Source organism: Melanotaenia boesemani, chromosome 21 (genome assembly GCF_017639745.1).
Source record: "Melanotaenia boesemani isolate fMelBoe1 chromosome 21, fMelBoe1.pri, whole genome shotgun sequence".
Taxonomy (NCBI): Eukaryota; Metazoa; Chordata; class Actinopteri; order Atheriniformes; family Melanotaeniidae; genus Melanotaenia; species Melanotaenia boesemani.
In genome coordinates, this window is record NC_055702.1 from 576934 (window position 1) to 647170 (window position 70237).

A 70237-nucleotide genomic window follows, 5' to 3' on the forward strand; every position below is an offset into this window, starting at 1 on the left:
AACATGTAGCATAGCAACATGACTAGCACGAAGCAGTAATGCTAACATGTAGCATAGCAACATGACTAGCAGGAAGCAGCAATGCTAACATGTAGCATAGCAACATGACTAGCACGAAGCAGTAATGCTAACATGTAGCATAGCAACATGAATAGCAGGAAGCAGCAATGCTAACATGTAGCATAGCAACATGAATAGCAGGAAGCAGCAATGCTAACATGTAGCATAGCAACATGATACGACTTTCAAGATGGCGCCGCGGATGGCTGCCTCGATTTGTTGGTGCGCTCTGTTTTGTCTTGTTTTGTTTGTAAACACCGTTTTTTGTTTCGGTTCGCGGCTCTCTTTCACTACAGAAGAACTCCTGAACATTCGGGAAAGAACTCCACGGGGTTTGTTTCCCGAGTTTCTGGCTCCTACAGCAGTTTTAGTGGACTTTTTAGTCAAAGGTGCCCTCACCTTAACTTTACGCCGACGCAGGGGGAAACGAGCCAGCGCGCTCGTGCGCCTTCGCCAGCGAGGAAGACGCACGCCGCTACCTGGAATATTTCTCTCTAATGTGCGCTCACTGGGCAATAAAATGGACGAGCTTCATCTTCTGCTGAGGAGAAACAAGGACTTTCGTTCATCCTCTGTTTTGTGCTTCACCGAGTCATGGCTGTGTGGGAACATCCCGTACTCCGCGCTACAGCTGGATGGATTCCAGCTTCACCGAGCGGACCGTGATACGCGGCTCTCTGGCAAAACAAAGGGTGGAGGTATTTGTTTCTACACCAATGCTGGCTGGTGCAACGACGTAACAGTGATACAACGGCACTGTTCTCCCCTCCTGGAAACTTTTATTATCAACTGCAAACCATTCTACTCCCCACGTGAGTTTGCCTCCTTCATTCTGGTCGGTGTTTACATCCCGCCGGAGTGCAACGTGCAGGACGCACAGCGCGCACTCGCCGACCAGATACTGGAAGTGGAGCGGACCAACCCGGACTCTTTGGTTATTGTCCTCGGGGACTTCAACAAAGGCAAACTCAGTCAGGAATTGCCTAAATACAAACAGTTTATTAAATGTGCTACCAGGGAGGGGAACATTCTCGATCACTGTTACACTACCGTCAGTAACGCATATCACGCCGTCAGCCGCGCTGCACTGGGACACTCCGACCACAACATGGTCCACCTGATTCCTGCCTACAGACAGAAACTAAAACTTTCTAAACCTGTGGTGAGGACATCAAAGAAGTGGTCTAGTGAAGCTGCAGAAGACTTAAAGGCGTGTCTGGACTGCACTGACTGGGATGTCTTCAGGGCTGCTTCCACCAGTCTGGATGAGTACACAGAAGCTGTAACCTCATACATCAGCTTCTGTGAGGACTGCTGTGTACCAACACGCACCTGGGTGACTTATAATAATGACAAGCCCTGGTTCACATCCAGACTGGGACAGTTGAGGTCTGAAAAGGAAAAGGCTTTCAAAAGTGGCAACAGAGCAGAGTACATAGAGGCCAAGTACAGGTTCAGCAGGGCGGTGAGGAATGCTAAACAGCTGTACTCAAAGAAACTCCAACATCAGTTCTCCTCTAACGACTCTGCTTCTGTCTGGAGGGGGCTCAGGCAGATCACCAACTACAAGCCAAGAGCTCCCCCCGCTGCTAACGATCGACGTCTTGCCAACAACCTCAACGACTTCTACTGCCGCTTTGAAGACCACCTGGACAGCTCTCACACCTCCCCCCACCACACCTCACACCGGCTCCAGCCTACCAGCCCCTCCCCCACCACCACAATAGAGGCTGTACACCTCTCACCATTACAGTGCCCCCTCCCCACATCCCCCCCAACATCACCTCTCTCTGTCCTTGAAAGAGATGTAAATAGGCTCTTCAAGAGACAGAACCCCCGCAAAGCTGCTGGGCCAGACTCCGTGTCTCCAGCCTGCCTGAAGCACTGTGCAGACCAGCTGTCTCCTCTGTTCACGGACATCTTCAACATCTCACTGGAGACATGCCATGTACCAGCATGTTTCAAGGCATCCACTATCATCCCAGTCCCCAAGAAACCAGGACCCACAGGACTGAATGACTACAGACCCGTCGCCCTGACCTCTGTGGTCATGAAATCCTTTGAGCGCCTGGTTCTGTCCCACCTCAAATCCATCACGGACTCACTCCTGGACCCCCTACAGTTTGCCTACAGAGCCAACAGGTCTGTAGACGATGCTGTAAATCTGGCCACTCACTTCATCCTCCAGCACCTGGACTCTGCAGGATCCTACGTCAGGATCCTGTTTGTGGATTTCAGCTCCGCATTTAACACGATCGTCCCGGCTCGTCTGCAGGACAAGCTTTCACAACTCAACGTGCCCGACACCACTTGCAGGTGGATCACAGACTTCCTGTCGGACAGGAAGCAGCGCGTGAGACTGGGAAGCCACACTTCGGACTCCAGGACGATCAGCACCGGCTCCCCGCAAGGCTGTGTTCTTTCTCCCCTGCTCTTCTCTCTGTACACGAACAGTTGCACCTCCAGTCACCAGTCTGTCAAGCTCCTGAAGTTTGCAGATGACACCACCCTCATTGGACTCATCTCTGGTGGGGATGAGTCTGCTTATAGATGGGAGATTGACCGTCTGATGGCTTGGTGCAGCGAGAACAGCCTGGAGCTCAATGCTTCCAAAACAGTAGAGATGATTACGGACTTCAGGAAGAGCACAGCCCCCCCCTCCCCTGTCATCCTGCGTGGCTCCCCAGTGGACACTGTGGAGTCCTTCCGCTTCCTGGGCACCATCATCTCCCAGGACCTCAGATGGGAGCTGAACATCAGCTCCCTCATCAAGAAGGCTCAGCAGAGGATGTACTTCCTGAGGCAGCTGAAGAAGTTCAATCTACCACGGACAATGCTGGTCCACTTCTACACTGCCATCGTGGAGTCCATCCTCACCTCCTCCATCACCGTCTGGTACGCTGCTTCCTCTGCCAAGGACAGGTGCAGACTGCAGCGTATCATACGTTCTGCAGAAAAGGTGATTGGCTGCAGCCTTCCTTCTCTCCCAGAACTCTACTCCTCCAGAACCCTGAGGAGAGCAGGGAGGATAGCAGCTGACCCCTCCCACCCTGGACACCATCTGTTTGATCCTCTCCCCTCTGGCCGGAGGCTGCGGTCTATCAGAACCAGAACCTCCCGCCACAAAAACAGTTTCTTCCCCTCTGCCATCAGGCTTTGGAACTCACCTAAAGACTTACCTGACTGACAACGCACTAACACACTCCCCCTTCATTGGTCACTTCAATTTGTACATTTTTATTTTTATACTACAGACTGCACATTTCATTTAATGTAAATACACTACTTTACTCTTATTTATTTTTATGTACATAATTTTTATTTCCACTCTTATATAGTTTTTCAGTCTTAATGTTATATGTTCAGTTGGCTTGTTCATATCTTTATGGTTCATATTTATCTATTTATATGTAGGCACCGTCAAATCACAACAAATTCCTTGTAATGAAAGTTACTTGGCAATAAATCTGATTCTGATTCTGATTCTGATTCTGATGAATAGCAGGAAGCAGCAATGCTAACATGTAGCATAGCAACATCACTAGCAGGAAGCAGCAATGCTACCATGTAGCATAGCAACATGAATAGCAGGAAGCAGTAATGCTAACATGTAGCATAGCAACATCACTAGCAGGAAGCAGTAATGCTAACATGTAGCATAGCAACATGAATAGCAGGAAGCAGCAATGCTAACATGTAGCATAGCAACATCACTAGCAGGAAGCAGTAATGCTAACATGTAGCATAGCAGCATGACTAGCAGGAAGCAGCAATGCTAACATGTAGCATAGCAACAAGACTAGCAGGAAGCAGCAATGCTAACATGTAGCATAGCAACATGACTAGCAGGAAGCAGCAATGCTAACATGTAGCATAGCAACATCACTAGCAGGAAGCAGCAATGCTAACATGTAGCATAGCAACATGAATAGCAGGAAGCAGCAATGCTAACATGTAGCATAGCAACATGAATAGCAGGAAGCAGCAATGCTAACATGTAGCATAGCAACATGAAAAGCAGGAAGCAGCAATGCTAACATGTAGCATAGCAACATGACTAGCAGGAAGCAGCAATGCTAACATGTAGCATAGCAACATGACTAGCAGGAAGCAGCAATGCTAACATGTAGCATAGCAACATGAATAGGAGGAAGCAGCAACGCTAACATGTAGCATAGCAACATGACGGAGAGCATCCAGACCAAACACAGTCCAGACCCCAGCAGTTCTATGGGAATGTAGAAACCAGGAGAACATCTCTGTCCACTTTAGAGCTTCTGATCATTTCTCCAGACAAACCAGGAGCCACATGACAGCAGAGACGCTGCTGGTTCCAGAGATTCTTCATCACGCTGGGAGCTAGCAGCCAGGACCAGAAACCAGGTCTTACTTTTGCTGTTTTGTGGTGAAAAGTTTGATTCCAGCTCTAAAACTACTGAGAAGGAACAAAATGCAAGAATTAACAAAGTTTAAGGGAGGACAGTGAGGATGGTGGGACGTGTTGGAGGCCAGAAATATTCTGGTGTTTGTTGGTGCAGTGATACGCAAGGACCCGTCGGAGACAGAAGGCAGACTAACAGACTTTATTTATACCATAAAAACGCAGGAATGGAGCCGGGAAGGGAGCGAGGGTCAGTCCATGCTGGTTCAACCGAGGTCCTGGTCGCCCGGTGAGTGGACTGGAAACAGGTGTGGCTGATCCACAGTCCGGACTGGCTGTGGTGCGTGGCTGGACCTGGTGCAGGTGTTTCTGCCTGCTGCTTTCCAGACATGAAACGTGAAGATGGAAATACTGTCAATGAAATAAACTTTGAAACCTTCAGTTTCCACTGAAAGGATGTTGTTTTCTTTAAGGACTCTTCGGAGTTCCAGGTGAGTTTACGTTGACACTCAGACATCGTGCACACACACACCTGCTGCATCTCCCCTTCATAGATCGCACATCACATGTGCACACCTGAACCGTACACCACAACCACGCCACGGTTAGAAATGAGTTCAAGCGAGATTTAAATAACTGCATCTGATTTTCTTCCATTAGAAGAGCATTCTTCATTTTTAAAAATGTTGTTCAGTTCTTGGCTGAGAAGAGGAAATCTGGGATGTAATCTGCTGGAGAGCTTTCATCACAGCACTGGAGTCCTGATGGACTCAGACTTTATCTCCTATTCCGTCTCTGTCATCCATCATGTGGATATGGAGACAGAACCGGCGACCTCAGAGAGTCCGCGGACCTCTGCTGCCCCCTGCTGGTCACACGGACTTCCTGCAGCAGCAAACTGACATTTTCTTCTTCGTCTGTTTTTTTGTTTTGTGTTTTTATTTTTTTCCTTTATTTTTTATTGATCCGCTGTCCTTTTCTCTGACAGGAAGTGGTGACGTTCTTCTAAGAATAAATACATTTTATTTAAAAAAAAAAGATTGAAGTTAAAAACGCACAGAGAGGTCTACGGCTCTGATTGGCTCGCTTCCTTTACCACGTCACGATGTTTGAAATGAAGGCCGGAGAGAAAACGAGCGTGACAGTCAGAACACCACTTCCGATGCAGAGGAGCATGCTTCAAAATAAAAGACTTTAATTGATCTATCTATCTATCTATCTATCTATCTATCTATCTATCTATCTATCTATCTATCTATCTATCTATCTATCTATCTATCTATCTATCTATCTATCTATCTATCTATCTAACAGACAAAAATATGCGGTATTTTTACATATTTACGAGCAGCCACATTCTGGGACTTTTATAGCAGAGGACACAGAGAGAGAGAGAGAGAGAGAGAGAGAGAGAAGACATGTAATATGTTAATATCAGTTACTTTCTTGTTAAAATGAGTTATTGAACTTCCATTAGCCAGTCTCCAGATTTAGTAAGATCAGAATATTCTGGAAATCTGGACGAAGCGGCTCCAGCTTTATCACGTCGTTTTATTGTGAAGGAGGAGCTTCGGCTCGTACCGGAAGTGCTGATCTTGTTGTCGTACACTTGAAGTTGCCGGTCAACAGAAGGTCGGCAAACAGCAGCAGCGGGGCGGTAGTTAGTAGTTAGTAGCTAGTTAGTAGCTGGTTAAACGGTGACCTGACCGGTTAAACGGATATTTTATTCTTTGCAGGTGGCGGCAGGGCAGCTTCCGGTCCCCGTGTGAAGCTAGCAAGCTAACAGACTGAAGAGTTGTTAGCTGCGTTAGCTGCTAGCATGCAGGGGGGCAACCTGCTGAAGAGGAGGGGCGTGGAGGCGCAGGTGGAGGTGTGGAGCTGTAGACCGGTGAGTTACCTGGGAGGAGGAGGAGGGGGTGTTTCTAACGGAGGATTTATGGTTGCTGACTGAGCAGTTAATCAGGAACCAGCCTCGAACTGGACTTTAAACCAACCTGAAGTTTTCTTCCTCCCATGAAACCCAGTCAGGTTTTTATAAATCCAGATCCAGATGAGTTCTGAGTCAAGTCGCTCGCCTGCGTAGGTAGGGTCTGCCAGAAGCCAGGTGGACAAGGAGCTGCAGGAGATCAGGTCTGGAGGGAAACTTTGTGGAGAAATTAAAACTCCTCAACGTTGCATCACTTCTAGACCTCCAGCCTCCAGTCTGGTCCTGCTCTGCTGGGTCTAGAACGAGCTGCTTTCCACCTGTTCTTTTACTGGCTGCTGCATGCTGGGACGACCTGTTCAGAGTCTGCAGACACCAGAACGTGGAGCGGGTCCGGTACTTCCATTCACCGCCCGAAGCCTCGTTCCCAACAACGGATCCTGTAGCCTCAGTTAGTGGACCCAGGCCGATGAGCCACATGTTGGACCACATGATGTGGACGTTTAGAGACTGGAACTACTTTGGTTGATGACAGCAGGTTTATTTTCCCGTCTGGGATTATTTCCTCTCTGGTTCTTCCTGCAGCGTCGCCAGCAGCGATTCCATCGAGGAAACGTTGCTGCATCGTTGTTTCCTGTTTCCTCGAGAGGAAAGTCCACGAACCGATGAGGCCGTCTAACACCGCTGAAGGTCGGTTGTGAGATCCCCGATCTGGCAGCTGGGTCCTCTGGTTTTCTGCCGGGCAGAGGGTCTGGCACGGCCTGGTTCTTCCTGGCACGGCCTGGTTCTTCCCGGCACGGCCTGGTTCTTCCTGGTGGTCTCTGGATCACCAGTCCCAACCATCACAGTCTTGCTGGTCTCTAAGAAGCTAGTCCCTCTGGAGTCTGGCTCCACATCGTCCAGCAGAACCAGATTTTACATGAAGACATGAACTAGCAGATGATAATGATGATGATGATGATGATGATGATTATTATGATGATGATGATGATGGTGATAATGATAATGATGATGATGATTATTATGATGATAATGATGATGATGATGATTATTATGATGATGATGATGATTATTATGATGATGATGATGATAATGATGATGATTATTATGATGATGATGATTATTATGATGATGATGATTATTATGATGATGATGGTGATAATGATAATGATGATGATGATTATTATGATGATGATGGTGATAATGATGATGATGATGGTGATAATGATGATGATGATAATGATGATGATGATGATTATTATTATGATGATGATGATGGTGATAATGATAATGATGATGATGATTATTATGATGATGATGGTGATAATGATGATGATGATTATTATGATGATGATGATGATGATGATGTTTGATTTCAGAAGCGGCTGTGTTTGGAGGCGGAGCTCCATGTGTCTGAGTGTCCAATGGAAACCTCTTATGATGTCACTGTGACCAATCAGCAGCAGAAGCAGCAGGTCAGTGCAGGTTGCTATAGCAACAGGCTGTAACTTTGGGGTCAGAGATCCAGAAGAATCTCAGAGTTCTGGCTGCTCAGGTTGGTGAAGCTCGGTCCATCTGAGAGACTCTTCCTCTCTGAAATGCTCCTTTCATTCCGGTCATGTGACCCGGTTCACCTGGTCAGCTATTAAATGCTCCTCCAGGTGTTTCTGGGTTGTTGTATCTGATGTGTTGTTTACGTTGCTATGGTAACAGCTGTTCTCTGTGCAGTGGGTCCGGTCCAGCCCAGACCGCCTCTGCTGTGCTGCCCCCGGTGTCTTGGAGGAGAACCGGTAATTCTGCTCTCTGATTGGCTGTTTTATTGGTGAAATGCACTCTGGGAGTTCTTGTTGGTTTTAATCATTTATTGTGTTTCATGATTTCAGGGTCACATCAGCCACATCATGGGACACTGAGACTCCGCCCCCAGACATGACTCCACCCCCCTCAGATTTTTGTCTTTCCAGCTGATCGTTCCACCTTCCTCTCAACCAACATCATGGTCTTCCTCAGTCTGTTGTCATGGTGATGACTTAAACATGACCTCTGATAGAACAGCTTGTTTACCTGTTTTGATGCGTTCAGGGACACTCAGTTCTGTCACTTGAAATGATCTCATACAGAATGGGTTAGTGTACCTGAACGCACCGTCAGCTGATGGTCAGAGAAAACTCTGATGATGCACTGTTAGCCCCGCCCCCATTCTCCTCATCACTGGTTCACCTGTTCTGAACAGATGTTTTACATCAGCTGGTCAGTAACTCGGCTGTGGTCTGACCTCTGACCTCCTCCAGAGGCGTTCACTGTCAGCAGACGTTAAAGGGCTAAAACAGAGTTGAACTTCTGGGCATTTTAAACCCTGACTCTGTTCTCTCAGGATCAGTCAGCCTTCCAGCAAAAAGTTCTTCTTCTGTGGTACTAAACAGATGCTCTGTCAACGGATTAATGAGGCATTAAAATAATTTAGATTTAATCCAGAATAGATGAAAATGTTTCTAAAATGTCTTCCTGTTTGTATATTTCTATTTTTTTAACAGAATTTATATTTTTACCTTGAATCTGACTGAATGTAAAACAGCTGTTTTTTGATCCTTTTCTGCTGACCAATCAGAGCTCAGTATTTGTACACCACTTTAAAAATAAACTGAAAACTGATCCGAGTTTTGATTTTGATTCTTCTGCACTGGAGTAACAATGTGCTGCATTCACTTGCACCAGGACATCTGAGTGTTTGACAGGAAGTGACTCTTTACACCGTTTATTAAACCAGAAATAATGACTTCAAAAATAAAAGACATAAAACTAAATCTGCTGTCAAGCACTTGGTCAGGTGGGTTTGGCTTTCTTGGCTGCAGGAGCTGCACCTGCAAGGTGAACACAGAGGGTGGAGCTTAGTCTCAGCTGCTCTCTGATTGGCCGGTTGATGTCTGAGTGGAAGTAGGAAGAAACTCACCGTCATCCTGGTTCTTCACGGTGCGCACGACGCCACAGGCCGTCTTCCTGGTTTCTGCAAACACACACAGCAGTAAACACACAGCCGGACCTGCAGCAGACCCGGGTCCGGACTCGCCCGCGTGCAGCAGAACGGGGTCGTGCAGCAGAACTGGGTCAGGACTCGCCCGCTTGCAACAGAACCGGGTCCGGACTCGCCCGCGTGCAGCAGACCCGGGTCGTGCAGCAGACCCGGGTCGTGCAGCAGAACCGGGTCCGGACTCGCCCGCTTGCAGCAGAACGGGGTCGTGCAGCAGAACCAGGTCAGGACTCGCCCGCGTGCAGCAGACCCGGGTCCGGACTCGCCCGCTTGCAGCAGAACCGGGTCCGGACTCGCCCGCGTGCAGCAGAACCGGGTCAGGACTCGCCCGCTTGCAACAGAACAGGGTCCGGACTCGCCCGCTTGCAACAGAACCGGGTCCGGACTCGCCCGCGTGCAGCAGAACGGGGTCGTGCAGCAGAACCGGGTCAGGACTCGCCCGCGTGCAGCAGACCCGGGTCCGGACTCGCCCGCTTGCAGCAGAACCGGGTCCGGACTCGCCCGCGTGCAGCAGAACGGGGTCGTGCAGCAGAACCGGGTCAGGACTCGCCCGCTTGCAACAGAACCGGGTCCGGACTCGCCCGCGTGCAGCAGAACGGGGTCGTGCAGCAGAACCGGGTCAGGACTCGCCCGCGTGCAGCAGACCCGGGTCCGGACTCGCCCGCTTGCAACAGAACCGGGTCCGGACTCGCCCGCGTGCAGCAGAACCGGGTCAGGACTCGCCCGCTTGCAACAGAACAGGGTCCGGACTCGCCCGCTTGCAACAGAACCGGGTCCGGACTCGCCCGCGTGCAGCAGAACGGGGTCATGCAGCAGAACCGGGTCAGGACTCGCCCGCGTGCAGCAGACCCGGGTCCGGACTCGCCCGCTTGCAGCAGAACCGGGTCCGGACTCGCCCGCGTGCAGCAGAACGGGGTCGTGCAGCAGAACCGGGTCAGAACTCGCCCGCTTGCAACAGAACCGGGGTCCGGACTCGCCCGCGTGCAGCAGAACGGGGTCGTGCAGCAGAACCGGGTCAGGACTCGCCCGCGTGCAGCAGACCCGGGTCCGGACTCGCCCGCTTGCAGCAGAACCGGGTCCGGACTCGCCCGCGTGCAGCAGAACGGGGTCGTGCAGCAGAACCGGGTCAGGACTCGCCCGCGTGCAGCAGACCCGGGTCGTGCAGCAGAACCGGGTCCGGACTCGCCCGCTTGCAGCAGAACGGGGTCGTGCAGCAGAACCAGGTCAGGACTCGCCCGCGTGCAGCAGAACCGGGTCCGGACTCGCCCGCGTGCAGCAGAAAGGGGTCGTGCAGCAGAACCGGGTCAGGACTCGCCCGCGTGCAGCAGACCCGGGTCCGGACTCGCCCGCTTGCAGCAGAACCGGGTCCGGACTCGCCCGCGTGCAGCAGAACCGGGTCGTGCAGCAGAACCGGGTCAGGACTCGCCCGCTTGCAACAGAACCGGGTCCGGACTCGCCCGCTTACAGCAGAACCGGGTCCGGACTCGCCCGCGTGCAGCAGAACCGGGTCCGGACTCGCCCGCGTGCAGCAGAACGGGGTCGTGCAGCAGAACCGGGTCAGGACTCGCCCGCGTGCAGCAGAACCGAGTCCGGACTCGCCCGCGTGCAGCAGAACGGGGTCCGGACTCGCCCGCGTGCAGCAGAACGGGGTCCGGACTCGCCCGCGTGCAGCAGAACCGGGTCCGGCCTCGCCTACGTGCACTGGACTCGCATGCGTGCAGCAGAACCGGGTCCGGGTCCGGACTCACCTACGTGCAGCAGAACGGGGTCGTGCAGCAGAACCGGGTCCGGACTCACCTGCGTGCAGCAGACCCCGGTCCGGACTCGGCTGCGTGCAGCAGAACCGGGTCCAGGTCCGGACTCACCTGCGTGCAGCAGAACCGCTCTGCAGGTGGAGGAAACGGCTTCTTTGGAGTCCGAGTCGGACAAACCGAACAGCAAGCCTCTGAGGACCGACGTCAGGAACACAACACACATTCTGAGTACTACAGGGTCTCCTTCGCCAGAGTCCAGGGGCCCCTGGACAGACGTATGGATCAGTTAAAGGATACAGGTTGGTGACATCATACGGTCCTCGGAGCTCCAGAGCCTGAAACATAAACATGATGTCAGAGATCTACGGTGGCCCCACAGGACCCAAACTAGACTAATGAATCTCCAGGTGGTCTCTGAAAGACCCGACACCACAGGTGTGTCCCGGTTCAGGGTCTGCACACTTCCAAGTACAGATTCGCCGGCCAGCGAGAAGTTCTGTCCCAGTTCACAGAATCTGAAGGAGTCTCTGTATCCTCCTTCAGCTCCGCCCTCGTTTAGCCTCAAACGAAGGCTGCTGGTGCTTCCTTCACCGCCGCTTTTCTCCCAGAATTCATTGCACACAAGATGGTGGCGAATCAGCAGCCGCGTTCAGAAGAGTCGTCTTAAGTTTAAATAAAGTTTTATTTAAAAAAAGTACGCGTTTTTTATCTACTTTAGTAGAAACGTTACAAAAGTACATTTAAAGCAAGTTCGTGTACCGGCCGGAAAACAACACGCGTGTTTCTTTTACTGTCGTGTTGCCGCTCCATGTTCAGCTCCACCCACGTGTCCGATGAGTCATTTCCGAGGTGGACGTGACTCAACGTCCTTTTTGTTGCTACGGGAAATTCTTGTTGCTAGGTAGGCCGTCCCACCTACGTAGGCTACACACTTCACGTCAGACACAACCTCGTTCCTGACCAGGAGGGTGGATGAGTGATGGTCACTGACCTTCTCCGCTGCGCTGCTCAGGATGACGTTCTGGAAGAGACAGACATGTTGTGACATCATCACTGTGGGCCAATCACGGGGGAGGATTGAAGTGACATCATCACTGTGGGCCAATCACGGGTGAGGGTGCACGCTACCTTCCCTTTTTTAGCTCTCCGTCAGACTCACGGCGTTGGCGATGGTGTAGCGTCTCATGGTGGCGTCTCTGATGGCGGCCGAGTACGAAACCTCGAAGACCACGCCCCTGTCCACGGCCTGGACACACACACACACACACACACACACACAGGTCTGCTTGGAATGCCTTCTCTCTATCGTCATGGCAACTATAGATCTATAACCTATAGATCAGGACTATGGATCAGGACTGGATCAGGACTATGGATCAGGACTGGATCAAGACTGGATCAGGACTATGGATCAGGACTGGATCAAGACTGGATCAGGACTATGGATTAGGACTGGATCAGGACTGGATCAGGACCGGATCAGGACTCTGGATCAGGACTATGGATCAGGACTGGATCAGGACTATGGATCAGGACTGTATCAGGACTCTGGATCAGGACTATGAGTCAGGACTGGATCAGGACTCTGGATCAGGACTATGAGTCAGGACTAGATCAGGACCCTAGATCAGGACTATGGATCAGGACTATGAGTCAGGATGGGTCAGGACCCTAGATCAGGACTATGGATCAGGACTGGATCAGGACCCTAGATCAGGACTATGGATCAGGACTATGAGTCAGGACTAGATCAGGACCCTAGATCAGGACTATGGATCAGGACTATGAGTCAGGACTGGATCAGGACCCTAGATCAGAACTATGGATCAGGACTATGAGTCAGGACTGGATCAGGACCCTAGATCAGGACTATGAGTCAGGACTAGATCAGGACCCTAGATCAGGACCATGGATCAGGACTATGAGTCAGGACTGGATCAGGACCCTAGATCAGAACTATGGATCAGGACTATGAGTCAGGACTGTATCAGGACCCTAGATCAGGACCCTAGATCAGGACCCTAGATCAGGACTATGAGTCAGGACTGGATCAGGACCCTAGATCAGAACTATGGATCAGGACTGGATCAGGATTATGGATCAGGACTGGATCAGGACTACGGATCAGGACTGGATCAGGACTCTGGATCAGGACTATGAGTCAGGACTAGATCAGGACTCTGGATCAGGACTGGATCAGGACTATGGTTGAGGACTGGAGCAGGACTGGATCAGGACTACGGATCAGGACTGTGGATCAGGACTACGGATCAGGACACTGGATCAGGACTATGAGTCAGGACTAGATCAGGACTGGATCAGGACTATGGTTGAGGACTGGAGCAGGACTGGATCAGGACTACGGATCAGGACTGGATCAGGACTATGGATCAGGACTGGATCAGGACTGGATCAGGAGTGGATCAGGACTATGGATCAGGTATGGATCAGGACTATGGATCAGGACTATGGATCAGGACTATGGATCAGGACTGGATCAGGACTCTGGATCAGGACTATGGATCAGGACTCTAAATCAGGACTATGGATCAGGACCCTAGATCAGGATTATGGATCAGGACTGGATCAGGACTATGGAGCAGGACTGGATCAGGACTACGGATCAGGACTGGATCAGGACTCTGGATCAGGACTATGAGTCAGGACTAGATCAGGACTCTGGATCAGGACTCTGGATCAGGACTGGATCAGGACTATGGTTGAGGACTGGAGCAGGACTGGATCAGGACTACGGATCAGGACTGTGGATCAGGACTACGGATCAGGACAGGATCAGGACTGGATCAGGACTGGATCAGGACTATGGATCAGGACTGGGTCAGGACTCTGGATCAGGACTGGATCAGGACTGGATCAGGACTATGGATCAGGACTGGATCAGGACTCTGGATCAGGACCCTAGATCAGGACTCTGGATCAGGACTGGATCAGGACTGGATCAGGAGTGGATCAGGACTATGGATCAGGACTGGATCAGGACTATGGATCAGGACTATGGATCAGGACTCTGGATCAGGACTATGGATCAGGACTATGGATCAGGACTGGATCAGGACTCTGGATCAGGACTCTGGATCAGGACTATGGATCAGGACTCTGGATCAGGAGTGGATCAGGACTATGGATCAGGACTGGATCAGGACTATGGATCAGGACTATGGATCAGGACTCTGGATCAGGACTATGGATCAGGACTATGGATCAGGACTGGATCAGGACTCTGGATCAGGACTATGGATCAGGACTCTGGATCAGGACTATGGATCAGGACTATGGATCAGGACTGGATCAGGACTATGGATCAGGACTATGGATCAGGACTATGGATCAGGACTGGATCAGGACTCTGGATCAGGACTATGGATCAGGACTATGGATCAGGACTGGATCAGGACTCTGGATCAGGACTATGGATCAGGACTCTGGATCAGGACTATGGATCAGGACTCTGGATCAGGACTATGGATCAGGACTATGGATCAGGACTGGATCAGGACTCTGGATCAGGACTCTGGATCAGGACTCTGGATCAGGACTATGGATCAGAACTGGATCAGGACTCTGGATCAGGACTATGGATCAGGACTCTGGATCAGGACTCTGGATCAGGACTATGGATCAGGACTATGGATCAGGACTCTGGATCAGGACTATGGATCAGGACTGGATCCGGACTCTGGATCAGGACTATGGATCAGGACTGGATCAGGACTCTGGATCAGGACTATGGATCAGGACTATGGATCAGGACTCTGGATCAGGACTATGGATCAGGACTATAGATCAGGACTGGATCAGGACTCTGGATCAGGACTCTGGATCAGGACACTAGATCAGGACTCTGGATCAGGACTATGGAACAGGACTGTGGATCAGGACTATGAGTCAGGACTAGATCAGGACCCTAGATCAGGACTATGGATCAGGACTATGACTCAGGACTGGATCAGGACCCTAGATCAGAACTATGGATCAGGACTATGAGTCAGGACTGGATCAGGACCCTAGATCAGGACTATGAGTCAGGACTAGATCAGGACCCTAGATCAGGACTATGGATCAGGACTATGAGTCAGGACTGGATCAGGACCCTAGATCAGAACTATGGATCAGGACTATGAGTCAGGACTGTATCAGGACCCTAGATCAGGACCCTAGATCAGGACTATGAGTCAGGACTAGATCAGGACCCTAGATCAGGACTATGGATTAGGACTATGAGTCAGGACTGGATCAGGACCCTAGATCAGAACTATGGATCAGGACTGGATCACGATTATGGATCAGGACTGGATCAGGACTACGGATCAGGACTGGATCAGGACTCTGGATCAGGACTATGAGTCAGGACTAGATCAGGACTCTGGATCAGGACTGGATCAGGACTACGGATCAGGACTGTGGATCAGGACTACGGATCAGGACTACGGATCAGGACACTGGATCAGGACTATGAGTCAGGACTAGATCAGGACTCTGGATCAGGACTGGATCAGGACTATGGTTGAGGACTGGAGCAGGACTGGATCAGGACTACGGATCAGGACTGGATCAGGACTATGGATCAGGACTGGATCAGGACTGGATCAGGAGTGGATCAGGACTATGGATCAGGTCTGGATCAGGACTATGGATCAGGACTATGGATCAGGACTGGATCAGGACTCTGGATCAGGACTATGGATCAGGACTCTAAATCAGGACTATGGATCAGGACCCTAGATCAGGATTATGGATCAGGACTGGATCAGGACTATGGAGCAGGACTGGATCAGGACTACGGATCAGGACTGGATCAGGACTCTGGATCAGGACTATGAGTCAGGACTAGATCAGGACTCTGGATCAGGACTCTGGATCAGGACTGGATCAGGACTATGGTTGAGGACTGGAGCAGGACTGGATCAGGACTACGGATCAGGACTGTGGATCAGGACTACGGATCAGGACAGGATCAGGACTGGATCAGGACTGGATCAGGACTATGGATCAGGACTGGGTCAGGACTCTGGATCAGGACTGGATCAGGACTGGATCAGGACTATGGATTAGGACTATGAGTCAGGACTGGATCAGGACCCTAGATCAGAACTATGGATCAGGACTGGATCACGATTATGGATCAGGACTGGATCAGGACTACGGATCAGGACTGGATCAGGACTCTGGATCAGGACTATGAGTCAGGACTAGATCAGGACTCTGGATCAGGACTGGATCAGGACTACGGATCAGGACTGTGGATCAGGACTACGGATCAGGACTACGGATCAGGACACTGGATCAGGACTATGAGTCAGGACTAGATCAGGACTCTGGATCAGGACTGGATCAGGACTATGGTTGAGGACTGGAGCAGGACTGGATCAGGACTACGGATCAGGACTGGATCAGGACTATGGATCAGGACTGGATCAGGACTGGATCAGGAGTGGATCAGGACTATGGATCAGGTCTGGATCAGGACTATGGATCAGGACTATGGATCAGGACTATGGATCAGGACTGGATCAGGACTCTGGATCAGGACTATGGATCAGGACTCTAAATCAGGACTATGGATCAGGACCCTAGATCAGGATTATGGATCAGGACTGGATCAGGACTATGGAGCAGGACTGGATCAGGACTACGGATCAGGACTGGATCAGGACTCTGGGTCAGGACTAGATCAGGACTCTGGATCAGGACTCTGGATCAGGACTGGATCAGGACTATGGTTGAGGACTGGAGCAGGACTGGATCAGGACTACGGATCAGGACTGTGGATCAGGACTACGGATCAGGACAGGATCAGGACTGGATCAGGACTGGATCAGGACTATGGATCAGGACTGGGTCAGGACTCTGGATCAGGACTGGATCAGGACTGGATCAGGACTATGGATCAGGGCTGGATCAGGACTCTGGATGAGGACTCTGGATCAGGACTGGATCAGGACTCTGGATCAGGACCCTAGATCAGGACTCTGGATCAGGACTGGATCAGGACTGGATCAGGAGTGGATCAGGACTATGGATCAGGACTGGATCAGGACTATGGATCAGGACTCTGGATCAGGACTATGGATCAGGACTATGGATCAGGACTGGATCAGGACTCTGGATCAGGACTCTGGATCAGGACTATGGATCAGGACTCTGGATCAGGACTCTGGATCAGGACTCTGGATCAGAACTGGATCAGGACTATGGATCAGGACTATGGATCAGGACTGTGGATCAGGACTGTGGATCAGGACTGGATCAGGACTCTGGATCAGGACTGGATCAGGACTGGATCAGGAGTGGATCAGGACTATGGATCAGGACTGGATCAGGACTATGGATCAGGACTATGGATCAGGACTATGGATCAGGACTATGGATCAGGACTGGATCAGGACTCTGGATCAGGACTATGGATCAGGACTATGGATCAGGACTGGATCAGGACTCTGGATCAGGACTATGGATCAGGACTATGGATCAGGACTCTGGATCAGGACTATGGATCAGGACTATGGATCAGGACTATGGATCAGGACTGGATCAGGACTCTGGATCAGGACTCTGGATCAGGACCCTAGATCAGGACTCTGGATCAGGACTATGGATCAGGACTGTGGATCAGGACTCTGGATCAGGACTGGATCAGGACTGGATCAGGAGTGGATCAGGACTATGGATCAGGACTGGATCAGGACTATGGATCAGGACTATGGATCAGGACTCTGGATCAGGACTCTGGATCAGAACTGGATCAGGACTATGGATCAGGACTATGGATCAGGACTGTGGATCAGGACTGTGGATCAGGACTGGATCAGGACTCTGGATCAGGACTGGATCAGGACTGGATCAGGAGTGGATCAGGACTATGGATCAGGACTGGATCAGGACTATGGATCAGGACTATGGATCAGGACTCTGGATCAGGACTCTGGATCAGGACTGGATCAGGACTATGGATCAGGACTATGGATCAGGACTGGATCAGGACTCTGGATCAGGACTATGGATCAGGACTATGGATCAGGACTCTGGATCAGGACTGGATCAGGACTCTGGATCAGGACTATGGATCAGGACTGGATCAGGACTCTGGATCAGGACTCTGGATCAGGACTATGGATCAGGACTATGGATCAGGACCCTAGATCAGGACTCTGGATCAGGACTATGGATCAGGACTGTGGATCAGGACTGTGGATCAGGACTGGATCAGGACTATGGATCAGGACTGTGGACCAGGACTGGATCAGGACTATGGATCAGGACTCTGGATCAGGACTGGATCAGGACTGGATCAGGACTATGGATCAGGACTATGGATCAGGACTCTGGATCAGGACTATGGATCAGGACTCTGGATCAGGACTCTGGATCAGGACTATGGATCAGGACTGGATCAGGACTCTGGATCAGGACTATGGATCAGGACTATGGATCAGGACTCTGGATCAGGACTATGGATCAGGACTGGATCCGGACTCTGGATCAGGACTATGGATCAGGACTGGATCAGGACTCTGGATCAGGACTATGGATCAGGACTCTGGATCAGGACTATGGATCAGGACTATAGATCAGGACTGGATCAGGACTCTGGATCAGGACTCTGGATCAGGACTCTGGATCAGGACCCTAGATCAGGACTCTGGATCAGGACTATGGATCAGGACTGTGGATCAGGACTGGATCAGGACTATGGATCAGGACTCTGGATCAGGACTCTGGATCAGGACTGGATCAGGAGTGGATCAGGACTATGGATCAGGACTGGATCAGGACTATGGATCAGGACTGGATCAGGACTATGGATCAGGACTCTGGATCAGGACTATGGATCAGGACTATGGATCAGGACTGGATCAGGACTCTGGATCAGGACTATGGATCAGGACTATGGATCAGGACTCTGGATCAGGACTATGGATCAGGACTCTGGATCAGGACTCTGGATCAGGACTATGGATCAGGACTCTGGATCAGGACTCTGGATCAGGACTATGGATCAGGACTCTGGATCAGGACTCTGGATCAGGACTTACCCCGTTGACCGGCGCTCTTTTGAAGAAGAAAGGAAGTTTCTCCGTCACCGAGATGCAGATGATGTCGATGTCGTACAGCAAGCAGGCCGCCTGAACACACCACACACACACACACACACCACACACACAGGTCTGTGATCAACGATGCATTCAGGTGCACAGGTACGGCAGCCCTGTGGGACAAAGAACTGAACCACAGTTCATGAATCCATCGTTTCTCTTCAGAAAGTCCAGCAGTCAGTGAAGGCATCACCCTGCTGTACAGCTGGAATGAACAGAGTGTCAGTGAAGCTCACATGGAAGAGTTTCTCTGTGGTTGGCTGCACGGCGAGGAGGTCGAAGCGACGATACTCCGGAGCATTCGGCCTCTGACAGCGCGCAGACACACACACACACACACACACACACACACACACACACAGGGTTTAGAGCCGATGACGTCTGATGATGCGACTTCCTGTCCTGCTGCTCATCAATACTCACAAAGTGACTGGAATCTGACATCACCACGGTCAGCCTGTTCAGCAGTCTGATTGGTCGAGAGCGACCCTGCACCGCCGACAGCTGATCGATCAGCTCACTGATCGGTGTCGGAGTGGGAACTTCCTGCAGAGAGATTATTGATCCCTGATAAGCCAACAGTCCGATCAATGATCAGAAATCATCAATAATCTGCTGTTTCCTGCTGCTCCTGAACGCATCGCAGCAGGTGACCTCACCTGTTTCTTCCTGGTCGTCGGTTCAAACACGTAGTTGATGGCGACGGCGGAGAAACCCACTGCAGGAAACACACACACGTTACACACAGAACAACCTGCTGTGAAGCCCCGCCTACTCTCTGACATCAGCTGGTCACGTGACCATTTGGTCTTCAGGGCCGCTGGTTCGCCATCGATCGGGTTCCGGTTATCGGATCGGATCTTGAAAATGGGTGGTTCAAAAGGATCAGTCCAGTCCTGGTTGGTACCCGGATAAAACTCTCAGTTTGGGTTCAGAACTTCTGAGTCGGATCCGGATGACGTTGATCCGGTTCAGCCAGAAGAATCCGTCTGTCTTCGCTGCATGGGTTCATCCCTCTACACGGCCCGGCCCTCCTTCTGACACTAAGCCAGGGGTTGGGCCTCGGTCGTCACCAACATGGCCGCCGTGCTATGCAGAACAATACGTGCACGTGTGCTGGTGCACGCTCCCGGCTCCTCCTCCGGCCGGAAGCCCACGTTGGTCTACGAGCTGGAAATCCAGATCTGGTGAATCTGAAAACCGGGAATCTGGATCAGGGTGATCCGGTCCGGATTACGTGATCCACCATCCCAAATCATGGGATTCCCAAATCCGGATAGCTATTATCTGGATGAAGGTTTTTCAGGAACTGGTCCAGGTTCCCAGAAGCAGGTCGCCATGGTAACGGAAGCTGAGCTCACACATCTGCTCCGGATAAGATGTCAGAGGTAAAACCCGACCAAAGACACGCAATCTGACATCCCGAATGTTCCCAAACATTCCCGGCGCTCCTAAATGTTCCCGCCCCCCAGCACAGAGCGCCCTGCCCACCCCTCTCCTTTACAGCCCAGAAGGAGGACCAAGGAGGACCAGACTCATCAGCTCCAGGCCTGTGTGTGGAGTTATGGAGCAGGTCTTCAACCTGAGCCTCAAGCTGAAGGTGGTACCAGAGCTCTGGAAGACCTCCTGCGTGGTACCAGAGCTCTGGAAGACCTCCTGTGTGGTACCAGAGCTCTGGAAGACCTCCTGCGTGGTACCAGAGCTCTGGAAGACCTCCGCGTGGTACCAGAGCTCTGGAAGACCTCCTGTGGTACCAGAGCTCTGGAAGACCTCCTGCGTGGTACCAGAGCTCTGGAAGACCTCCTGGGTGGTACCAGAGCTCTGGAAGACCTCCTGTGTGGTACCAGAGCTCTGGAAGACCTGCTACGTGGTACCAGAGCTCTGGAAGACCTCCTGTGTGGTACCAGAGCTCTAGAAGACCTCCTGTGTGGTACCAGAGCTCTGGAAGACCTCCTACGTGGTACCAGAGCTCTGGAAGACCTCCTACGTGGTACCAGAGCTCTGGAAGACCTCCTGTGTGGTACCAGAGCTCTGGAAGACCTCCTGTGTGGTACCAGAGCTCTGGAAGACCTCCTACGTGGTACCAGAGCTCTGGAAGACCTCCTGCGTGGTACCAGAGCTTTGGAAGACCTCCTACGTGGTACCAGAGCTCTGGAAGACCTCCTGCGTGGTACCAGAGCTCTGGAAGACCTCCTGCGTGGTACCAGAGCTCTGGAAGACCTCCTACGTGGTACCAGAACTCTGGAAGACCTCCTACGTGGTACCAGAGCTCTGGAAGACCTCCTGTGTGGTACCAGCTGCAGACTTCAGAAGTTCTCAGAGGACTCTGCGATTGTCGGACTGAACACTGAGGACCACCACGTGGACTGGACCATGAGCGCCCCCCCACAGGACCCCTGTCTGGTCTGGAGAGCAGCTTCAGGGACAGACTGGTCCATCCTCGCAGTAGGACTGCAGGTCTGTCCTCTGGTCTGGTTCCTCAGATCATCTTTCTGATTCTGGTGTCACGTGTTCTTGTTACTGGAAACAAACAACAACCTAAAAACCGGAACTGGTGTGTATTATCACACACACACATCCACACACACTGATGGTGGAAGCGCTTGCAAGGCGCTAACCACGGCCCATCAGGAGCAGCCTGGGGTCGGGGGTCCTGATCCGGGACTCCTCCCCCTGAGCCACGCCGCTCCAGTAATTTTGATTAACGCGTCACTGACTGACGTAACGTTTGATCAGAGTAAAAACTGATCGATGACCCAGCTGATCGATCAGCTGTGTGAATTCACATCCGGCCCCGCAGACCCACCGCTCCGTCCCGTCCCGGCTCTACCGGACCCGTGGACGTGCTGGTCTAATGCGCGCGGACTCACAGTGAGCGGCGGTCTCCACGAGCCCCTGCAGTCCGGTTCTGTCCGGTGAGAACATCACGTTCAGGTCCATGAACACCGACATGTTGCTGATATCCTCCACGAGGGGACAGCCGAAAGGCGTGATGGGAGATGGAGTGTTGGAGCCAGAGTGTTGCATTGACTGTACCTCGGAAAAAAGAGCTGCGGCTTGCAGTGCTGTCAGTTTAATCTCCAACTTCCGGTTCATTTTTCTCCTCACAGGGCGGAACTTGATTCTGCTGCTGGTTCTGTTGGACTCATACCGAACCGGCGAGAGTTTACCAATAAAAACAATCATTCCCGTTGGTTCCGACAGGGGGCGGAGTCACGCACACTGCGGAGGAAAGCAGAAGAAGAAGAAGAAGAAGAAGAAGAAGAAGAAGAAGAAGAAGAAGACGTCCCACGTGAAGCCGGGCAGTAGCTGATGGTATGTGACACGCGCGCACCCACACACCGGGTCTCTTCTGTATCAGAACTGGTTCTGGTCCAGCTGGGTCCTGCCGTTTGCCGGTGGGGGGTCGATGAGGCCTCGTGATTACCCAGACTCTGCTGGGGTCAGAGACCTGCTCCCCCTGCTGGATCCTGAACGACAAAACAACCGGACATGTAAAGTTCTAAAAGTCACTTTGTTTATGTTCTATTATTAGTTTCTTAATCGAAGTTTAACACACATCTGTTTTTAAAAATATTCTTATTAAATAGTATGAACATAAAAACAAAGTGAAAGTTCTGATGATGTATTTGAGGAAGGTTTTAATATGAAGATTTATTGAGGTGATGACGTTGTTCTCCACCCGTCACGTGGTGCTGGAGAGGCAGGTGATCAGAACCTGGAGGAGGTCTGGGCTGGTGGTCTGCCTGCTGCAGGTCACCAGAGAACAAACTGGGATTTTAGTTCCAGTCGTGGTGAAAAATGAGCGGATGCAGCTTTTTACCCTGAAGTTCTTTTACTGGCTGGTGTACAGAATGACGTCTTCAGATGAAACATTTGCTGAGTCGGGCCTCCGTCCGTCGAGTTTAGAAGAGAAGAAGAACCAGCAGCAGTTCCCGTCCTTCCCAAAACGTTCCTGCTTTTGGAACGTTTTCTATTTCTGGCCTCGTTTCGTTCCCCAGGGTTTCTTTGGAAAAGTGTAGAAGTCCCGTTTCTTGGAGCTGACGAGGAGGCGCCGTGAGGAGGTGCCGTGAGGAGGCGTCGTGAGGAGGCGCCGTGAGGAGGTGCCGTGAGGAGGCGTCGTGAGGAGGCGCCGTGAGGAGGTGCCGTGAGGAGGTGCCGTGAGGAGGCGCCGTGAGGAGGCGCCGTGAGGAGGCGTCGTGAGGAGGCGCCGTGAGGAGGCGTCGTGAGGAGGCGCCGTGAGGAGGTGCCGTGAGGAGGCGTCGTGAGGAGGCGCCGTGAGGAGGCGTCGTGAGGAGGCGCCGTGAGGAGGTGCCGTGAGGAGGCGTCGTGAGGAGGCGCCGTGAGGAGGCGTCGTGAGGAGGTGCCGTGAGGAGGTGCTGTGAGGAGGTGCTCGAACTGCTGTTTCCTGTCATTTAACCCAAACCTGGAACTCAGGAACCCACTCAAGTCTTTCCAGGGTCACCAAGGACCTGCATCCCTGACCGTACCCAGATCCAGCCGGCTCCTGGAAAACAAGGACTTCTTTAACACACGAGGAGTTCCGGGTTAGTTGTGCTTCAGTTTCAGGATAGAAAGACCTGGGAAGGGATCCGACCCAGAAGCTGTTTTCCTTCTTCAGGAAAGATCTGGACTCATTTTCATCCCAGCTCTGGACCGGTTGCTTCCACGCCGTCCTTTCCGGGCGTCTGGTTTTCCACATACAGTGAAAACGATCCTGGTTTGTAGCTTTAACGGCGAGTCTCGGGAAGAGCAGGGAATACGCTGGGAAGGTGATCGGAAGAGAAATTCCATTTTTGTGAGAAAAACAGAAAAATCTTGCTGTGACCTCATAGCTGAACTTCTTCGTCCTCCAGTAACTTCCTGTCGTTGGTGATGAAAAGCCGACATGTTTCACTGCGGATTTAACTGGAATGTTGGGAATAACGGAGATGAATCGTGTTGCTAATATTTCCCATTTTTAAGCTTCAGCTTCAGACCCGAGGCCTTGGAATAAAAGAATTCCTGGTCAGGAACACGTCGTCGGCTGTTTGCCTGAAATATTCCGTTTCCCAAAACCTACATTTATCCTCCGGACTGAACATCCGGCCTGGAAAGAGACGTGCTGGCGGAATTCCACCGCTCGTGTCTTTGTGAAGAGTTCAGATTAAATTTAGAAATTTGGGCCCAAACCAAATAATTTAAACATGAACTCAAGTTACCGTCCAGCAGGTCCAGGACGGAGATGCCCTGAGCCGGGATTCAGCACCAGGGATGCCGGCCTGAAGGCCTCAACCGCTCCGGAGTCCTTCCGGGTGTCGGGATGAGCCCGGCTTCGTGGTGGTCGGGAGAGTCCAGGAAGGAAGATGGAAGGAAGTCAGACCGTCTGAACCTGGAGATTTATCCGAGGATCAACGTCTCTGCTTCTTCCGCTTCCCAGAGGTCCCTGAACGCATCGTCCACTTTGGGAAGCAGGTGTTGAACGTGGTGGTCGGAGGAGGAACGTCGGAGATTCCGACCTGCTGATGGAAATCTGAGCAGCCGTCGAGTCGGGCTGGTTCTCCTCGGAGGTAGAACCGGCTGGTTGTTCTAGCAGCGCTGACCGCCTGTTCCTCGCTGTGAAGGATCCGATTCAAAGTCAGTCAAACATTAAAACAGTCAGTCAAACATGAAAACAGTCAAACATTAAAACAGTCAGTCAGACATTAAAACAGTCAAACATTAAAACAGTCAGTCAGACATTAAAACAGTCAGTCAGACATTAAAACAGTCAAACATTAAAACAGTCAGATGGACGTGAAACTGGTTTAAATTCTGAAGTAAATGAACTTTTTCTGTAGAAGAACATTTTAAAATGAAGTTAACAGCAGATTAATTTTATTTATTCCCACTGATCCAAAGCAACGCTGTTACCACAGACGCTCCGTCAACCGTTCCGACCGCTCCGTCAACCGCTCCGTCAACCGCTCCGACCTCTCCGTCAGCCGTTCCGACCGCTCCGTCAACCGCTCCGTCAACCGCTCCGACCTCTCCGTCAGCCGTTCCGACCGCTCCGTCAACCGCTCCGACCTCTCCATCATCCGCTCCGACCGCTCCGTCAGCCGTTCCGACCGCTCCGTCAACCGCTCCGACCGCTCCGTCAACCGCTCCGACCTCTCCGTCAACCGCTCCGACCCCTCCGTCAGCCGTTCCGACCGCTCCGTCAACCGCTCCGACCGCTCCGTCAACTGCTCCGACCTCTCCGTCAACCGCTCCGACCCCTCCGTCAGCCGTTCCGACCGCTCCGTCAACCGCTCCGACCGCTCCGTCAACCGCTCCGACCCCTCCGTCAGCCGCTCCGACCGCTCCGTCAACCGCTCCGACCTCTCCGTCAACCCCTCCGACCCCTCCGTCAGCCGCTCCGACCGCTCAGTCAGCCGCTCCGACCGCTCAGTCAGCCGCTCCGACCGCTCCGTCAGCCGTTCCGTCAGCCGCTCCGACCGCTCCGTCAACCGCTCCGCCAACCGCTCCGACCTCTCCGTCAACCGCTCCGACCCCTCCGTCAACCGCTCCGACCTCTCCGTCAACCGCTCCGACCCCTCCGTCAGCCGCTCCGACCTCTCCGTCAACCGCTCCGACCCCTCCGTCAGCCGCTCCGACCGCTCAGTCAGCCGCTCCGACCGCTCCGTCAGCCGCTCCAACCTCTCCGTCAACCGCTTCGACCGCTCCGTCAGCCGCTCCGACCGCTCCGTCAGCCGCTCCGTCAGCTGCTCCGACCGCTCCGTCAGCCGCTCCGTCAGCCGCTCCGTCGACCGCTCCCTCAGCCGCTCCGACCGCTCCGTCAGCCGCTCCGTCCGCTCCGTCAGTGGTGTTTATAAACACCGTTTGGCGCCTCATTGTCACACAAAGCAGCAGCTGCGTCGTCATATGACTTTTTCTTAAGTGATACGTGCACGGACTCATCGGTGTTGCCGGACTCATCGGTGTTGCCGGACTCATCGGTGTTGCCGGACTCATCGCTAGTCCTCGCTGCTGAACATCCGGGTCCTGGAGTCCTGAGCTGGACGAGCTTCCAGGAGAAAGAAGCCGGTCCGTCGCCGTCCTGCTGAGGAAAGCTCTGCTTGTCCAGTGAAAGGCAGTGGAGTCATTTCTTCCGTTTTCCTGCATTACAATCTGTGTCCAGGTCTTCCTAAACCTGGTCAGGACCACCACCAACAATGTCCAAGTTCCTGCTTCTCATGACCGAATTCAAAGTTCACTTCAGTTGTTTTAAACTGGAAAAGAAAATAAAACTCAACAAGAAAAAACTGTAACTGGCCACCTAACCTGCTGCTGGGAAGTCACACCGCTGAAGGTCTGCAGGCAGGGGGACCTGGTGGTTTGGGTCTGCAGGCAGGGGGACCTGGTGGTTTGGGTCTGCAGGCAGGGGGACGTGGTGGTTTGGGTCTGCAGGCAGGGGGACCTGGTGGTTTGGGTCTGCAGGCAGGGGGACCTGGTGGTTTGGGTCTGCAGGCAGGGGGACCTGGTGGTTTTCCCTACAGAGTGGACTCTTTTTATTTACTTCGAGGGTGCATAACTGATCCTGATCAATACACGATTTTGTTCTGTTTCCTGCAGCAGCTCCCGTCCCGGATTCTCCTGACCCAGTAGTCCGGTTCAGACCGGTTCAAGATGGCGGCCCTGTTGAGACGCCTGAGGATCTTTCTCTCCACCAATCACTGCGCAGCGACCTGCCACTGTTCAAGCTTTGTGTCCAGAACGAGGTTCACAAGATCACAGACGATTGATTCATTGATTCATTGATTAGTTGATTGGTTGATTGACTGAACCAGAACCAGAAGACCAGAACCTGAGGTAGAAGTTCAGGATCAGGCTGGGTTCTATGTTCTAACAGTCGTGTTGGGTTCTTATTCCAGATCTGCAGTCAGTCTTGCAGAGATTTGGTTCTGATGGGTCCCTGCTGAAGGCGTCGGTTCTGATTGGCTGTTCTGAACAGAACCAGACTCAGTTCTGCCTGGATGTCGGTAAGAACAAGTTAAACCGAGAGAAATGTTGTGTGATCAGCACCTGGATGCAAACAGACTGAACGGACTCTGTGTTCTGGAGGTTCTGGTCTCTGTTCAGGAGAACTGGATCAGGCAGGTGTAGCCGAGGCGTGTCGGGGAACCTTTATGGATCTGTCTCCTCTAGTAGCCAAGGTGGGTTTCTACAGTCCATGTATGTGGTTCTGGTTCTTCATGGTTGTCCGGGACCTTGAACACTGGGCGATCTGATCTGTGTTCTGGTTTTGGTACCTGTGCATCCTGCAGGGCCAGGCGCTGCTGCGCTGGCATCAGACAAATAGGTTCTGCAGCGCTACCGGCCAGCCAACCGTCCGGAACCAGGCTGGCAGCCAGAGGGTCTGCAGCGGCAACAGGTCCATCATCTACTACCCGAAGGTAAGAACCAGACATGAACCAGGTCAGCACCTGGCCTGACTTGGAGCTAAACTAGACCAACTAAAGGTGCATTCACACCAGGATAGTCCACTAGACTCAGTCCAGTTGGGGACTCGGTTGAGCGTCATGAAGAATTACTGAAGGAGAAGACGAGACAACCAACGAAGAAGAAAACTGGTTCATCTATTGGTTTCTTGCGTTTCTAGAACACAACAGCTGAACAGCTGAATCTGATTTCTGTCAAAACTTTTACCGAGTTCATCCTCGTCTAACCATCCAGAGCCACCCATTGTCCCACATGCGCTTACGTTTTGGTCGTGTTTACGCATGATGCCGTGCACTGAGACCGTAATGCACTTAGCTTTGTAGTCTGCAAATGAAGCGACTTTCCCCGATTCAAAGCCTAACTTACCCCCAAAAGAAGCAGTTTCCCCCCAAACAAAACCGACCTTTCCCCTAAACAAAGCTGAGTTTCCTGACTGTTTCCTGACTGTTTCCTGGTTGTTTCCTGACTGTTTCCTGACTGTTTCCTGGTTGTTTCCAACATGTTTCCTGGTTGTTTCCTGACTGTTTCCTGGTTGTTTCCTGACTGTTTCTTGTTTGTTTCTTAGTTTTTTCCTGACTGTTTCCTGGTTGTTTCCTGACTGTTTCTTGTTTGTTTCCTAGTTTTTTCCTGACTGTTTCCTGGTTGTTTCCTGACTGTTTCTTGTTTGTTTCCTAGTTTTTTCCTGACTGTTTCCTGGTTGTTTCCAACATGTTTCCTGACTGTTTCCTGACTGTTTCCTGACTGTTTCCTACATATTTCCTGGTTGTTTCCTACATGTTTCCTGACTGTTTCCTGGTTGTTTGACTGTTTCCTACATATTTCCTGGTTGTTTCCGACATGTTTCCTGACTGTTTCCTGGTTGTTTCCTGACTGTTTCCTGGTTGTTTGACTGTTTCCTACATATTTCCTGGTTGTTTCCGACATGTTTCCTGACTGTTTCCTGGTTGTTTCCAACATGTTTCCTGACTGTTTCCTGACTGTTTCCTACATATTTCCTGGTTGTTTCCTACATGTTTCCTGACTGTTTCCTGGTTGTTTGACTGTTTCCTACATATTTCCTGGTTGTTTCCGACATGTTTCCTGACTGTTTCCTGGTTGTTTCCAACATGTTTCCTGACTGTTTCCTGGTTGTTTCCTGACTGTTTCCTATTTGTTTCCTGGTTTTTTCCTACATGTTTCCTGGTTGTTTGGTGACTGTTTACTGATTGTTTCCTACATGTTTCCTGGTTGTTTGGTGACTGTTTCCTGTTTGTTTCCTGCCTGTTTCCTGGTTGTTTCCTAAATGTTTCCTGGTTGTTTGGTGACTGTTTCCTGTTTGTTTCCTGCCTGTTTCCTAAATGTTTCCTGGTTGTTTGGTGACTGTTTCCTGACTGTTTCCTGTTTGTTTCCTGACTGTTTCCTGGTTATTGCCTGACTGTTTCCTGGTTGTTTCCTACATGTTTCCTGGTTGTTTCCTACATGTTTCCTGACTGTTTCCTGGTTGTTTGACTGTTTCCTACATATTTCCTGGTTGTTTCCGACATGTTTCCTGACTGTTTCCTGGTTGTTTCCTGACTGTTTCCTGGTTGTTTCCAACATGTTTCCTGGTTGTTTCCTGACTGTTTCCTGGTTGTTTCCTGACTGTTTCCTATTTGTTTCCTGGTTTTTTCCTACATGTTTCCTGGTTGTTTGGTGACTGTTTGCTGACTGTTTACTGATTGTTTCCGACATGTTTCCTGGTTGTTTGGTGACTGTTTCCTGCCTGTTTCCTGGTTGTTTCCTAAATGTTTCCTGGTTGTTTGGTGACTGTTTCCTGACTGTTTCCTGGTTGTTTCCTGACTGTTTCCTGGTTTTTTCCTACATGTTTCCTGGTTGTTTTCTGACTGTTTCCTGGTTGTTTCCTGCCTGTTTCCTGGTTGTTTCCTGACTGTTTCCTATTTGTTTCCTGGTTTTTTCCTACATGTTTCCTGGTTGTTTGGTGACTGTTCGCTGACTGTTTACTGATTGTTTCCTACATGTTTCCTGGTTGTTTGGTGACTGTTTGCTGACTGTTTACTGATTGTTTCCTACATGTTTCCTGGTTGTTTGGTGACTGTTTCCTGCCTGTTTCCTAAATGTTTCCTGGTTGTTTGGTGACTGTTTCCTGACTGTTTCCTGGTTGTTTCCTGACTGTTTCCTGGTTTTTTCCTACATGTTTCCTGGTTGTTTTCTGACTGTTTCCTGACTGTTTCCTGGTTGTTTCCTGCCTGTTTCCTGGTTGTTTCCTGACTGTTTCCTATTTGTTTCCTGGTTTTTTCCTACATGTTTCCTGGTTGTTTGGTGACTGTTTGCTGACTGTTTACTGATTGTTTCCTACATGTTTCCTGGTTGTTTGGTGACTGTTTCCTGACTGTTTCCTGTTTGTTTCCTGCCTGTTTCCTGGTTGTTTCCTAAATGTTTCCTGGTTGTTTGGTGACTGTTTCCTGACTGTGTCCTGTTTGTTTCCTACATGTTTCCTGGTTGTTTCCTGACTGTTTCCTGGTTTTTTCCTACATGTTTCCTGACTGTTTCCTGGTTGTTTCCGACATGTTTTCTGACTGTTTCCAGGTTGTTTCCTGACTGTTTCCAGGTTGTTTCCTGACTGTTTCCTGGTTGTTTCCTACACATTTCCTACATGTTTCCTGACTGTTTCCTATTTGTTTCCTGGTTTTTTCCTACATGTTTCCTGGTTGTTTCCTACATGTTTCCTGGTTTTTTCCTACATGTTTCCTGGTTGTTTCCTACATGTTTCCTGGTTGTTTCCTACACATTTCCTACATGTTTCCTGACTGTTTCCTATTTGTTTCCTGGTTTTTTCCTACATGTTTCCTGGTTTTTTCCTACATGTTTCCTGGTTGTTTCCTACACGTTTCCTGGTTGTTTCCTACATGTTTCCTGGTTGTTTCCTACATGTTTCCTGGTTGTTTCCTGGTTGTTTCCTACATGTTTCCTGGTTGTTTGGTGACTGTTTCCTGACTGTTTCCTGGTTGTTTCCTGACTGTTTCCTGGTTTTTTCCTACATGTTTCCTGACTGTTTTATGTTTTTTTTTTTTACCGTTTTCTGACTGTTTCTATTATGGCGCTCTGTTCGGCTTGTCTTCTGTACCATCGTTTTGAGCGACTAGTATTTGAAACACGAGTGAGGCGAGTGTGTGTTTACCAGGTTTTAATGACTTAAAAACACTCTTTTACACAAACATGCTCCACATGTAAAAAACTAAATCTCTTCCAACTTCTCTGGTTTCAATCTGCTCATTAAGCCTTGACTACCATCATAATAACGTGACACTATTCAACTGGAAGCTCAAACTCTTTATAGTTAACAGTATGCATTTAACAAAGCATTCTTTTACGTTAGAACAAACTAGTACATTTTAAAGTTACCGCTTTGCTCTTAAGAAAGAAATGATCATTTCAGGTAAAACAATGACTGTGGCTCTAACAGTTTCCATTCTGCTGCAGATGTCTCCGGTGGTCCTCGTCCTGGTGTCTGATGGGACGCGCTGCCTGTTGGGCCGTCAGGCCTCTTTTCCACCAGGCCTCTATAGCGCTCTGGCTGGTTTCTGTGACATGGGTTGGTCTCACCTTCTGCCACACCTGAGTCTCCTTTCATATTGTGAGGTGTGTGTTACATCATTGCTGACTGTTTCTATTCTGACTGCTTCTGGTCCCAGGTGAGACTCTGGAGGAGGCTCTGTGCAGGGAGGTGGCAGAGGAGGTTAGTCTGGAGGTCCAGAGCATCTCGTACAGTTCCTCGCAGCACTGGCCGTTCCCTCACAGCTCTTTCATGTTGGGCTGCCATGCCACCGTTAGCCCCGCCCACATTCAGGTGACCCACTCCGCACTGAAAACCTGAGTCTTCTAAACGCAACCAGAACCAGAACGCTGTCTGTGTGAAAGCCCTACCAGTACTACTCATTTGTGTTTTCCAGCTGGACGTGGACCGCTCGGAGCTGGAGGACGCTCGCTGGTTCTCTCTAGAGGAAATCACCTGCGCTCTCCAGGTGAAGACTCCACCCAGAAGAGGTGACCCCCCCACCGTCTGGCTGCCCCCCCAACAGGCCCTGGCCAATCACCTGATCACGGAGTGGTGGGACCGCCAGCGACGCAGCGAGAACTCAGCCTGACGTCTGAACACATTGAAGAGCAGATGACAGCCCCGCCCCCTTCTGGCTCCGCCCCTCTAGCAGATATAAGATGGCCATTTCTGTTGGAGCCGTCCAGCCTAAGGGTCACATGACCTCCACACCTGATCCTCACTTATACCTTCATAGAAGAGGGGGTGGGGCTGAGGGCGGGGCCAGGTCCACTTGTACCTTACAGGTGTTTATCAGATCCGGCTCCACCTGGACTCCATGGCCTTCTCTGATCGGTCCCACAGCAAAATGAGCTGAGACTCGGACAAAGTTTGCGGTGGTTCTGATTTGTTCTGACAGAGGAGCCATTCACCTGAAGATTCTGGTCCCCGGTGGACCTCCAGAGTCCTCCGTAGATGGGGCGGACCTCACCTGAGCCACTGCTGCACTGGGATGGACCAGAGGCCTTGAGATGGACCGAGCAGTGAAGGACAGAATTTCAAAACAGGGCTTTAATTTTCACCGACAAGTATCTAAAACAGTTTAGTAATAAATGTTAATGATTAAATTCAAATAAATCAAATATTGGTCCATAAATTAAACCATAAATCTGATTCACTGTCGTCATGGAAACTAGCTTTGATTTATAAAAAAGTTTGTTCAAACATTTTCAGTCTAAAATCTGGAACTCCAGGAAGTTAAAATAAAAACTGAATTTAAAGCTTCTTTAATGTGTTCACATCAGACTAAAAAAAACTTTATTGATCAGCTGATGGTGGATTTGTTTTATTTAAACAGTCATTGTTGACAAAAACAACCTGAAATATGACTTTGAAAAGAAAACGAACTAAAAATCTGATGTTATATTAAACAGCCTGTTGTAACGAATAATTTTAACAATGTTAATAAATAGAATAAAAGATTATGATTAATAAAACATTTTAAAGCATCTCTGACGGAAGCGGAACCTTCCTCCACCGGAAGCTGTGAATCCGGCCGGAGCTGTACTTGCAGACGCTTCCTGTGCTCGTGTTCTGCGGTGCGTCCGTGTCACCGAGCTCCTCTCTGGGGAGGTTTTTGTCTTTAACGGAGCCTCCGGCCGCAGCTGCAGCTCCCGGAGATCCGCTGATGCTCCGCGGGGCAGCGGGAGCTTTAGCCGGTTACCGACAGCCGGGAGTCCGGAGGCCGCTCTGCCCGAAGGATGAGTTCCTCCGCGGCTCTGCACACGCAGCTGGCCGCGGTCATGGAGTCTCTGGTCCACGCTGCGGTGGCGGAGCTGCAGAAGCTGGTGGAGGACAGCTGGGCCTTCAGGACCGGAGACTCCGGAAATCAGACGCCTCAACCGGCCACGAGGCGGGCGGAGAGCCGGAAGAAGATGGTGAGCAGCGGGGATCCCGGAGGTGACCCGGTGTTTCCGGATGTAGATTCTGTTTGAGTTTCCGGTTCTGTCATAGTCAGGTGTTTACAACACATCAAACATGAAGGTGTGACACAGGTAACTGCTGGTCACGTGGTGCAGGTGTGACGTCAGCATGTTGACCCAGCTCTGCAGGATGAAACGGACTGGACACCTACACTGGCCTGTTTGTTATTTGGAACACCTGTGAGACCTCTACCTGTCCCCTCACAGGTGCAGTTTGCCGTCGTCATGGAGACACTGGGGAACGAGGCTCTGGGGAAGATGCTGAACATTGTGGATGAGACCCGGCTGCAGGTGGAGCGGAGCGGCAGGAAGTCACAGACCAGAGTCCTGAACATCCTCAACAACAGGCATGTAGGTACGTAGCAGGCCCCGCCCCCAACGGCCGCTCACACCAATCAGGAGGACTGAGATGATGATGTCACTAACTGATGTGTTCCTGGCAGAGCTGGAACATTCCTACGGAGTCCCACATCAGAGCTCCCACCCGGACCAAGCGTGTCAGGTGAGACCTCTGTGCATATATGTGCGTGTGTGTGTGTGTCCGTGGTGCGTTCACTGACTCCTGCTCTGTCGCTGCAGACCAAAGCGGAGGCGGAGGAGACGGCGGAGGTCCCGTTTGTCCAGGCAGTCACCATTAAAGATGAATATGGAAACGTGGACCTGGGCGCCATCGCGGAGCGTGAGATGTTCTGTTTCATGTCAGAAAGGGGCGGGGTCACGGCCAGAAAGGGGCGGGGTCACGGTCAGGGTGCGTTGGCCGGTGCTAGCATCGAGGTACCTGCCGATCCCGCCAAAAGCAAGGGGATCGGTATGGGCGAGTATTTGTTTCTAAACCGTTACTATGGAAACGGAATCATAATTCTGTGTTTACTGTCTGACACCAGCACACACACAGGACGGTGGCAGTTCTGCGTGACGCTGTGAGCTGGCGGGCGGAGAAGTCGCCGCGCGAGTCACTGCTCTGCTAACGTTTAGCATTAGCGGCGTGAACGCTGGCCAGGGTTCCTGCAGGTCTGAAAAGTCTTAAAAGTCTGCGCTTACAGCAGGTCTCCGGTCCTCGGGAGCTGCCGTCCTGCAGGTTTTGGACTGACGCACCTGACTCAGATCACTGGGTTATGAACCGGCTTGTGTAGAGGTGTGTTGTAGTAGGAGACATCTGAAACCTGCTGGACAGCAGCTCACGAGGACCGGAGTCTTAAAATGTCCTGAAATTAGACCGTTTTGTCCTTAAACTTTGTACGGTAGGTCTGAAATGACGTGAAGTTGTCGCTGTGTTTCGTTAAAATGTGTCTGGAGTGAGGTCACTTCCTCCCGTTCCAACCCCACCGTTATATTAAGTAGGAACCAAGTATCGCTGACTTTCAGGAAGAAATGATTGGGGAACGTTTAGCCCAGCACACGGCTCCAGACCAAACGGTGGCATTTTGAGACTGAAGCCTGAGACAGAGCGAATGAATTTTTCATCTAAAACGGCGACGATACATTCGGTGTTTTTCTTGTAGGAGCTGAATTTATTTAGTTCTAACAAACTTCTGCTCCGTCTTCAGCCCCGTAGCCCACAGTAAAACAAATCAGCTGCTGGTTTGCCTCAAACTAACGTCAATACGAGAAAAGGAGACGAACACCAACGAAGAAGACAGTTTGAACCCGACCACGAAAACCAAGCCGGTGGAATCCACGTTCGTTTCTGGGATGAGGGACAGGTTTATTCAAGGTACCGGAGGTCTCGTGGGACACTGGACAGCACAGGACCTGCTGGCCAGTAACTAATGTATTTTTATATTATTTACTCTGTTATTATAAATTATTATTGGAGTTGGTCGGACAGCTTCCCCCTGGTTTACCGCCAAGGGAGGGCTGGTTTACCGCGGCGGGAGGGCTGGTTTACCGCCGTGGGAGGGCTGGTTTACCGCCGTGGGAGGGCTGTTTTGCCGCCGAGGGAGGGCTGGTTTACCGCCGCGGGAGGGCTGGTTTACCGCCGTGGGAGGGCTGGTTTGCCGCCGTGGGAGGGCTGTTTTGCCGCCGAGGGAGGGCTGGTTTACCGCCGCGGGAGGGCTGGTTTACCGCCACGGGAGGGCTGGTTTACTGCCGTGGGAGGGCTGGCTGAACAACCTGAATTTAATAACTGTACTACTGCTGGATTATTGATTCCTGAACTCTGGAACCGGTAACGTGTCCGTTACTGTGGTAACATGACTGAATCCTCTAGAGATCATATGACGGCTTGCTGTGAAGTCACGTCTGTGAAACCGTCCTGATGAACAGTTTCATCCAGAGACGCGGTGACGTGAAGAAACCGTGTCAGGAATGGGAATCCATTGTAAGCGACGTAGAAACGAGAAGGACGCGGATTCAGCGTGAATTTGAACTTGAAAAACTTGCAGGAACCCTGGCTGGCTGGTTTCATCGCGGGGAAGCGTCAGGAGGTCGAACCGCAGCGACGCTGCGACATTATAGCAGCTAAGCTGCTGTTACATGGTCTACAGACACGGTGCATCAGGTTCTAAATCTTTATTTACACCTAGGTAGGTGAGCAGTTACAGGACGGGGTGGCAGATAGACCACCTTCACGTAGAACAGCAGTTTTTCCTGAGGAAATCCAGTCGCTGTTGGGTTTGTTCAGCAGGACTGGTAGGAGGTCTAGATAGAGGTCCAGGTAGGAGGTCCAGGTAGGAGGTCTAGATAGAGGTCCAGGTAGTAGGTCTGGTTAGGAGGTCCAGGTAGGAGGTCTAGATAGAGGTCCAGGTAGTAGGTCTGGTTAGGAGGTCCAGGCAGGAGGTCTAGATAGAGGTCCAGGTAGGAGGTCCACGTAGGTCTGGTTAGGAGTTCTAGGTAGGAGGTCCAGGTAGAGGTCTAGATAGAGGTCCAGGTAGGAGGTCTAGATAGAGGTCTAGGTAGGAGGTCTGGTTAGGAGGTCTAGGTAGGAGGTCTGGTTAGGAGGTCCAGGTAGGAGGTCCAGGTAGGAGGTCTAGGTAGAGGTACAGGTAGGAGGTCAGGTTAGGAGGTCCACGTAGGTCTGGTTAGGAGTTCTAGGTAGGAGGTCCAGGTAGTAGGTCTGGTTAGGAGGTCCACGTAGGTCTGGTTAGGAGGTCTAAGTAGGAGGTCCAGGTAGGAGGTCTAGATAGAGGTCTAGGTAGGAGGTCTAGGTAGGAGGTCTGGTTAGGAGGTCTAGGTAGGTGGTCTGGTTAGGAGGTCCAGGTAGGAGGTCTGGTTAGGAGGTCTAGATAGAGGTCTAGGTAGGAGGTCCAGGTAGGAGGTCTAGATAGAGGTCTAGGTAGGAGGTCTGGTTAGGAGGTCCAGGTAGGAGGTCTGGTTAGGAGGTCCAGGTAGGAGGTCTGGTTAGGAGGTCCAGGTAGGAGGTCTAGATAGAGGTCTAGGTAGGAGGTCTGGTTAGGAGGTCCAGGTAGAGGTCTAGGTAGTGGTCAATACATCTGGAAAGGTGACATCTCTGCTTCACTTGTAGGTCTCTGGGATTCACGTTCAGAACCAGATCAGAGATTCTGACCCACTGATTCTCCTTTGGGTTCCTCATCAGAACTTTCCCGTTTTTCCAGGAGCTCGTGTTGAAGCCGCTCCGCCGCCATCGGACCAGCAGCAGATCCCGTCTGGAGCATCCGGGCCACCTGGTTCCGACCTGCAGAAGGCCTCCTGGAAGTTCTTCTCCTGCTCGGTCTGCGGGAAGTCTTTCTCGTCTCAGAGCAACCTGAACTCCCACCGCCTCATCCACACCGGCGAGAAGCCGTTCTCCTGCAGCGTGTGCGGCCGGGCCTTCCGCCAGCGGCAAAGCGTGCACAGCCACATGCGCACACACACCGGCGAGCGTCCGTTCGAGTGTGCGCAGTGTGGGAAGCGCTTCTCCAAGCAGGCGCAGCTGAAGACGCACTCGGTGGTCCACACCGGGGAGAAGCCGTTCGGCTGCGACGTGTGCGGCCGCCGCTTCAACCTGCTGCAGAACCTGCACCGCCACACCGTCACGCACACCGGCGACAAGATGTTCGTCTGCTCCGTCTGCGGGAAGGGCTTCACCCGGGCCGTCACGCTCCGGACGCACCAGCTCATCCACACCGGACAGAAGCCCTTCAAGTGCACGGAGTGCCCCAAAACCTTCCGGCACGCCGTCAACCTGCGGAACCACCAGCGCATCCACAGCGGTGCGCGGCCGTTCGGCTGCGACCTGTGCGGGAAGACGTTCCGCCAGGCGGTGAACCTGAAGATCCACCGCCGCATCCACACCGGTGAGCGGCCCTTCAGCTGCGGCGAGTGCGGGAAGACGTTCAGCCAGCAGAGCAGCCTGATCTCGCACGGCCGCACGCACTCCGCCGACAAGCCGTTCCAATGCGCCTCCTGCGACAAGAAGTTCAACAACGCCAACAGCCTCAAGCTGCACATGCGTGTGCACACGGGGGAGAAGCCGTACGCCTGCGACGTCTGCGGGAAGACCTTCAGCCAGGGCAGCCACCTGAGGACGCACAAGCGGCACGTGCACGCGGGCGGGAAGCAGTTCATCTGCGACCGGTGCGGGAAGCGCTACGCCGACCAGCGCAACCTCAAGCTGCACAAGTGCGGCTACGCGTGACAGTAGGAAGCCCCTCCCACCTAATGATGGAGGAGAGACAGGAAGTGCACCTGCTGACCAATCAGAGCTCATATCCAGGAAGGGGCGGGGCCTCTGTTTCAGGTGTTTAATCCTTGACTTTATGTTTACACACTACAGTTCTTGCGAGTCCAGCGTCTGTTGCCATGGAGACGGCTCCAGTGACAGTTGTGACATCAGACTTTCTGATTGGTTGAAGCCACAAATTTAAGTTATTAAGAAGCTTCCTGTAAATGTTTCTACTTTTCTACATGATGATAATTTTCATGTTTGGGAATAAAATGTCTCATCAGCAGTAACGTACATGTACTTTTTACTCAGATCGAAGTACGGGTACTAAGGTTCTACTCAGAAGTACGGGTACTAAAGTTTTACTCAGAAGTACGGGTACTAAGATTCTACTCAGAAGTACGGGTACTATGGTTTTACTCAGAAGTACGGGTACTAAGGTTTTACTCAGAAGTACGGGTACTAAGGTTTTACTCAGAAGTACGGGTACTAAGGTTTTACTCAGAAGTACGGGTACTAAGGTTTTACTCAGAAGTACGGGTACTAAAGTTTTACTCAGAAGTACGGGTACTAAAGTTTTACTCAGAAGTACGGGTACTAAAGTTTTACTCAGAAGTACGGGTACTAAGGTTTTACTCAGAAGTACGGGTACTAAAGTTTTACTCAGAAGTACGGGTACTAAAGTTTTACTCAGAAGTACGGGTACTAAGGTTTTACTCAGAAGTACGGATACTAAGGTTTTACTCAGGAGTACGGGTACTAAAGTTTTACTCAGAAGTACGGGTACTAAGGTTTTACTCAGAAGTACGGGTACTAAGGTTTTACTCAGAAGTACGGGTACTAAGGTTTCACTCAGAAGTACGGGTACTATGGTTTTACTCAGAAGTACGGGTACTAAGGTTTTACTCAGAAGTACGGGTACTAAGGTTTTACTCAGAAGTACGGGTACTAAGGTTTTACTCAGAAGTACGGGTACTATGGTTTTACTCAGAAGTACGGATACTAAAGTTTTACTCAGAAGTACGGGTACTAAGGTTTTACTCAGAAGTACGGGTACTAAAGTTTTACTCAGAAGTACGGGTACTAAGGTTTTACTCAGAAGTACGGGTACTAAGGTTTTACTCAAAAGTACGGGTACTAAGGTTTTACTCAGAAGTACGGGTACTATGGTTTTACTCAGAAGTACGGATACTAAAGTTTTACTCAGAAGTACGGGTACTAAGGTTTTACTCAGAAGTACGGGTACTAAAGTTTTACTCAGAAGTACGGGTACTAAGGTTTTACTCAGAAGTACGGGTACTAAAGTTTTACTCAGAAGTACGGGTACTATGGTTTTACTCAGAAGTACGGATACTAAAGTTTTACTCAGAAGTACGGGTACTAAAGTTTTACTCAGAAGTACGGGTACTAAAGTTTTACTCAGAAGTACGGGTACTAAGGTTTTACTCAGAAGTACGGGTACTAAAGTTTTACTCAGAAGTACGGGTACTAAGGTTTTACTCAGAAGTACGGGTACTAAAGTTTTACTCAGAAGTACGGGTACTATGGTTTTACTCAGAAGTACGGGTACTAACACCAGATGGAATGACGACTCCGATCATCAGTTTTTATCATTTAAAGTATAAAACACATTTACAGTCCAAATAAAATCTGACCTGAAACCAGAACAAGACCAGAACTGAGGGTCCTAAAATTAAAGTCCTACTCCAGAGTCCCGATCCAGAGTCCCGGTCCAGAGTCTCGGTCCAGTGTCCTGATCCAGAGTCCTGGTCCAGAGTCCATCTCATTGATTTGTTTCTGTTTTGGTCAATAATCGATTTAATTTTGACTCTTCGTGTTTCTGGTTCAGTTTTTTTCTGACTTCCTGCCTTCTGGGATGTTTTCTGGGATGTTTGTATGTATTATTGTAAAAACTGCAGTATTTAGATTTTTTTATCTGGTTTTCTCCCCATCAGGTACAGTTTTTCCTTCCAGGGACTCCTTTTCCTCCACGAGGAAGTTAAACCTGTTAAAGCGGCGCTGCTGTCCTCCCGCCGCACGGGGGCGCTCTTGTCTCTACACACATCCGGATTTATGAGTAGTTTTTCCGGTCTCGCAGTGAACCCGGCTCCGTGGACACCACGCGTGTTTCTCTCCACCAAAACACACGGTCACGCACTTCTCCACGCGCGCCTTGGAGGAGACTTAAAGCTCGGCTCCGACCCGCAGATTCTTCCGGACACTCCCGCCGCCATGGCTCCGGTAAGCTCCGGTTCTCTGCTAGGATGCGACGGTTTCCGGTCCGGAGACCTGGTCTGATCCGAGCTAAACCGAAGTTTTTTCCTGGTCCTGTCCCACATGGTCCCATCAGACCAGATCCAGTCTCCATCCGAAGAAAACCGCCAGGTTTCTGTAAATCCTGGGTCAGGTTCAGACCTGGTTTCTGGTCTAAAGCCTGAGTTTAACGTAGCCTCGCTAAAGCTGGACATCAGGTCTAAAGGGGTCTAGTTCCTCTGGTTTTTACAGCTGCTTCATTAGAAAGTTTCACCTGAAAACAGCCGTTCAGATGTTTCCTGAAACACTTTAATATTTGTGTTTTTAACTTTTTCAGGATTTCTTCGTTAAAGAAAGAAGTCAGACGGATGAATTTAAAGCTTTGAAGCTCAGGTTGGAAATCAGCCGTCAGGTGTGTTTACCTGCTGGAAGGGACGGAAAGCTGGATTTTAATCTCAGACCTGGATCTCTAGAGACCCAAGCTGTCCCTCAAGGATCCGTCTTGGCTCCCGATTAGTTTTCTTTATAAAAGACATTGAAGTAAAACTACGTATATGCTGATGATACAGTGGTTTCCACCCGAGCTTCCACCGCTGCAGCAGCAAATACGTTGAGTCTGAAACTAGTTTTAAACACACAGAAAAGAAAGTTTCTGGTCTTCTTAAAAACTCGACCACAGCGACTTTTCTGGGACAGATTCTGGTGACATATCGTCATGTTGATTCAGGTTTATAAAGCTGTAGCTCCGTAAGCTCCTCTGTTTGCTCTAAAACCAAATAAATCTAAAACTAATCAGTTCCGCTCCTGAAGGTGGTCTCTTCTTAATGTTCCTTGGGAAGAAGTGGGATCTCTTTTCCAGCAGCTTGTGGATGGAATAATCTCCAACTAGAACCACATGTCCATGAGTCTAAACGTCCATAAAGACGGTGGTGATGAGACGTGTGCTTGTTTATTTGTTTTTCTGACTGTTTGTTGTCTTATAATGAAAATGTAAATGGTTTTAATATGTTTGTACTCGGTGGTTTGGCTGCTACCTGGGCCGTCTCACCGGGACCTCCTGGTTAAATAAGGTTAAATAAAAAATAAAAACCTAGGATGGAGGACCTGATCAATGATCCGATCACCAGGATCAAAGTTATTTCACTAATTATTACTTATAATTAAGCATTTAAACGCAGTAATAACGAGTCGTTTCCGTGACACCTGTTCAGGGGACCCCCCCGTCATGAATCATGTTGCCATGGCGACAGTTCTTTCACCAGTGTTCTCAGGTCTTGTCATGTTTTGTGGCGGTCGCCGCCTCCTCCCTCCAGCCTCGCTCCAAGAAGCGGCGCCCGACGTTCCGCCGCCTGCTGAAGACCAGCGGCGTGAAGCTGGAGAACAAGACGAGGAACCGTCAGATGAAGCAGCAGAACGTCGCCAAGAAGCAGCGCAAGGAGCAGAAGAGGCTGCGGCAGGCCATGAAGGGCGCCGCCCTGCAGACGCCCCGCCCCCTGGAGACGTACAGGAAGAGACCAGGTGAGAGCTGTCCGTCAATCGGTTTTATCTACAGAGCGTCGTCATGCAGCACAGACGGCTTCACAGAACCAAAGCTCAAACACCACGTTCAACACACCTGAGAATATACAGCACATTAAACACACCTCAGAGTAGTTCCCATCACCACAGGAACCACCCAGGTCAGGACAGGCCGGGGTCCACGCCACAGCCACAGGGCTGCAGCGCAGGACCCCCAGACCAGGGCCGTCACCGTGGCAACAACCTGCAGAAAGAGCAGGCAGAGCTACCGTGTGGAAGACCGCCAGCAGGAAACAGTAAAAACAAGAATAAAAACAAGAATAAACACACGAATAAACAATAAGAATAAACACACGAATAAACACGAATAAACACACGAATAAAAACAAGAATAAACACACGAATAAACAATAAGAATAAACACACGAATAAAAACAAGAATAAACACACGAATAAACACAAGAATAAACACACGAATAAACACAAGAATAAACACACGAATAAACACAAGAATAAACACACGAATAAACACAAGAATAAACACACGAATAAACACAAGAATAAACACACGAATAAACACAAGAATAAACACACGAATAAACACAAGAATAAAAACAAGAATAAACACACGAATAAACAGTAAGAAGAGCCACAAAGATAAAGAGAGAGATGAAGGAGTTCAGGACAAATATGAAAAATAATAAAACAGAGATACAAACAGGCCGAATTTAAAAATGAGATCATTTATTTTTACATAATAAGCAGAAAATCTAAACTAAATAAAACTAACACCATCAGTCACATGACCGATGACGTCACCAGTGACATCATCAGTCACGTGATCAGTTACGTCATCGGTCACGTGATCTGAAACCCGCTCCTTGTTGGACAGAGGACGAGGAGGAGGAGGAGTTCCTGGAGAATCTGCCCACCGACATGATGGAGGAAGACCCCATGCAACAGATGACGGCCATGGCCCGACAGTCCTTCATCACCAGAGACCTGTCGTCATGGTAACGCAGACACAGAACATGCGTGTGAGGTGACACCAGCTGTGTTTCAGTTAGTTTTTTACAGAATAAAAGCCATGTTTGTATTTTTTGACGTGTAGTTGTGATTCAGACTCGGCGCCGTTGTTCTCGTTAGATCTCGTCCTGCTTGTCAAACCAGCGTTTGGCTGTTTCTATCGATTTTTCTTTATTTGTGAAAAGCTTTTTGTCTCCTGCGTCGGCTCATACCGCGCCATCTTTACGTGAAATGAACTGGTCACGTGACCCCTACGTCACGTTTTATAACTTTTATTTCAGCGTAAAACCTTGTAGCCATATTTTTCTAGGTTTGCTAAACATAGTCGTTTCCATCAGCAGTGTTTTACTGTGATGTTTAGGTGTTGGTTCTAGAGGTTCTACAGGTTCTAGAGGTTCTACAGGTTCTAGAGGTTCTACAGGTTCTAGAGGTTCTAGAGGTTCTACAGCTTCTAGAGGTTCTACAGGTTCTAGAGGTTCTAGAGGTTCTACAGGTTCTAGACGTCATGGAAGCGCAGCTTCTGACTGAGGTGTGTTTGTTTGGTGTGGCGGCGCATCCCAGCGGGCCGGTGCTCGGCGGGAGGAAGAGGATCAACGACGTGGTTCGCAGCTACGAAAAGGTTCCAAGAAAGATGGCGAGGACGGAGGAGACGGAGGTCGTCCACCTGCTGCCCATCAAAGACAAGAGAGGGGTGATCCCACAGAGCATCCAGAGAGGTACCAGCCGACCCGTCAGCCGACCCGTCACCTGACCCGTCACCTGACCCGTCACCTGACCCGTCGGCCGACCCGTCACCTGACCCGTCACCCGACCCGTCACCTGACCCGTCACCTGACCCGTCGGCCGACCCGTCACCTGACCCGTCGGCTGACCCGTCACCGGACCCGTCACCTGACGGATCCGGTGACGGGTCGGCCGACCTGTCACCTGACCCGTCACCTGACCCGTCACCTGACCCGTCACCTGACCCGTCAGCCGACCCGTCACCTGACCCGTCACCTGACCCGTCACCTGACCCGTCGGCCGACCCGTCACCTGACCCGTCACCTGACCCGTCGGCCGACCCGTCACCTGACCCGTCGGCCGACCCGTCACCTGACCCGTCACCTGACCCGTCGGCCGACCCGTCACCTGACCCGTCACCTGACCCGTCGGCCGACCCGTCACCTGACCCGTCACCTGACCCGTCGGCCGACCCGTCAGCCGACCCGTCACCTGACCCGTCGGCCGACCCGTCACCTGACCCGTCACCTGACCCGTCAGCCGACTCGTCACCTGACCCGTCAGCTGACCCGTCAGCTGATCCACAGTAAAGACATCATGTCCGTTTGTTTCCAGCTGTTCCGAGCCAGGAGGAAGAGGAGGAGGAGGAGGAAGACCCTGCAGACGAGACAGACCAGGAGGAAGACGGTACGAACCAGAACTTCTGCTTCTTCCCGGCTTGTTTGTTGTGATGTTTTTTTTTCCTACAGCTCATCCTCTTCCTCACGTTTACATCTGTGAAGCTTTTCCAGGACCTGGTCCGGGTGTCGGGTGAAAACTTTAAATTCCGGCCAGAGTGGCAGTTTTTGAGGACCAGTTTTAAACTCACTGCAGGGAAAGAAGAGTCATGTTTTCATCTTCCTAAGTCAGAGTGGATGATGAGAATGGTTGCCGTGGCGATGGGTTGCAGCTGAATGTGTAGTGTCTCCTCCTGGCCAGACGGGGCGGCGCTGAGCCACGTGGAGCTGACGGCGACGCAGACGGAGCAGCTTCGAGTCCAGAAGTTAAACCAGAAGAAGGGGCTCATCGCCAGCCTGGGATCGGCCATCATCTCGGACCCCTTCAGTAACGTAAGACCTGGTCCTGGATCAGACTCCGTTTGACGCTGCAGTGCATGTGACCTGATGTGTGTGTGGCAGATGAAGCGTGTGAAGGAGCTGCGTGGGATGCTGATGGAGGCTGACCCCAGCGTGGCGGTGTCGGTCCGGAAGCTGGTGATGGTTTCTCTCATGGAGATCTTCAAAGATATCGCCCCCACCTACAGAATCCGACCTCTGACCCCTGCGGAGAAGACCGCCAAGGTACCTGCAGCCCACGCCGTCCTGGCCGAGTGTGTCAGCTCAGAAACTGACGGTGTGTTTGGGTCGCTCATGTTTTTCAGGTGAAGAAGGAGACTCAGCAGCTCAGAGAGTTCGAGGAAGGTTTGGTGAGTCAGTACAAGTTCTACCTGGAGGATCTGGAGCAGACCATCAACGGTAGGCCGCCACACCACACGGCACCTGCGCTGCAGCACACACACGCTCACGTTCCGCCTCCGTCCTCAGACTGGAAGCAGAAGAAGAGGAAGCGAAGTCAGGCGGTGGGTTTCCAGTCATACCGCGGCCTGGCCGAGGTCGCCGTGCGCTGCCTCTGTGAGCTGATGGTCGCTCTGCCTCACTTCAACTTCCACAACAACGTCATCGTCACGCTCGTACCGCTGATGAACAGCACCTGCAAAAAGGTGAGACATCCTGGGTCAGGCCAGGTAGAACAGGACAGGACAGGTAGGACAGGTCAGGTAGGACCGGTCAGGTAGGACAGGTCAGGTAGGACAGGTCAGGTAGGACAGGTCAGGAAGGACAGCTCAGGTCAGGAAGGACAGCTCAGGTAGGACAGGTCAGGAAGGACAGCTCAGGTAGGACAGGACAGGTCAGATAGGACCGGTCAGGTAGGACCGGTCAGGTAGGACAGGTCAGGTAGGACAGCTCAGGTAGGTCAGGTCAGGAAGGACAGCTCAGGCCAGGTAGGACAGCTCAGGTCAGGTAGGACAGGTCAGGCCAGGAAGGACAGCTCAGGCCAGGTAGGACAGCTCAGGTCAGGTAGGACAGCTCAGGAAGGACAGCTCAGGTAGGACAGGACAGGCCAGGTAGGACAGGTCAGGAAGGACAGGTCAGGTCAGGAAGGACAGCTCAGGCCAGGTAGGACAGCCCAGGTCAGGTAGGACAGCTCAGGTAGCACAGGTCAGGTCAGGAAGGACAGCTCAGGCCAGGTAGGACAGCTCAGGTCAGGTAGGACAGCTCAGGAAGGACAGCTCTGGTAGGACAGGTCAAGAAGGACAGGACAGGTCAGGAAGGACAGCTCAGGTAGGACAGGTCAGGAAGGACAGGTCAGGAAGGACAGCTCAGGTAGGACCGGTCAGGTAGAACAGGTCAGGAAGGACAGCTCAGGTAGGACAGGTCAGGTAGGACCGGTCAGGTAGAACAGGTCAGGTCAGGAAGGACAGCTCAGGCCAGGTAGGACAGCTCAGGTAGGACAGGTCAGGTAGGTCAGCTCAGGAAGGAGAGGTCAGGTAGGACAGGACAGGTCAGGTAGGACCGGTCAGGTAGGACAGCTCAGGCCAGGTAGGACAGCTCAGGTAGCACAGGTCAGGTCAGGAAGGACAGCTCAGGCCAGGTAGGACAGCTCAGGTCAGGCAGGACAGCTCAGGAAGGACAACTCAGGTAGGACAGGTCAAGAAGGACAGGACAGGTCAGGAAGGACAGCTCAGGTAGGACAGGTCAGGAAGGACAGGTCAGGAAGGACAGCTCAGGTAGGACAGGACAGGTCAGGTAGGACCGGTCAGGTAGGACAGCTCAGGTAGGACAGGTCAGGTCAGGAAGGACAGCTCAGGCCAGGTAGGACAGCTCAGGTCAGGTAGGACAGCTCAGGTAGCACAGGTCAGGTCAGGAAGGACAGCTCAGGCCAGGTAGGACAGCTCAGGTCAGGCAGGACAGCTCAGGAAGGACAGCTCAGGTAGGACAGGTCAGGAAGGACAGCTCAGGTAGGACAGGTCAGGAAGGACAGCTCAGGTAGGACCGGTCAGGAAGGACAGCTCAGGTAGGACAGGACAGGTCAGGTAGGACCGGTCAGGTAGGTCAGGTCAGGAAGGACAGCTCAGGCCAGGTAGGACAGCTCAGGTAGGACAGGTCAGGTCAGGTAGGTCAGCTCAGGAAGGACAGGTCAGGTAGGTCAGGTCAGGTCAGGAGAGACAGCTCAGGTCAGGTAGGACAGGTCAGGAGGGACAGGACAGGTAAGTGTTGAGAGCCTGGTTTGTGCTGTGATGCGTTCGGGTGTCTGTTGCAGGTGTCCAGTTTGTGCTGTGATGCGTTCGGGTGTCTGTTGCAGGTGTCCAGTTTGTGCTGTGATGCGTTTAGGACGCTCTTCCAGCAGGACAAAGTGGGAGGGGCCTCACTGGCCACAGTGCGTGTCATCTCTGGACTTGTGAAGAGTCTGAACTACAACGTTAGACCTGAGGTAACTTATAAAACTCATCTGGACCTGGACCTGGTTCTAGTCCTGTGTGTTTTACTCTCTTGGACACCTTCCTCTACCCTCCTCTTCCTCAGCTGCTGAAAACGCTGCTCAGCCTGAGGATCAAGGAGGTGGAGATGAAGAAGGACCTGGAGGCCACAGCACCAAAGAAGAAGTTCATGACCAACAAAGAGAAGAAGAAGAATCTGTCCAGGATGCAGAGAAAGGTAAACGAGCAGGACCCAGTCAGACCAGGTGGAGGGAAACACCTCCACCCATAACCTGTGTAAGCCCACGATCTGAGGGGGGGTCTGCAGTGGTGGGGGCGGAGCGTGGTGGAGGGGTGGAGGCGGAGCGGGGTGGAGGTGGAGCCGGAGGGGTGGAGGCGGAGCGTGGTGGAGGCGAAGCGTGGTGGAGGGATGGAGGCGTAGAGGAGGGGAGGAGGCGGAGCGTGGTGGAGGGATGGAGGCGTAGTGGAGGGGAGGAGGCGGAGCGTGGTGGAGGGGTGGAGGCGGAGCGTGGAGGAGGGGAGGAGGCGGAGCGTGGTGGAGGGGTGGAGGCGTAGTGGAGGGGTGGAGGCGGAGGGTATTGGAGGGGTGGAGGCGGAGCGTGGAGGCGGAGCGTGGTGGACGGGTGGAGGCGGAGCGTGGTGGAGGGGAGGAGGCGGAGCATGGTGGTGGGATGGAGGCGGAGCGTAGTGGAGGGATGGAGGCGTAGTGGAGGGGTGGGGTGGAGGGATGGAGGCGGAGCGTATTGGAGGGGTGGAGGCGGAGCGTGGTGGAGGTCTACCCTGGCGGACCTGATCTACCGTGGCGGACCTGGTCTACCCTGGTGGACCTGGCCTACCCTGGCGGACCTGGCCTGCCCTGGCGGACCTGGTCTACCCTGGCTGACCTGGTTCATGGCAGCGTGTGTGTGCAGTGGAAGAAGGCCCAGGAGAAGCTGGAGAAGGAGCTGCTGGAGGCCGAAGCTTCGGAGAGCAAAGAGACGAAGACCAAGCTGGTGAGTTAAACCTGATCCTGGAACAGAGATGGAGGACGGGTCCATCCTCACCCTCATCTTCCTCTTCCTCCTCAGCACACAGAGACTCTGAACATCGTCTTCCTCATCTACTTCAGGATTCTGAAGAAAGCCCAGAGATCCGTTCTTCTTCCTGGAGTTCTGGAGGGGCTGGCCAAGTAAGAAAACACCCACTTATCCAAACTTTATTAGCATATTCACATTTTACAGACGCAGCCTGTTTGGCCCGTCTGCTCTAAATGAAACGATCCGGGGGGCTTCGGGGGGTTAGATCAGGTACGTTGAAGATCAGAACCAGAGGATCCGGTTCAGGTTCTGAGGTTTAGATTAATTAAAGCTGATCCAGATTCACTGCTTCCTGTAGACCTGGAACCAGATAAATTTCAACCTGGTTTAAATCTTTAACCTCATCAGAGGTCACATGACATATCACGACTCGCACCTCGCTGCCGCGGAATACTGAGTGTGATGTCACTTCCTGTAGTTTCGCTCACCTGATCAACCTGGAGTTCTTTGATGACCTGCTGAACGTGCTGCAGAACCTTATCCAATCAGGAGTGAGTATTAAAGTTTGCTCCACCTCCTTATCAGCTGCTAGTTCAAAAGTATTGACTGATTAATCTCTGCAGGAACTGACCAATCGGGAGAGTCTCCACTGCATCCAGACCGTCTTCACCATCCTGTCAGGACAAGGTCTGTCTGTCTCACATGTTGGGAGGACATTTGTCTCGTCCTCACCTTTCTTCTGTAGGAACGGCATCTTCCTCCGGTGAAACAGCGTCTTCCTCCGGTTGAACGGCGTCTTTCTCCGGTGGAACGGCGTCTTTCTCCGGTGGAACGGCGTCTTCCTCCGGTGGAACGGCGTCTTCCTCCGGTTGAACGGCGTCTTCCTCCGGTGGAGCGGCGTCTTGCTCCGGTGGAGCGGCGTCTTTCTCCGGTGGACCGGCGTCTTGCTCCGGTGGAACGGCGTCTTTCTCCGGTGGACCGGCGTCTTGCTCCGATGGAACGGCGTCTTTCTCCGGTGGAACGGCGTCTTTCTCCGGTGGAGCGGCGTCTTTCTCCGGTGGAACGGCGTCTTTCTCCGGTGGACCGGCGTCTTGCTCCGGTGGAAGCGGCGTCTTCCTCCGGTGGAACGGCGTCTTCCTCCGGTGGAACGGTGTCTTCCTCCGGTGGAACGGCTTTCTCCGGTGGAGCGGCATCTTTCTCCGGTGGAACGGCGTCTGTCTCGGCGTCTTTCTCCGGTGGAACGGCGTCTGTCTTCGGTGGAACGGCGTCTTTCTCCGGTGGAGCGGCGTCTTTCTCCGGTGGAATGGCGTCTTTCTCCGGTGGAGCGGCGTCTTTCTCCGGTGGAGCGGCGTCTTTCTCCGGTGGAGCGGCGTCTTTCTCCGGTGGAACGGCGTCTTCCTCCGGTGGAACGGCGTCTTCCTCCGGTGGACCGGCGTCTTCCTCCGGTGGAACGGCGTCTTCCTCCGGTTGAACGGCGTCTTTCTCCGGTGGAACGGCGTCTTCCTCCGGTGGAACGGCGTCTTTCTCCGGTGGAACGGCGTCTGCCTCCGGTGGAACGGCGTCTTCCTCCGGTGGAACGGCGTCTTCCTCCGGTTGAACGGCGTCTTTCTCCGGTGGAACGGCGTCTTTCTCCGGTGGAACGGCGTCTTCCTCCGGTGGAACGGCGTCTGCCTCCGGTGGAACGGCGTCTTGCTCCGGTGGAGCGGCGTCTTGCTCCGGTGGAGCGGCGTCTTTCTCCGGTGGAACGGCGTCTGTCTCCGGTGGAACGGCGTCTTTCTCCGGTGGAACGGCGTCTTGCTCCGGTGGACCGGCGTCTTGCTCCGGTGGAGCGGCGTCTTCCTCCGGTGGAACGGCGTCTTTCTCCGGTGGAACGGCGTCTTCCTCTGGTGGAGCGGCGTCTTCTTGTAGCTGAGTAGCAGCTGAGCGGGTGATTATTTTCCTGATGTAACTTCCTGTCTGAGTAAAGCAGGCATGTCAAACTGGTCCAGCAAAGGGCCGTGTGGCTGCAGGTTTTTGTTCCAGCCAGCCAAGAGCACACAGTTTGACCAATCAGCTGTCTGAAGACTGAGATCAGTTGATTGAATCAGTCAAATCTGGTGTGCTGCTGCTTGGTTGGAACAAAAACCTGCAGCCACATGGCCCTTTGCTGGACCAGTTTGACATGCCTGGAGTAAAGTGTCTTCTTCCTGTCAGGTGACGCTCTGACCATCGACCCTCTGAACTTCTACTCTCAGCTCTACAAGCTGCTGCCGCGGCTTCACGCAGGTCTGCTCAGTGGTCATTCCAGCATTCAGGTGCCTTTCTGATGACATCACACATCACATGTTTACTCTCTCAGGGGCGGCCAATGACGACGTCCCCATCGTGCTGCGGTGTCTGGATGCCATGCTGACTCGACGCAGGAAGCAGGTGACCCTGCAGAGGGCGATGGCGTTCGTCAAACGACTGAGCATGCTCAGTCTGCACGTCATGCCCAACGCCAGCGTGGGCATCCTCGCCGCGAGCAGAGCCACCATGCAGGTGAGCCTGTTCACCAGTTTATTGGGGGGTGTGGTTTAACTGGACACGCTGACCTCTGCATTTACCTGTTAGGCCTTCCCAAAGTGTGACTTCCTGCTGGATAACGAGGTGCAGGGCAGCGGCTACTTCCTGCCGGAGCTGGATGAACCCGAACACTGCAACGCCCAGAACACGGCGCTGTGGGAGCTGCACGCTCTGCAGGTGGGAAGGGGGCGGAGCAAGTTCACTGTTGGTGACAGGCAGACTCAGGTCTACAGACCGGTGTCTGACTGGAACCTGATCCAGATCCAGAGCTGGACTTTCGTCTCACCGTGTCCCTGCACCGTGTGTTTACAGAGACATTACCACCCAGTTGTACGGCGGTTTGCAGCCCACCTGAGTCGAGGAGCTCCCAGTGACGGATCAGGAGCGCTCGGTGTGGAACTGAGCCGCAGGTACCACAACTCCACCTTCTTAAAGGGACAGTACACTGAGAAGCAGCAGCCCCATAACTCGCTGCTGTTGTTGTTGTTGTTGTTGTTGTTGTTGTTTGGAGCAGGAATGGTGAGATGCTCCTTTACGTGTTTGGTGGTTTCTCCAGAATGATCTGAACCTTCACCTGTGCAGGTCGCCGCTGGAGCTGTTTGAAGACTACAGCGTCAAAGACATGACCTTTAACCCCCCCGTAGCTCCGCCCGGCTCCAAGAAGAAGGTGGGAAAATCCAACAGCTCCTTCCTGTTTACTTCATTCCTTTTAGCGCAGCCTCACGTCTCCTGGATGAACCCGCCGGCCCAGTGACAGTGAAAACAAACGTGTTTAACCAAAGCAAACGTTACCTGTTCGTACCAACCGTTCTCGTGATGTCACCCTGCTCGTTGATGCCACCATCTTGGGAGGCTAAAAGCTAGCTGGGACCCGCTGTAGTGACTATTAGCTGTTCCTCATCAGCGGCGGCGCTAGCGAACTGAACACTTTTAAACCAGTTCAGCTCTGATGTGGTCAGACAGGATATTTAGAAAAAACGTGGTCTTGTTGGTGCTAAAAATCCGTCTGATTTTCCAGATTCCTGGTTAAAAAAACTCCAAACATCCAGCTGAGACATTGCTACCTGAGTTACTTTGACATTTACAGCTACCTGGTCGATTAGTTTACAGGAGCAGAATTAAAACAAATTTAAATATTTGGTGGCCGGATGGGAATCAAACCTTCAGCTGTGGAAAGTTCCCCAAAGAAAGTTTGTCTTCATGTGAAAGCAGAGCAGCAACCAGCAGAAGGTGATGATGTTACAGCGATGTGAAGATTAGGGACGTCCCGGTGAGATATTTAGGAGTTAAGTTACGAACAACTACTGGGAGGAAACATCGGTGTTTAAAGACTGTTTGCTTTACTGGGACCACGAAGGAAAATCCGGGTCCAGCTTTTCATTACCACTGAAACCTGCCGTCACCGTGGTTACCCGCGGTGGAGGCTGGATCAGTTGAACATCCACCCGTCGCCGTGGCGATCCGCGGTGGAGGCTGGATCAGTGGAACATCCACCCGTCGCCGTGGCGATCCGCGGCGGAGGCTGGATCAGTGGAACATCCACCCGTCGCCGTGGCGACCCGCGGTGGATCAGTGGAACATCCACCCGTCGCCGTGGCGATCCGCGGTGGAGGCTGGATCAGTGGAACATCCACCCGTCGCCGTGGTTACCCGCGGTGGAGGCTGGATCAGTGGAACATCCACCCGTTGCCGTGGCGATCCGCGGTGGATCAGGGGAACATCCACCCGTCGCCGTGGCGATCCGCGGTGGATCAGTGGAACATCCACCCGTCGCCGTGGCGATCCGCAGTGGATCAGGGAACATCCACCCGTCGCCGTGGCGATCCGCAGTGGATCAGTGGAACATCCACCCGTCACCGTGGCGATCCGCGGTGGAGGCTGGATCAGTGGAACATCCACCCGTCACCGTGGTTACCCGCGGTAGAGGCTGGATCAGTGGAACATCCACCCGTCGCCGTGGCGATCCGCGGTGGAGGCTGGATCAGTGGAACATCCACCCGTCGCCGTGGCGATCCGCGGTGGATCAGTGGAACATCCAAAGGCTCAACACGGACGTACCGTTATTAGTAAAATGAAACCAGCTGTAGCAGCCAAGCCGGTAGCAGGACGCCTGCTTTGTTTATCTTGTTTCCACCCACGAACGTCGCCACGTCACGTGATCCGTTACGACAGCTGAGAATGGGTCAAACACAAGTGTTTACATCAGAGTGCAGTCATGTGACAGTTTCCAACCAATCAGCTTATGGCTTCTTCTTCTTCAGGATCACTTTGTGGGCGGAGCGATGCTGCTGGACGCCGAGCTGCAGAGACGGGTGGACGGCGTCCTGACCGCTGCCGAGGACACACACCTGGACTTTACCGCAGCACACACACACACACAGCTGTGACACACACCACTCTTCTTCTGTGGTTTCCCTTCATTCAGAAGATGATGCCGTAAGGCGTTCATGTAAAATATTTAGTTTCATGTCGATCAGCTGATCGGGTCGAATGTTCAGTAATAATTTGTTGTTTATTTTTCTGCTGGAGTAAAATAAACAAGCTGAACCTTTAAAGACGGAGCTTCCTCTGTACTGCTTTCAGTCATCAGATGTGGACACCAGACGTGCATCTACGGGACTTTCTACAGGGAGAGACCAGAGAACTACAGAACAAACGGTTTCATACGTCACTAGAGGAACGTGCTGACGGGCCGTCCTCCGTATCACCAGGTCTCTGGTTGGATGTAGGTTTCTGTCAGAGAGGTCACATGACCAGAAGTCCTGTGATGATGTCATCCTGATTAAACCAGAATAAAATATTTCTTTGTTTCATTAAGAGAAGTAAAACTGATTTGATGTGTTAGAGAATGTTTAGTTTCCTCCATCCGTGGACGCTCGCTGCTCCTAAACCGGAGTTAAGTCTACAGTTTAATTCAGGGCGGAGAAAGTCGCCCTGCGTTGTAGACCACTTCCTGTATGTGGTCCTCCTAACGCGAACCCAGACCTATACGTTTGGAGGCGGACCAGAGTCCACGTCTTAGATCCGAGTTGGTGCACACGTTCATGCCTCCACAAACGAAGCGAACTCTGAACAAACCAACAAGGACCCGGATCAAGGTTTCAGAGCAGTTTACGTTTGTTTGTAATGACCTCCATACAACAGCAGAATTAGCTTTAGAGTTTTAAGAGTTAATCCCCATCCAAGTTTCCAAAAACCTCTTCAACAGACAAATCGAGAAAACGTCTCCACATACATCAGGTCCAGCTTCATGCTCTGGGGGTCCGGGATGTCAGTAAAACTGTAAAACTATTTTCCCCTTGTTCCACAGACGATAACACTATGCTAACAAGGGACCTTCAAAATCCGATAACTGGGAATAATCAGATTACTGTAATAATCAGATCTGATGTGTCTACATCCACTGCTAAAAAAAATGATACTCTAACAAAGCCCTGGTCGACATTTTCTAGTTATTAGATTTCTTTTGGGCTACATACGTAGTGATGTAACTTCCTGTTGTTTTCTGTGAACCATGGTGACTCTGACAGTCTTAGCACTAGCTGCTAATGTGTAGGCCCATGGTCTTATTGTTAGCTGCTAATGCAGAGGGCCGGGTTGTAAGCGTTAGCTGCTAACACAGAAGCCCTCAGTCTTAGTGTTAGCTGCTAACATAGAAGGCCTCGGTCTTAGTGTTAGCTGCTAACACAGAAATCCTCAGTCTTAGTGTTAGCTGCTAACATAGAAGGCCTCGGTCTTAGCGTTAGCTGCTAACACAGAAGCCCTCAGTCTTAGTGTTAGCTGCTAACATAGAAGGCCTCGGTCTTAGCGTTAGCTGCTAACACAGAAATCCTCAGTCTTAGTGTTAGCTGCTAACATAGAAGGCCTCGGTCTTAGCGTTAGCTGCTAACACAGAAGCCCTCAGTCTTAGTGTTAGCTGCTAACATAGAAGGCCTCAGTCTTAGTGTTAGCTGCTAACACAGAAATCCTCAGTCTTAGTGTTAGCTGCTAACATAGAAGGCCTCAGTCTTAGTGTTAGCTGCTAACACAGAAATCCTCAGTCTTAGTGTTAGCTGCTAACATAGAAGGCCTCGGTCTTAGCGTTAGCTGCTAACACAGAAGCCCTCAGTCTTAGCGTTAGCTGCTAACACAGAAATCCTCAGTCTTAGCGTTAGCTGCTAACACAGAAGCCCTCAGTCTTAGCGTTAGCTGCTAACACAGAAATCCTCAGTCTTAGCGTTAGCTGCTAACACAGAAGGCCTCGGTCTTAGCTCTAGCTGCTAACACAGAAGGCCTCGGTCTTATGTTAGCTGCTAACATAGAAGGCCTCGGTCTTAGCGTTAGCTGCTAACACAGTTTTTGACGCATGCTCAGTCAAAAATAGGTTTAGTTTGTACGTTTAGTGGAGAGCTGCTACATTCTGGGACACTTCTGACACGCACCACAGCATGCCTAGTGTGAATCAAACCATTGACAAAAATTTCCGCAGAAAGCTGGTGGGGGCCGCGGCGCTGTCGTAAAGCGGCGCACTTGGAGGAAATTGGTCTGAGTGTTAGCTGTTAACACAGAAGCCCTTGGTCTTAGCGTTAGCTGCTGATGCAGAAGGCCTCGGTCTTAGCGTTAGCTGCTGATGCAGAAGGCCTCGGTCTTAGCGTTAGCTGCTAATGCAGAAGGCCTCGGTCTTAGCGTTAGCTGCTAATGCAGAAGGCCTCGGTCTTAGCGTTAGCTGCTAATGCAGAAGGCCTCGGTCTTAGCGTTAGCTGCTAATGCAGAAGGCCTCGGTCTTAGCGTTAGCTGCTAATGCAGAAGGCCTCGGTGTTAGCGTTAGCTGCTAACGCGTAAGGCCTCGGTCTGAGTGTTAGCTGCTAATGCAGAAGGCCTCGGTCTTAGCGTTAGCTGCTAATGCAGAAGGCCTCGGTGTTAGCGTTAGCTGCTAACGCGTAAGGCCTCGGTCTGAGTGTTAGCTGCTAATGCATAAGGCCTCGGTCTTAGAGTTAGCTGCTAATGCAGAAGGCCTAGGTGTTAGCGTTAGCTGCTAACGCTTAAGGCCTCGGTCTGAGTGTTAGCTGCTAATGCATAAGGCCTCGGTCTTAGAGTTAGCTGCTAATGCAGAAGGCCTCGGTCTTAGCGTTAGCTGCTAACGCATAAGGTCTCGGTCTGAGTGTTAGCTGCTAACGCATAAGGCCTCGGTCTGAGTGTTAGCTGCTAACGCATAAGGCCTCGGTCTTAGCGTTAGCTGCTAATGCAGAAGGCCTCGGTCTTAGCGTTAGCTGCTAACGCATAAGGCCTCGGTCTTAGAGTTAGCTGCTAATGCAGAAACACTTGGTCTTAGTGCTAGCTGCTAATGCAGAAGACCTTGGTCTTAGTGTTAGCCGCTTACATTGAAGGACTCGGTCTTAGCGTTAGCTGCTAACTGTAGATAAATTTATTGAGGTTTTCATCAAGGGATGGCTTTGGTGTGTTACTTATTTTCATCCAATGTGGATTAAAGTCCAAAATCTAGTAAATCTGGGAACACCAGTAGAAAATAGAGATGCCGTAAAGAAAAAGTTTCAGAAATATACACAAAAATGGGAGGAGGACAACCTCCTACCCCAGAATTATGATATGGTTCAGTGGCCTATTGTAAGTAAATTAATGTTTAGCATATACAAAAAGATAGACACAGAATCTAAGGATAAAAAACAAGAATTAGAAAAGGCCAAAATATTTTCTAAATCAAAAATTAAAAAACAGTTTAAGGAATTACAGAATGATGCTTCTCTCTAGAAGGGGACGGGGTGGTTTCAGAGGGAGAAGAGGCAGGAATTATGGAGGTTCTCAGTGGTCAGGCGACAACCAGTGCTGTTACAACTGTGGTCAGTCTGGACATTGGGCACGAGACTGCCCTAACTCCCCTGTACAAGCCCAGGTTGGAGGTCAAGGACCACAATTTCATCCGGCACCGAACCCCAGCCAGGCACCAGGGCAGATGTGGCAGGCCCCTGGTGGACAGTGGTCAGCATAGAGGTGCCCAGAGAAATCGCTGGAGCAAGGCTTGGCAGAACCTATGCTCCAAATGACTGTGGAAAAACACACACTGCCTTTTATGGTGGACACTGGAGCCAGATATTCCACTCTCACATCTTCTGTGCAGGTCTCCATGTTATCAGACCAGAAGGTCCCAGTGGTTGGTTTCTCGGGTACCACGTCTGCTTTACCGCTGACCAGACCTCTTCGAACTACTGTGGGTTCACAGACTTTCCTCCACTCATTTCTTTTTTCTCCGGATTGTCCAGTTAATTTGTTGGGAAGAGACATTATGTGTAAAACAGGAATGGCTGTTGCCTGTTTACCTGAAGGAACTGAAGTTATTTTCCCTGATGGACAGATTCTTAAATGTGGATCATCTGTTCTTTCTCAGCCTGGTCAGATGGTGTTGCAATCCTCCACACCCACAACCTCAGTGGATATTTATTGGGCCCTATTACAACCAGAGACTGTTGAAAAGACTGGCATTTTTTCTCTGTTTCAGAGCTGGAAGCCATGGCTGCTGTCACTCCATCCCTACTCTCCCCCCACTGACCCACTCCATGTCACCCTTAATTATACTAGAGAAATGGATTTTATTTATCATGATGCTTTTGAAGAGGAGATTGCAGGGACCACCTGGTCCATCACTTCGCCCTGCCTCCTGGTAGGTAAGGAGGGTGTGGTAGCTGCCGTGGATCTGTCTCTAGACCAGATGTCCTGGTATAGACTTAGTTCTTATGCTGCTCCACATGTGTCATGGCTTTACACCCAGGGCATCAGGCAAAAGATTTGGGTCCTATGACAAAGCGCCTGTTGGAAGCTCAAGACTGGAAGCAGTCTACTCTCCCACAGGTTCTCTATTCTCCTAGTCAAAATGCATATAAAATCATGCATCACACCACAGATAAAGTTATTTTGGAGCAACAGGAGTTAGACAGATTTCATGGCCGAGAACATACAGATCACCCTGCAACTGAAAGTATGCTTAACTCTCTCCCAACCACATTGTGGTCTGAGGGACCCACAGATGTTGGATTCTGTTCTCGCCTCCCTCCAGTGCAGTTTTCATACTCTACTCCATGCCCTATCTGGCGATGTCAATACCCTCTGAAGGAACAGGCTGAAGCTGGAATTGCAGATACTATAGCAGGACTAGAGAGGTCAGGTGTTTTAGAACCAGCCCAGACTGGTGCATGGAATACTCCCATTTTACCAGTCCCCAAGCCCAACTCAGACAAATATAGGATGGTTCATGATCTTAGACCCATAAATGCTATTGTCACCACTCCATGCACACCGGTTCCTAATCCATATACGGCCCTGTCTTCCATTACTCCAGAACATAAGTTTTTCTCCACAATAGATTTGGCTAATGCCTTTTTCTGCCTCCCTTTACATCCCTCTCTCAGAGAATTGTTTGCATTCACTTTCAGAGGTAGAAGATATCAGTATACCAGACTTCCCCAGGGTTTAGTTTCGTCTCCAGGTATATTTAACCAGGCCTTAAGAAGTATGATGTCTGATCTAGTTTTACCTCCTGGTGTGGTTCTGATCCAGTATGTAGATGATGTTCTACTAGCAGCTCACACAGAAATAGACTGTCTTACTGCTACACATGCTGTTCTGACTCTTCTGGGAAATTGTGGTTTTAAAGTCAGTCGTGCTAAACTTGCCTGTTGTAGACCCACAGTATATTTTCTGGGTAGAGTCATTTTTTCTTGTGGATCGGGGATCTCACCTTCACATTTGACTGCTATTTTACGTCATAAGAAGCCTGAAACTTTTAAGGATATGTTGTCATTCCTGGGTCTTACAGGCTGTAGTCGCCATTTTGTGGCTTGTTATGTGGAGAATACGTTGTGGCTACCAGATCTGTATTTCAGCCAGATTCGTATTTTTGTCGACTGCGCATGCGCATCGCGGCGGCCATCTTGGACGCTGAAATACGGCAACACCGTCTAGTCAAATCTGTGTGGTAGACGCTTTTTAGCTTATGGTGAACAACTTTTTGGTAGACGCTTTTTAGCTTATGGTGAACAACTTTTTTCGCTTTTGTTGTCGCTGCCCGAGCTGTACTGCACATATTGTGTCTGTGAGGTGCACGTAATCTATATATATATATACATATGTACATATATATATATATATATATGTACATATGTATATATATATATATATATATATATATATATATATATATATATATATATATTTATTATTACTGTGCCCACACTGTAATTGTCTGGCACATGTAGGAATTTGTTTATGGATGTGCGCACCCTGTTTCACGTTAAGGTTCCTCTAAGATTAAGGGCTATAACATTTGGGCTCGAACATTAACCCACAAAAACCCTATTTATTTGAAATGAAGAGGATTTACATAAGTGTAGAATTTAATCAAACAATACACTATAGTGACTGATGACCTTAAATATTGTTGTCAAATAATAACATAATGGCATTCCAAAGGTAACAACACAGGTCACACTGGAGGAGAACATCAGTGAAATAAATCAAAGGATATTTCTACTGACTCACACATAATAAAATTTTGTCAATATGGTGAGAAAATAACAGCTAAGTACAAATCCTGATCCTGTATAACATGCAGAAAACTATGTACTGCACATTAAGATTTTCAATATTTAAGGGATACAGCAAATTGAAGTGCATTTCAAAATTACAATAGTGTATAGATATTTGTGGAGAACTATGAACATTTCAGTATTACAAAAATGTGCAGATGTTTGAATAAAGATTTTTATTGATGCTACACGTTGACAAATGAATTGAATTTCACAATAAGAAATTTACACCTAGCTTAACAGAAAACTATTTACACAGTAGCACAAAAGCAAGCGTCTATCCTCTAAGGAGAGGGGGTGGAGGTTGTGACCTCATTATGTATCCATATTTGTGTAAGCGTTTGCACAGAACGCATTTACTTTAAGTTTTTTTTCGTCCCCACACTCCTCGAAGAATTTTTCCATATCCTCCATCTCTTCAAAAATAAACAAAAAGTGATCCCTCAATTCGTCCCTGTCTTCACTGTCACTGGCCTCCAAGCCCTCACGCACAGCACTCTGATGACTTGGGCTCATGCGCAGAAAGGCTGGCTCTTGAAAATCCCCCTTGAGGCTGCTGTGGTTGTCCCGAAGCCACTGCAGTGCTGGTTTGAGGTCCCTAATGAAGGGGTGCTCCTTGAAGAACCAATAACAAAAAAGATTAACAGCAGCATGAATAACCTAATTAGTATTATGTTAAATGTGTTAATTAGTATTTAGTACACTTTGCATAGTGCCGCATACTATGACCTTACACATGACTGATGAGCAGCAATTTTTGCTGAAACTTATTTCAACTTAAAAGGATGAGGCATCCTAATATAAAAGGAGTATCACTAAAGTTTTTCATGGCTGGATCAGATGTCCTCTTTTTTCAAAACAGAATATGCTCACCCTGTATCTATACACATCACAATTACCTGGGTTGTCCTACTGCGAGGCAGTCTAACTACTGGCGTCAACCTTCCCTCCAGCAAGGCCTTCGACTCCTCCGTCCAGAAAGCGAATCGATGTCCATGCCTTAGTAATAGTCCCAAAATGTTAAAAGAAAGAACTTATTAAGGCCGTCTATCTTTTTTTTTTTTTTTTTTAAACGTATCTCCTTGAATGAAGAAACCAGTTATTGTTCACTTCTTATACTCAAGCAATCATCACATACTAGCTAACTTTATATGAGACCGTTGTTAAATAATTGCATCCCTAACTAAATATACATAAAGTTTAGTTGGAACTTTGAAACATACAAACCCGTTGGTAATTCCATACATATTACATTTTTTTAACTTCACATCTCAGGACCAAAATATAACAAGTGCATAACCTGTTTGCAGCTAACTGTTAGCTTAAGGTACAAACCTTTCATTAAAAAGTTGTCAACAACACGCCGAATGTCGGCTTTTTCTGTTGGACCCAAGCTGGGATGAAACACGCCATCAGCCATGAAGGCTTGAACATTGTTGAAGAAGACAAATCCCCTCATCGCGAAGCTGCAAAAAGAGGCAAAAAAAGTTGTTCACCATAAGCTAAAAAGCGTCTACCACACAGATTTGACTAGACGGTGTTGCCGTATTTCAGCGTCCAAGATGGCCGCCGCGATGCGCATGCGCAGTCGACAAAAATACGAATCTGGCAGAAATACAGATCTGGCAGCCACAACTGACTGGCAGCCACAACGTCTCTTCTCCGGCAGCTTGTTTCTGAACAAGGTCATAGGAACCTTACTGCCACTTTAAAATGGACTCCTGAGGCTGAGGCTCAGTTCATTTCACTAAAACAAATACTCCATTCAGCCACTATGCTTGCAGTTCCAGACTACTCCCTGCCATTTTTCTTGGATGTTTCTGAAAAATCTGGCGTTGTGAACGCTGTGCTTTTTCAGAAAAAAGGGGGAGGTAGAAAAGTACTTCTATATTACAGTTCAAAACTGGATTCAGTGGAAAACTCACAAACGCCATGCATTAAATCTGCAGCTGCAGTCACTAAAGCGATTCAGAAAACTGCCCACATTGTCATGCACCACCCACTCACTGTCCTCATTACACATGGTGTAGCCACGTTTGTTTCATCTAAAGCATTTTCACTTACACACCTCAGACAAACTAGGCTCGAAAAACTTTACTCCAACCCCATATACCTTACTCTGTAGAAGGAGTAAATACTGCTGAGAATATGAATCCATTTCCAGAACACAAATGTGAGGAAAAATCTGTGACTGACACAAAAGTAAGAGAGGACTTACAGACTGAACCACTGACAGGACCTGTGGTGAGACAGCTGTTTACAGATGGTTGTTGCTATAGAGACAAGACCGGAAACCTCCAAGCTGCATATGCTGTGGTTGAACTTACAGCGAGTGACTGGAAGACTGTGGCGAGTGACATGGTGACGCAATCTCCTTCTGCTCAGAACTGACAGCTGTGTTAGAAGCTGTGAAACTTAGTAAAGATCAGATAGTGAACATCTATACTGACTCAGCTTATGCTCATGGAGTAATTCACTGGGAATTAGCTAAATGGCTGAGGGCAGGATTTGTAACAGCAATAGGGCAGCCCATCAAACATGAAGGAGTGGTACAGGAAATAGCAAAAGCTTTAATGATGCCCAAAAAAGTAGCTGTGGTAAAATGCAAAGGTCATGATAGTACAGGATCCATGATAGCTACTGGAAAAGCCCAGGCTGATCTTGCAGCCAAAGAAACTGCAGGCTATACATCTGAAGCACAACAAATGCTTCAATCATCAGTACCTATCCCTCTAATAACTCGCTGACAGGAGCAGACTTAGAACTTCTTCAGGACCATATGAACACCAGGTCTGGCTAGAACATGGGGGAGGAAAAATGAAAACTTATGGAGAGCCTCTGATGGTAGACCAGTGCTGCCAGCAGGGCTGGCTGCAACGCTCATCCAGGAAGCACATGGCCCAGCCCATGTTTCAAAAGCTCAAACTCTCCACAACGTCTCTCATTGGTGGCATCCCTATCTGAAGAAAATGGTAGGAGATTATGTAAATACATGTACAATCTGTTTAACATTCAATCCAAAAGCGTCCTACAGGCCTACAATGGGAACTTATCCTGTCCCCACAGCCCCAGGACAGGAAATTGTAATAGATTACACAGATATGGGGCCGGATCAGAGGACAAAAGGATTCAGATATTTGCTGGTTGTTACTGACTCCTTTACTAAGTGGGTAGAAGCGATACCCACGAAAAAAGAAGATTCTGCCTCTGTGTGCAAATATTTAATCAACCAGCACATTCCCAGACATGGCCTTCCCCGAGTGGTTAGGTCAGACAATGGGAGTCACTTTAAAAATTCTGATTTGGAAAAGGTGGAAAAAGTCTTGGGTACTCAACATAGATTTGGTTCTGTTTACCACCCTTCATCACAAGGCCGGGTTGAAAGAGCTAATAGATCTATTAAAGAAAAACTGGCCAAAATCTGTGCAGACACCAACCTGACGTGGTTGGATGCTCTGCCATTGGCTCTTATGGCCTTAAGAGCCTCTGTAAATAGCAGCACAGGATTTTCACCCTATGAATTGATGTTTGGTAGGGAAATGCCAGGTCCAGGGTCATTAGCTCTTAGAGAAGAACCCATGGACCTCAACAAACTGTCTCATAAATCATATTATGGTTCAGTAACTGCACTGGCAGCATCTCTTTCTACACAGGTCCAGAGCCGTGCAGCACCAACACCAGAACAACCCAAAGACCAGAAGCTGACCAAAGGAAGCTGGGTCTGGCTAAGGGTAATAAAAAGGAAGTGGACTGAGCCAAGGTGGACAGGACCCTATGAAGTGACAGAAGCCGCCTCACACTCAGTTAGACTCAGAGGGAAAGGTGAACCTTGGCATCATCTTAATCAGTGCTCACCAGCAGATCCGCCACAGAGACCTTTAAAGGAAGTGAGAGCACAGCTGCAGGATGTGTAAGCAGCAGTTCATCCCATGTATTCGTTCTCTGCTTAACAGAGCTATCACTTCAGCTGTTGAAAATAAATCTGTTCCTCCTGCTTATCAAATGCCTCTCCGGGTGAGTGAATCCGTCAGCCTTTTGACTCCCACTGACGATGCCGGGGAGGATGATGACAGTGAGTAAGATTTACATTTAGTAGGATTGACCTCTTTGTAGAGGTCAAAAGGGGGAATTGTAGATAAATTTATTGAGGTACTCATCAAGGGATGGCTTGGGTCTGTTACTTATTTTCATTTATATTCTTACTCTGTTAATCATATCTTATCTTTAAGCTCATGTACTGCCTAACAGGGTGTTAGTAAAACAACGTGGGGAATGTTACCCCTAAGGGAAATTTCTGGGTCATCCGGAGTTCAGAGGAGATACCTTGTGTGTGTGTGTGTGTGTGTGTGTGTGTGTGTGTGTGTGTGTTTTCTTTGTACCTGTTTTCCAGATCAAAAGAAACCACCGAATGGACGGGTGTCATAAGGAGGAGGGTAGATATCTGCTTGACTGAAGCTGACCCTACTTTTGCAGCTGCAGCATTAGTCAGTAAAACTGTGTATAGAAAGGAGGAGGAGCTGTAATATAGAAGGGTCCAGGGATAGAAAGAAGGGGTCCTGTCTGTTGTGGGCAGCCGGACATCTCTTATGTCTGTTTGCCAGGGATAGATATGGACCCAGTGCTCTGTAATTTGCACATTCTCATACTTTGTAAATGAATAAATTGTTAACTTGAGAGAAGTAGTCTGTCATATTTTGATCCATCAAAGAACACGCAGGAGAAGACCCTAAAGAGAAAGGTAGAAAGAAAATGTGTGGAACAGTACCGTATTAATTAGGAAAGTGGGAAATTAGTACCTGTCTATTTTAATACTATGGGAAGAAGTACCTGTTCTTTGTTACTTGTGCATTTTTAAGGTTTTCTCCAACATAACACAGAAACCCTTGGTCTTACGTTAGCTGCTAACACAGAAATTCTTGGTTTTAGTGTTAGCTTTTATCGCATAAGGCCTCGGTCTTAGTGTTAGCTGCTAACGCATAAGGCCTCGGTCTTAGCGTTGGCTGCTAACGCATAAGGCCTCGGTCTTAGCGTTGGCTGCTAACGCATAAGGCCTCGGTCTTAGCGTTGGCTGCTAACGCATAAGGCCTCGGTCTTAGCGTTGGCTGCTAACGCAGAAGGCCTCGGTCTTAGCGTTAGCTGCTAACGCAGAAGGCTTCGGTCTTAGCGTTGGCTGCTAACGCAGAAGGCTTCGGTCTTAGCGTTGGCTGCTAACGCAGAAGGCTTCGGTCTTAGCGTTAGCTGCTAACGCAGAAGGCCTCGGTCTTAGCGTTAGCTGCGAACGCATAAGGCCTCGGTCTTAGCGTTAACTGCTAACGCAGAAGGCCTCGGTCTTAGCGTTAGCTGCTAACGTAGAAGGCCTCGGTCTTAGCGTTAACTGTTAACGCAGAAGGCCTCGGTCTTAGCGTTAGCTGTTAACGCAGAAGGCCTCGGTCTTAGCGTTAGCTCTTAACACATAAGGCTTCGGTCTTAGCGTTAGCTGTTAACGCAGAAGGCCTCGGTCTTAGCGTTAGCTGTTAACGCAGAAGGCCTCGGTCTTAGCGTTAGCTGTTAACGCATAAGACCTCGGTCTTGGCGTTAGCTGTTAACGCAGAAGGCCTCGGTCTTAGCGTTAGCTGTTAACGCAGAAGGCCTCGGTCTTAGTGTTAGCTGCTAACGCAGAAGGCCTCGGTCTCAGCGTTAGCTGCTAACGCATAAGGCCTCGGTCTTAGCGTTAGCTGCTAACGCAGAAGGCCTCGGTCTTAGCGTTAGCTGCTAACGCATGAGGCCTCAGTCTTAGCGTTAGCTGCTAACGCAGAAGGCCTCGGTCTTAGTGTTAGCTGCTAATGCAGAAGGCCTCGGTCTTAGTGTTTTCTTATTCAGCTAACTGTCCTGCACAGTGATATACTCTCAAATTTAAGGTATGTGCCAGGAAGATTAATAAAAGCTACTTTGAACACTAAAAGTTGCATTTTTCAGTTTTTTGCATTTTGGAGTATTAATATATTTCATCTATTCTTCAAAAAAAAAATTTTCTTTGTGAACCAGTATATATATATATATATATATATATATATACACTGCTCACAAAAATTAAAGGAGCACTTTAAAGAAACACATTAGATCAGTGGCGGCTGGCCAGCAGGGGGCGCTGGGGCGCCGCCCTCACCTACAAAGAGTCCATATTCCTGGTTACTACACAATTAAAAAAAACAAACTGTTAGGAATAATTTCGGATGAAGATATGTGTAAAATAATGTATTTTTTTTTAGCTTTTTGTGCATGTTAAGCGCATTACACAGTGTTTCTTTTTAATGATTTTTCATTGAACAACACTTCCTGGTTGCGGGGGCGCCTGTCAAATGAATCCCTATTGTCAGCCTCAAACTTTTGACTAAAACGTCACTGGAGGCTGCGTTTTGATTGGTTCGTTAAAAATCTGCTTGTGGCGCAGCTCGGTGCGCCCCGGATACGCCCACTTTTCATCGTCAGCCAATTAGAATAGTTGAATTATGTTGCTTCAGTGTGTTTGGACAATGTCATGGTCAATTATACACTCCTGTATTTTAAGCCAGTGTGACGTACATCCGTAGTAGCAAGCAGAGTGAGTTGGAGACGAGTCTGTAGTAGCGTACGATTAGAAAGATGGCATGTGAAAGTGGAACCGGAATTCCCGAGCGAATTAATTCTGTAAAATATTTACAAGAGCACCCATTTTCAAGATGTTCTCTCGAGGAGAAAAAGAGGATAAAGGAGCTCGGGGCTGACCAGCCTGATCTGCAAGCACAGCAACAAAGCGGCGACCGCGGAAGAGCTTATACCCGGGCTTTTTCCCGCTCTTACTATGAAAAACGGAGTTGGCTTGCCGGTTGCGCCGTGAGTAACGCCTTTTTCTGCTTCCCTTGTCTGCTGTTTGAAAGTGTTGGCACCACCGAAACGTTGTGGACAAGCCATACACAGACTTCGTTTTTCTTTTCTTCCTAACTCTGTAACTGTATTGAAATTAAAGTGGCTAAGTTTTAAGTGTCAACTTTCCAAGAAAATTTGCGCCCCCCTAAAAAAAATTGTCATCAGCCGCCACTGCATTAGATACATCAGACCTCAATATGAAGTTGGATATCTATACAAATAACGACAGGGCAATGTCTTAGGAACAAAAGGATGCCAAGTCTTTTAATGGAAATAAAAGTTTTCAGCCTACAGAGGGCTCAATTGTGTAGACACCCTAAAATCAGAGTGAAATGAAGATGTGGCAGGCTAGTCCATTTTTTCAAAAACTTAATTTCTGCAACTCAAAATGCTTTTCAGTATCTTGTGTGGCCCCCACGAGCTTGTATGCATGCTTGACAACGTCGCGGCATGCTCCTAATGAGACGACAGATGGTGTCTTGTGGCATTTCCTCCCAGATCTGTGTGAGGGCATCCCTGAGCTGTTGTACAGTCTGAGGAGCAACTTGGCGGCGCCTAATGGATTGAAACATAATGTCCCACACATGTTCTATTGGGTTTAAGTCAGGGGATCGTGAAGGCCATTCAATTGTTTCAATTCCTTCATCCTCCAGGTACTGCCTGCATACTCTTGCCACATGAGGCCGGGCATTGTCGTGCATTAGGAGGAAACCAGGACCTACTGCACCAGCGTAGGGTCTGACAATGGGTTGAAGGATTTCATCTCGATACCTTATGGCAGTCAGAGAACCATTTCCTAGGCAGTAGAGGTCTGTGCGTCCCTCCATGGATATGCCTCCCCAGACTATCACTGACCCACCACCAAACCTGTCATGTTGAACGACGTTGCAGGCAGCATAACGTTCTCCTTGTCTTCTCCAGACTCTTTCACGTCTATCACAGGTGCTCAGGGTGAACCTGCTCTCGTCTGTGAAAAGTACAGGGCGCCAGTGGCGGACTTGCCAATTCTGGTGTTCTTCAGCAAATGCCAGTCGAGCTCCGCGGTGCTGGGCAGTGAGCACAGGGCCCACTACAGGACGTCGGGCCCTCAGGCCACCTTCATGAAGTCTGTTCCTGATTGTTTGGGTAGAGACATTCACACCAGTGGCCCTCTGGAGGTCATTCTGTAGGGCACGAGCAGTGCTCAGCCTGTTCTGCCTTGCACAAAGGAGCAGGTATCGGTCTTGCTGATGGCTTGAGGACCTTCTACGGCCCTGTCCAGCTCTCCGAGAATAACCACCAGTCTCCTGAAATCTCCTCCATGTTCTGGAGATTGTGCTGGGAGACACATTAAACCTTCTTGCTGCAGCACGTGTGGATGTGCCATCCTGGAGAAGTTGGACAACCTGTGCAACTTCTGTAGGGTTAAGGAATCGCCTCATACTGCCAGTAGAGATGATTACTCAAGCCAAAACCAGCACGAGTGAAAAATCAGCCAAAAAAGATCAAGAGGGAGAAACTTGAAATGACCTCCACATGTAAAACCAGTCCTGTTTTGAGGGTTTTCTGATTGTTGCCACTGTGGTGCACCTGTTGTTAATTCCATGAACACCAATACAGCTGAAAGTGATTAACGATGCCCTCAGCTGCTTAACCAACCAGAAAATTATCAGACAGGTTTAACTGATTTCATGCCAGGCCCAATAAAAAAAGTGTTCCTTTCATTTTTGTCAGCAGTGTATATATATACATACACATATATATATATATATATATATTTATATATATATATATATATATATATATATTTTTTTTTTTTTTTTGTAAAAATGGACATTTCCGTCTCGTCCCTGGGTTTCCACTCAGTCTTGTTACCCTAACACAGAGCGCGAACAACACTGTGGGCTGAGGGGGAGCTTTTTGTTTTTCTTCTCTTTTCTTTTTTCTGGAGGGTCGATTCCAGCTGATATAACTTGCCCCACAGTTTTGCATCTCTGCATATAGTGCAACCAAGGGTCCCATCCTTGTCAGGACGGGCAACGGTCCTTCCTTCTCTCCACTACCAGCTCCAGCTGGCAGCAACTTTAACCGTCATCCCTTCTCCAGCAGGTATAACAGAAGAGCAGGCCGAGGCAGCCCAGGGTTATTCAGTTCGGTCCTACGAGGTCCGCAGTCCAGCAGGGTTTCCATGTATCCCTGCTTCAACACACCTTACTCAAAGGAATTGTGCAGTGTCGTGTGTTTTTGTGCAGAACTTGATTGGTTGTTAGATCCATTTAATTTGATGCAGGATTAATGTGGCCTGCTGGATTGCGGACCTCGTAGGACCGAACTGAACAAGCCTGCACTAGCCTTCTTCCGTCGTGTTAACATTATTGTTAAACTCATCTCCAGCTTTTTAGCTTGTCTACTGTATGAGCTGTAGATGCTACATCCGGCTAGCCTGGCTCTTTCAGCCTTTTAGTAAATCCTAACGTTAAGCTAACTTGCTGTCTTTTGGACATTGTGTATAGTTAGTGGCTAAGACTGCAGGTGTGTTAGCTTAGTTAGCATTTACTTTATTTTCTATTAAACATAGACCTACAAAAAGTTTAGCTTGCGGCGCCGCCACGCTTCAGTGGTCACAATAATTATAGCGTCCATAATCATACTTTATGGAGGACGTAAAGTGACACAATGAATTAATTAAATATATCATTCAATAAAATTGTTTATCTATTTAATTATTTATCTATTTAATTAATTATTTCATGGTCCACTGCCATAATCATGAATTTATTTTATCTGTCAGCCTAGCCCATCAAACTCAGTGGGCGGTTCCTGACGCCTGATTGGTTGATCTTTCCAGAAAAATACGCTCCAGATCAATGCAGAGCTAGTGAACACATTTCAATACATGATTATGGCAGTGGACCATGAAATAATTAAATAGATAAATAATTAATTAAATAGTGAAATAATTAAATAGTGAAATAATTATATATGTTTTTACATATATTAATTTGTAATTTAATTAATTAATGATACATTTAATTACACATTTATGTATTTAATTATCATTTTAATTATTTAATGACACATTTAAGTAATTATTGAATGATATATTTAATTGATTCATTGTGCCACTTTACGTAATACTTGAGGCTACGGTGAATTTGTGAGCAATCAACAGACGTTTTATTGTCAGTATGATGTAGCTCCCCAAAATGTCATAAGTGGCGTTTCTATGGCAGCTCGTGTTTCATTACGTTTCTTTTCTGGCCTGCGTGGGAAGACCTGCTGTGGCTTCTCTGAGGACAGTTTGTGCATCATCCCACCCCAGAGGCCAGTCACAGCTCGCTATATGAAAACTGGAAAGGTCTGGGACACACTGCAATCTGAGAATAGGCCACTTTCACACAAAACTCACATGCACCCTCTGTACAAGTTCCTGTTGTTCATTGTTCATTCCTGTTACTTTATTGGTTTTTATTGTGGCCCATCATTTATCCAACTGTTTAGTAGATTACATAATAATAAATTTAATTAACTTGAGCTTTGTGTCTTCTTGAAATGATGAATATAGCTTTGGGTCTTTTAGAAAAATAGAACTTCTACATATAATAATTGATGTAAAAACTAATTATTTGAACAAATCATTCCATTAAAATAAAAACTTAACAGAAAAATTACTTTGAAACGCTTTGAAAAATGCTTTTTAAATGTAACGTGAATTTTGGTAACAGGACTAAAAAACATGCAACCATCTTTGACTCAAAACCCATCTAAACAAATTAAGTAAATAAACTTAAGAATGATCAATACACAATTTAAAAAGTTAAATAAGTCCATTACTAGATTTAGTTTTAAAAATTTTTTAAAATTAAGTATTTAATTTTGTGGACTTGCAACATGGAAATGGCACCATTCAGTGGAATGAGCCAGAAATGGGCCTTGCGTTAGCTGCAAGGCATAAGCCTTCGGTCTTAGCATTAGCTGCTAATGCCGGAGCCCTCGGTCTTAGCATTAGCTGCTAATGCCTGAGCCCTCGGTCTTAGCATTAGCTGCTAATGCCGGAGCCCTCGGTCTTAGCATTAGCTGCTAATGCCGGAAGCCCTCGGGTCTTAGCATTAGCTGCTAATGCCGGAGCCCTCGGTCTTAGCATTAGCTGCTAATGCCGGAGCCTTCGGTCTTAGCATTAGCTGCTAATGCCGGAGCCCTCGGTCTTAGCATTAGCTGCTAATGCCGGAGCCCTCGGTCTTAGCATTAGCTAATGCCGTAGCCCTCGGTCTAGCTTAATGCCGGAGCCCTCGGTCTTAGCATTAGCTGCTAATGCCGGAGCCCTCGGTCTTAGCTTTAGCTGCTAATGCCGGAGCCCTCGGTCTTAGCATTAGCTGC

The 70237-nt window shown here is 49.8% G+C and overlaps 4 protein-coding genes and 1 long non-coding RNA gene across 5 annotated transcripts; 4 read left to right on the forward strand and 1 right to left on the reverse strand.

Annotated features, from left to right (window-relative positions):
* Positions 1-9090: 9090 nt before the first annotated feature.
* Positions 9091-24488, reverse strand: LOC121632464 (ribonuclease P protein subunit p30-like). The gene is made up of 12 exons (XM_041974009.1): positions 24463-24488; positions 22132-22731; positions 19921-19979; positions 19685-19807; positions 19498-19569; positions 19202-19291; positions 12303-12393; positions 12139-12200; positions 11445-11482; positions 11259-11338; positions 9316-9369; positions 9091-9226 (listed from the first exon to the last, which is right to left on the reverse strand). The coding sequence occupies exons 2-12, from the start codon at positions 22445-22447 to the stop codon at positions 9189-9191; spliced, it is 1023 nt and encodes a 340-aa protein (XP_041829943.1). The 5' UTR covers positions 22448-22731; positions 24463-24488; the 3' UTR covers positions 9091-9188.
* A 2613-nt stretch (positions 24489-27101) lies between these two features.
* nudt13 (nudix (nucleoside diphosphate linked moiety X)-type motif 13) lies at positions 27102-32647 on the forward strand. The gene is given in 6 exon segments (XM_041974006.1): positions 27102-27243; positions 27344-27417; positions 27529-27657; positions 31163-31274; positions 31375-31529; positions 31633-32647. Coding segments are annotated over 6 exon segments (807 nt in total). The 3' UTR covers positions 31828-32647.
* Positions 32648-32783: 136 nt separating this feature from the next.
* si:ch211-207i20.2 (uncharacterized protein LOC568537 homolog) lies at positions 32784-38081 on the forward strand. Its single transcript, XM_041973999.1, has 5 exons — positions 32784-33154; positions 33407-33554; positions 33643-33701; positions 33779-33878; positions 36754-38081. Exons 1-5 carry the CDS (start codon positions 32978-32980, stop codon positions 37773-37775), a joined length of 1506 nt encoding a protein of 501 aa, XP_041829933.1. The 5' UTR covers positions 32784-32977; the 3' UTR covers positions 37776-38081.
* Positions 35255-36325, forward strand: LOC121632466. The gene is made up of 3 exons (XR_006008911.1): positions 35255-36087; positions 36140-36158; positions 36296-36325. It is a non-coding gene; the product is annotated as an uncharacterized LOC121632466 (long non-coding RNA).
* A 3281-nt stretch (positions 38082-41362) lies between the features above and the next one.
* Positions 41363-53237, forward strand: noc3l (NOC3-like DNA replication regulator; the record flags this gene model as incomplete). Its single annotated transcript, XM_041974740.1, has 20 exons — positions 41363-41573; positions 42466-42586; positions 43161-43315; positions 43938-44009; positions 44301-44431; positions 44501-44662; positions 44743-44836; positions 44906-45081; positions 46725-46853; positions 46946-47077; positions 47772-47852; positions 47928-48028; positions 48355-48427; positions 48500-48563; positions 50070-50141; positions 50215-50396; positions 50469-50597; positions 50733-50830; positions 51003-51087; positions 52682-53237. Coding segments are annotated over 20 exons (2394 nt in total), but the record flags the coding sequence as incomplete, so codon positions are not given.
* Positions 53238-70237: the final 17000 nt, after the last annotated feature.

Bases quoted from the DNA above. Each gene is read 5' to 3' on its own strand.
- LOC121632464 (XM_041974009.1), bottom strand. From the start codon at position 22,447: ATGATTGTTTTTATTGGTAAACTCTCGCCGGTTCGGTATGAGTCCAAC. The intron at 12,201-12,302 runs GTCTGACGGAGA...ATTGGCCCACAG, and splicing joins CACCATCGCCAACGCCGTGA to TGATGATGTCACAACATGTC. The intron at 11,483-12,138 runs GTCAGTGACCAT...TTTATGTTTCAG, and splicing joins TGAGCAGCGCAGCGGAGAAG to GCTCTGGAGCTCCGAGGACC.
- si:ch211-207i20.2 (XM_041973999.1), top strand. From the start codon at position 32,978: ATGAGTTCCTCCGCGGCTCTGCACACGCAGCTGGCCGCGGTCATGGAG. The intron at 33,155-33,406 runs GTGAGCAGCGGG...GTCCCCTCACAG, and splicing joins CGGAGAGCCGGAAGAAGATG to GTGCAGTTTGCCGTCGTCAT. The intron at 33,702-33,778 runs GTGAGACCTCTG...CTGTCGCTGCAG, and splicing joins ACCCGGACCAAGCGTGTCAG to ACCAAAGCGGAGGCGGAGGA.